This window comes from Cavia porcellus, unplaced genomic scaffold, assembly GCF_034190915.1.
Source record: "Cavia porcellus strain 051 isolate PalLab524CR breed Dunkin Hartley unplaced genomic scaffold, mCavPor4.1 scaffold_29, whole genome shotgun sequence".
In the NCBI taxonomy this organism is placed as follows: domain Eukaryota; kingdom Metazoa; phylum Chordata; class Mammalia; order Rodentia; family Caviidae; genus Cavia; species Cavia porcellus.
The window spans coordinates 18,817,492-18,888,866 of NW_026947512.1; the positions used below are offsets into that span (position 1 = coordinate 18,817,492).

The following is a 71,375-nucleotide window of genomic DNA, read 5'->3' on the forward strand; positions in this document are numbered from 1 at the left end:
AATAGTGGGTCCTTGCTATTTGCTAACTATATCTGTTTAAATTTTAACAAATTTGTATTAATACATATTTGCAGTGCATAATAATTGCATTTATTGTGGGGAGCTGGTCCACGTATATAACACATCTTAATTCTTTTTACTTCCCTTTCCCCACTTCCTCTTCATCCCTTCAGTCATTTCTTCTGAGTATTTCAAATACACTGCTCTGTTGGTTTTCACAAAACCATATCATAAGAACTTTCATCTTTAGTTTAGATATGAGAAATCTGAAGCACAGAGGGAGTGATTTGCTCAGTCAGATAGTGAGTGGCAGAGTAGCAGTTTGGATTTGGGCATCCTGGGTATAGAATCTGCTTTGGGGTGACTAAGCTCAATAATTCCCTTATGAGATAGAAAAAAAAATTGATCATTGGGGTGAGAGAAATGAGGGGTCTAACAGCAAAGGGAGAGCAGGCAGAGTGGAGAGAGGTGATTTTCTAGATCACGTCCTAGAGAACTCTTCTTTTCAGGTCAGGAGCGCTTCACCTCAATGACACGACTATACTACCGAGATGCCTCTGCCTGTGTAATTATGTTTGACGTTACCAATGCCACTACCTTCAGCAACAGCCAGAGATGGAAACAGGATTTAGACAGCAAGCTCACACTGCCCAATGGAGAGCCTGTGCCCTGCCTGCTCTTGGCCAACAAGGTATGGGACTGATGGAAGAAAATGGCCCTGGCCTCTCTGTGCAGTCCGAGAGTACACAGATCAAAAATGTGTGTGCTTTGGAGTCTCCATTTCCCCTTTTCAAGTTGGCAGAGTCATCCCTGTCTCCTGCCAGGGAATGTTGAGAGTGTGACTTTCTTTGGGAAGAAGGTTGATTGTAGATCCTGGACACTGATGTTCCTAGCCATTGGTTGAAGAAATATTCTAAGCCCACAGATATCTAAGCTGTGTTACCATTCTTAGGAAGTTGATGGTGTTGTCTCTTATGTTTTTCTTTGTTAGTGTGATCTGTCCCCTTGGGCAGTGAGCCGCGACCAGATTGACCGGTTCAGTAAAGAGAACGGGTTCACAGGCTGGACAGAAACATCAGTCAAAGAAAACAAAAATATCAATGAAGCAATGAGGTGAGTTGATCATGCTGAAATGGTCTATCCATCTTCCACCAAAGCTGCACAGACTCTCTTTTCATATTTCTGAGTAAACAAGACTAGACTGAACCACTGTAATATCACCTCCTAAATTTTAGGCCTACCATCTTCTTTCCAAGATAACCGGGGCCAAGGGACACTTACATCCTGTGACTTTGTCGAATGCTGTCTAGTAATAAGACAGTGCCTGCCATTTTTCCCTTTCTTCCATCCAGCTTCTTAGGTTTATTTTTCATTTGTTTTTTAGAGTCCTTGTTGAAAAGATGATGAGCAATTCCAGAGAAGATACCATGTCTTTGTCCACCCAAGGGGACTACATAAATCTGCAAGCCAAGTCCTCCTCCAGCTGGAGCTGCTGCTAGTAGCATTTGGCTTGTTTTCTACCCCAGTTCTAGAAGATCTTTCCACTTCTCACCCAGCAGTTTCACTAAGAACATTTGAATTGTTGGCTGCCTGCTGTCTGGTGAGGAGGTCCGTTGTGACTTAAACGCCTGAGACTCCTGGGCATTTCTGCATCTTCTGCCTGTTGGCTGTCATGAGGCCCAGTTAATGCCTTCTGTGTAAGAAAGATCATCTCATCCTTCAATTCATGATCTTGAATTTTGTGGGAAGGGTTAGAATTCAGCATTTATATTTGTTTGGATTTTGTTTTATTTTGTTTTTTTGAGACAGAGTCTCACTATGCAGTTCAGGTTGGCCTTCAACTCACTTTGTGGTGCAGACTGGCCTCAAACTCTCAATAATCTTCTTGCCTTAGCCTCCTGAGTGCTTGGATTACAGACATGTACCTCCATGCCCACCAAGCACCTGTGTTTTCAAAATCATAATTCTCACCTACTTGTAAGCTTACTTTTACATTTGATATATGATAATATGACTTCAAGAAAATGAGATCAGATGTCTTTTCCCAAAATTCTCACAAACCAGTGCTTTCTCATTCCCTTTTATACTTGGAATTTAAGCCTCAATTCTGGGATGCCGAAAAAGAAGGCTGGACATCTGTGGGTTTGGGTTACTGCTGGTAACCTAAGGCATTTGTAGAACTTTTAGTCATGATTAACTTTCTCTCACCTTGACTTCAACAATTGTCAGGTTTTAAACTACCTATCTTGTGTGATGAAAGCATTTCTTTCTGCTGAGAAATGAATCCTCGCTTAGAATTGTTTAGTGTCTCCCTTTTGATTGGGTGGCAAAGGACTTCAGGGCTGTGGATTGATGTCTGGATGCATGGCGCTGCAAGTGATAGCAGATGCTTGGTGCTCTGAAGTAGGTCCATTCTTCACAGTTTGGAAGTCAAAGTGGAAGAAAAGGGAGAGGTTAATAGAATCTGTCAGTGTAGCTTTATAAACACTGAATAGCTAGCACTTAACAGCCAGAGGAAACAAATACCATATACGGCCATGACCTGGGAGTGGAGAATGGATAGACAGAAAATTATTAGGTAAGTTAAGTGCCAAATTGGACAGGGATTTTAGTACCAAATCATTTCTAGACAGTTTAATTTGTGAAATCCTACCCAGGATGATGATTTACAACCTATCCAAGTTTATCAATATTCTTAGAGAATTCAGAGGCATGAGTTCTTCGATAGACCTTAAATAAGTGTCCAAAGTCAGTGGTTTCCAAGCTGACTCCTAAGAAATATTTAGGAAGTTTGTTTAAAAATTTACTTAATGTAAAAAAAAAAATTAATGTTTTAAGGGTTTTGTTAGTCCTACTACTAAACCTACTAAATCAAAATTTCAAGGGAAATTTTGAGAATTTGGCCTGGGAATGTGTTCTTTTCAAAGCTTCCAGGGTGATTGTGATGAACAGTATTTGGAAACCATTGCTGGAGAACTTGTAAAGGATCCTGGGGCTGCTCTTAGCTCTGCAGGGTGTTCCATACACACAAGCTTTGAACACTGCTCTGAAGAAAGAGGCCAGAAAGTAGCAGAAGCAGGGCACACCCTCACTCTTGGTGGTTTGTTGATACTCTTCAATGCCAGTGTTTATAGCTTGCTTAGTCTTTTAAGACCTTGATGTTTTCTTTTGTATTACCACTTTCCAATAGAGTTTTAATTACAGTGATCCTGAACATAATAGTGCAATAACAAATTCCATTTATGTGGAAAAAAATGATTTTCATTCAATAGTTTGAGTCCCTGCAAGATCACAAATAGGAACTAGGTCTTATTTCACTGTAATTAGTAGTTACTGGCATTTTATTTGTTTGTTTGTTTGTTTGAGATAGAGTCTCACCTTGTAGTTTATTTATTTATTTATTTATTTAGTCTTTTTCATTTTTATCAGTACTGGGGATCAAACTCACGATCACCTGCTTGCAAGGCAGGTGCTTATGCCGCTGAGCTAAATTCCCAGCCCCTCACCTTGTAGTTTAGGCTGGCCTTGAATTCACTGTGTAGCCCAAGCTGGCCTCAAACAGTGATCCCCCTGCCTCAGCCTCTTGAGTGCTGGAATTACAGGTATATGCCCCATACCTGGCCCAAATTATTGGCCTTTAATAATGTGAGTTGCAGCGGCATAAGCACCTGCCTTACAAGCAGGCAATCGTGAGTTCAATCCCTGGTACTGATAAAAAAGAAAAAGACAAAAAAATTATAATAATGTGAGTTAATAAGTGCTGTTTTATATCAGTAGTTCAGGAGTACTGTGGAAACCATTATTTTTAAAATACCTTCTTTAGAGGCTGGGGATTTAGTTCAGTGGCATAAGTGCCTGCCTTGCAAGCAGGCAGTCGTGAGTTCGATCCCTGGTACCCATAAAAATGAAAAAGACAAAAAAAAAAAAGGACACATTAAAAAAAAAATTAAAAAAAAGGACACATTTAAAAAAAATACCTTCTTTGTAAAGGAAGGTAAATATTGTGTTTATCTGTTAATTTACTACTACCAAAGGCTTAGATCCGTATGCCCACTCTAATACTTGATGTAATACTGCAAAAACTGCTAGAAATGTGCTTTTTTTTCCCAGTTCGCCTGCTCAGCTCGCCCTGCCTTTCTAAATACTGCCGGAGGCTGCCCTGCCAACTCTTTATTTGAATACTACAGGCCTGAAACTCACCAAGGAAAGAAATGACTACATTCAATTAACGTACAATAATTCCCCTCTATGCTTCTATAGATAGAGAAAAGAAAACCAATTAAGAAGAGGAAGAAGACCCTATGGTGGCTTTAAGCCACCCTACTTCCTCAAGGGTATATTTTTATCTTGCTTTTTTCCTCTTTTATTTGGTTAAAGATCACTCTGCAGAGCTAGTTTCTCCCTTTGCTTTTTCAAAGAAACTTTGCCACTGCTAAAAAAGAAGGAGAAGGAAGAGGAGACAACTTCCATGACTAGAAATGCAATTACACTAAAAATAATTAAGTCCTATATTTGGATGCTGCCTTGTTGGTATATTCACGTTCTAAACAATCTGTAGTCCTCCCCTACACTCATTCCTGTATTTAAGGTAAGATGCCCCCCACTATTCATCTGGTCTTTGGTCAGAAAGAAAACCTGGGGCTGGGGATTTAGCTCAGCAGCATAAGCACCTGCCTTGCAAGCATGCGGTCGTGAGTTCGATCCCCGGTACCGATAAAAACGAAACAGACCAAAAAAAAAAAAAAGAAAACCTAAGAATTCCCCTGGTGGGTGTTCTGAGAGACCCTCAGAAGGGCTGAGAACAGAGCTGTGGGATAGTGACTCCCTTGGCTTTGTGACTAAATAAACAGAGAAGAGATGATAGGACAGAGAAGGCCCTCGTCAGTCCACAGCTCCTTATCAATGCTGCAGAGCTAAAATGAGTCCCTGTGTCCAGCGACCACTGAGGTACAGATGGGTTCCTCAGCTTTATTCTTCAAGACACCCTGCCCCCCCATCTTGCCTGAGGCTTTCCTTGCTGGTCATCTTTTTGTGGGCAGTGCATTGCATTTGACATGATTTAGGGCCATTGTGTGAGGATGTAAAAATCTGGATGGAATTAGAAAATCCAGTGACCAAATCTTGCAAGGAAACAAACCTCAGCACCTCTCTCTCCTCCACCCTCTGGGTTCCCTGTGTCAGTGACTCATCTGTTACAGCCCAACAGTCCCGAAAGCTCTGGTTTCAGGTTGAAATAGGTAGAAAGTCAACTGGAAAGTTCTCTGTGTTGGAAAGAACTCTGTGTACATTTTTGATTCAGCCCAAAATACCAGAGACTGCAGACTATATCTGTATATTGAGGGTCCCCCCCCCCCCCCGGTCAAAAAGATCCTGATTAGCTCAGCAGCATAAGCACCTGCCTTGCAAGCAGGCGGTCGTGAGTTCGATCCCCGGTACCAATAAAAAGGAAAAAGACAAAAAAAAAAAAAAAAAAAAAAAAGATCCTGATTTCCTTTAGTTTTTAAACATGATCTGAATTCACTCCCGTTTTATCTGCATAAGTTTAGGATAATAGTGGTATTGTTCTGCATTACATTTTTCCAGGGAAACAGAACTGACCAGAAAAAGAATATATATAGAGATACAAATATATATAGATAGGGAGAAATATAAATGTAGAAATGGGTATACACTTACTATAAGGAATTGGCCCTCACATTTATGGCTGGGAAATCCAAAATCTACAGAGCTGACATCCCAGTTGAGTCCAAAGGCCAGCAGGATGGAAGAGCCTGTGCTCTAGCTTGAAGGCTGTCAGGCAAAAGTCTCTCTTACTTGGGAGCAGACTTGTTCTGCTCACGGCCTCACTGGATTGGATGAGCCCACCCACATTAGGAAGGCAAATTTGCTTATAGCTTCCAATTTAAATATTTATCTCCTTCAGGGCCCCTCCTCTCAGAAATACCCAGAAGAGCATTTGATGAAATATCTGCATACCTAGTCAGGTTGATTAAACATAAAATTTTTAAAAATAAAACAAAATTAACCATTCGTTGCATGCTCTCAACAGTACTGAGTGATAGGTACTGCTTTGATAGTTTTTCTTCACACAATTTTAATCTGATTCACATTCAACTTAAAGTCCAGTTTGTTAGGAATTAATTACATGATAATAGGACTCAATGGGAGGAAACAGGTAGAAAGGTGATGTAACAGGTTTTTTGTTTGTTTTTGAGTTGTTTTTTTTTTCTTTCTTTTTCAAGACAGGGTCTCACTGTGCAGTTCAGGCTGGCCTTGAACTTACAACAGTCCTCCTGCCTCGGCCTCCTAGTGTTGGGATGACAGACTTGCTCCGCCATGCCCAGTTTATGATAAGTGTTTTCTGATTTATTATATGAGTCCAAAGCACTAGAAACCAATATCCTTCCCTCAGACTGACAAGTTGTATTATCTCTTACACTGTCTTTGAAATAAGAAAGTAAACAGTTCCTCCCATTTAATGTTTAAGGGAACAAATGTCTCAAAATTTGACTTACTGAAAGGCAGCTGGTTGCATTTGTCATAAAGCCAAGACACAACTCCATGGCTTCCAATTCCTTGTCTCCATTCTGTCATTTAGGTTTCTGGGAAACATTTGGCCTGCAAAAGCTATTTTAGAAAATAAGCCCAGACATTTAGAGAAACAGAACTGAGTCCTTAGGGGTTTGAAACTCTAGCTTTGTGTCAGACAGCTTCAAGGACATGTTCACGTGTGGAAGAGACACGTGTTACTAAATTGGAGGTCAAATTAAGTGGAGCCTGAGTAGCAGGCAATTCGGATGTGTCCTAAGATGGTTAGCTGACGAGCCACATTTACCAAGCTCAGTAACTCTCATTTAATTTTCAATATTGCTTTTCCTTTTTCGCAAGAGCAGCAGTTTTAACAACCATTCTGTTTTCAACTATCGCTGCCAGTAGCCAGTGTTAATCTGAGTGTTTGCTATAAACCACAAACTCTTCTGAATACTTCACATGGATAATTTTTATCTCACAGTGACCTCTTATGTGTTAAATATTTGAGGAAACTGAAGCAAAAGAAATAGATTTTTTTCAGTGTTAGACATCTGGCAGGTAACAAAATCGTGATGTTTCCCCCTAAGCAATGTGACATCAGAAACGGCCCTTTGCTATTTTATGTGTGTGTCTTGGTGATGGTAGATCCTTGCAGTTTTTCCATTTAAAGATTTTCAGATTTTCAGTATGGTAGAAAAAGTAATTTATTAAGTGGATAATTAAGTGGGTAGACAGATTTTCCAGTACTTTTATACTGAAAGAGTTAGTAAATCCTTCTCATTAAGGAAAATAAAGAAAAAAAATACAAACCCCTGTAATGCCAAAACCCAACTAAGACCTCCATTTATAGTTCCGTAAATTTGATTTCAAAACAGACATGGTGCATGCCTGCAATCCCAGCACTCTGGGAGGCCGAGGGAAGAGAACTGCAAATTCAAGACTAGCTTGGGGAATTTAGTGACTTAGACTCTATCTCAAAAATAAAAATTAAAAAAAGGGGTTGGCTATGTAGCTCAGTGTAAAGGTCCTAGGTTCAATTCCCAGTCCCCAAAAAAAAGGCTATAAAAATCAGATTTTCTCTCCCCCTTTCTTTCCCAGTATTGGGATTGAACCTGTTGTTACTTTACCTCTGAGCTATGTCCACAGCCCCTTTTATTTACTATGTGGAAACAGTCTTCCTAACTTCCCAGGCTTGCAAACTTGGACTTGCAATCTGCCTCAGCCTCCTAAGTAGCCAGGATTATAAATGCATGTATCATCCTGTCCAATCAGTCAGTGTTTTATGCAGAGATTTTTTTTTCACATAATATCTTCGCCTTTAAAAGATTTCTGATTGCATGTCTCATGTACCCAGTGTTCCCACAGGGGTTATAGGGGATCTGAGGCCTATGTCATAGAAATCCAAGGGAGAAAGAGGTCAAGAAATTGTTCTCTAGGGGCTGAGGATTTGGCTCAGCAGCATAAGCACCTGTCTTGCAAGCATGCAGTTGTGAGTTTGATCCCTGGTACCAAAAAAACAAGTTCTGTAAGGCTTGAGATGAATATAAATTGAGAAGGTTTCAGGTTGGGGAAGAAGGGGGAGTTTAGAATTCTTTGGCAAGTTTGGGATGTGGCCAGTGGACCAAAAGATCTGTGTGCTCAGCCGCGGAAATGAGGTTAGAAAGCCGGCTGGCAGATTGTTTAGGTTATACATTTAACCGGCAGTGCCTGCAGTGGGTGCGCGCCCAGAACATATGCTGCAGGGTTGAGGAGGAGAAGGCTTCTGCCCAGCACTGGCCATCCCAAAAGCAGACAGCTGGGCGAAGAACTGTCTTTTTTCCTTTCTATCAGTACCGGGGATCGAACTCATGACTGCCTGCTTGGAAGGCATGCACTTACACTGCTGAGCTAAATCCCCAGCCCCATGAAGAATTGTCTTGGTGGAGTATTGTAATCCCAAATATTGTGTGCAGTCATCCAAGTATTATAATCCTTTTTATAGTCTTCTCCACAATCTAAAAGGTTCTATTTACAATCCCATTGAGACGTTATTGGAATCCCAGCAAGTTAATTCTAGCCTACCACCTCCAGTGCAACCCATGGCGAAAGTGAAAACACTTCAAGACATATTCCAGAGTTAGGGGCAACCAAGGGGTCCTAAATCCAATCCCTGTGAGGATGTGTGGACAAAGGCCCTGATCCTAGGCCTCTCCCAGAATTTATTATCTTGTGAAGAAGCAGGGTGGCTCAGGAATGAGTGACAGTGAGGATGGTGGGGAATTACATGAGTAACTTGAGCTGGCTAGCCTGGTAGGGAGAAGAGCATCTTTGCAAATTGCAGAGGTAAGGATATGCAGAAGAATCAACTTGCATAATTTAATTAAAGTAGCAACTGAACTATTTTAGGAGGCTTCCCTTTCTGATATGTAAATTTTTGTGCCCTAGCCTCTTTACCTTGAGGCTCACATCCAGTTAACATTCCTAGAGCTAATGGCTCTAACATCCTGCTGTGCTCATATCTTTTACAAACACTATTCGAGGAAAAGAGACTGTCTGATAGCTTTAGAGATTACATAGCAATACCTTGGTTAGCCTTACTTGCAATGCTTGGAGCCAATTGAAGAGAGAAGGAAATACCATAACCATCTCTCTACCTATCAGTATAAGGAAATAAGTCTCCATATAATCAAAGTTGCAGCAATTGTTTTGCATTCAAGGGGAGTCACTGGAATTGTCTCCCACAGCAGAGTGCAAGGAGAGGGTCAAGACTTGGGCTGAGTAGGAGTCTGCTTGCTGAGCAGCTGGAGTCCAGTTAATGAGGCAGAGGCACTGGCCATGAGCATGGGGCTCACTCCAGGAACCAGGATAGAACTGTGTGTTGCAGCTTGCATGCCCAGGGTACCGTGTGTGACAGCCCCAGTTTGGCTTGCCTTGGGGCACTGTCATGAAATAAACTGTGTAATTCATAAGCAACAAAGACTTGTGACTCAAAGCGCTACAGGCTGAGAAGTCCAAGATAGAGATACAAGCTGATTTGCTATCTGATGAGGGCACTTGGCTTCATAGGTGGCACCTGCTTGCTTTGTGTTCACTGGTGGAAGAGGTGAGCAATTCCCACCAGGCCACTTCTAAAGGACACTAATACCCCCTCACGAGGGCTCCACTCTCATGACCAGACAGCTCCCAAGGCCCTACCTCTGCATACTGACACGTTAGGGATTAGATTGCAACATGTGAATTTCAGGGAAACACAGGCCATAGCAAGGATGGTGTAAAATAATGTTGGAGGTAGTCAAAGGGTAGGGGTCTTTGTTGGGGGCGGGGGTAGTACATACCTGTAATTCCAGGGGAAGCTGAGGCAGGAGGATTGCTGAGTTCAAGGCCAACTGTATTGCATAGCAAGACCCCGTCTCAAAAAACAAACACTCCCCCCCAATTTATTAACTTATAATTCTGGGCATCATATGTCTTAAAATGCTCTTTTTTTTTTTTTTTTTTTTTTTTTTTTTTGGTCTTTTTCCTTTTTATCAGTATCAGGGATCGAACTCATGACTGCCTGCTTGCAAGGCAGGCGCTTATGCCGCTGAGCTAAATCCCCAGCCCGTCTTAAAATGGTCTTACTAGGCTAAAAGGAAGGTATGGACAGAGCTGTTTTCTCTGTAGTTGCTATTGTAGGACAGAACTGTTTTGTTGTCTTTTCTGTCGTCTAAAAGCTACTACATTTTTTGGTTTGTGGCCCCTTATTTCATTTTCAGTGCTAAATATAACTGGGCAGTTTTTTCCACATCTCATTACTCTGACTTCTTTCTCTCTTTCTTTCTGCTAGGGTTATTTCCAAAAGATGAAAAATATTAACAAAAGATGAGAAATATAAAATAAAAAGTGGCCTTTATTCTGAGAACACGGAGAGAGATGACCGGCACCCCCACCGCTGGCATCCGGCGATCTCTCTGGCGGACACGTGGCGTGGGGGCCTGTAAATAGCCTCGGTTTGGGGTGGAACCTAAGGCGGGCATTAGGGATACACAGGTAGCCCATTGGTCCTAGGTTTGGCGCCATATGTAAATTTCCAGGGGTGGGAAGATGGCGTCACAGGTAACTTCCTAGGGGCAGGGGAGATGGGGCTTCCTGCTTCTGGTTGTGGCTTTCCTGGCTACAGTGTCCTATCTGGGCCAAAACCCTTTCATATCCTGTCTTATGATTATTATTATGAAAAGGGGCGAAGATTTCTCTTTAACTACTTCCTGCTGGCAAAGGGCGCTATACTGGAGCCTAGGGGAGTCGACGGAATGAAGGTTGATGCCCAGGTAGACGCTGCTGCAAGGTTTTAGCCAGGACAACTTCACTGGTGAATGCACATATGTCAGACTGGAAAAACAAAGAGACAAGATGTTATGAGGAGACATGGCACTGTCATAGTTAAGGACCCAGGTGAGGTAGAGGGAAAGGTGCCTTTGATTTAGACATATCGTTCTATCAGGACCATGTTGAGGTAGAAACATTTCCATGGTAAGGCAGATTTCTGAAAATTAAACATGGGGTTAGGAGAAGTAGAGTTATGAGAGGTGCTTACTCCCCCATCTGAAAGCATAAAAGTTAAGACGGTAGGTTGGTAAGGCTTGTCTGTGGTATGCATGACGTTGGAGTCTGTAGGAAATACTGTTAAAGAGTCCTGCTGTAAAAATGATCATTAATAGAATGTAAGAAATTAGGAACCAAAGTGGATAACAAAACATGACAGCCTGTTAACTGTGGCTGCGAGGCCTTTGTGAGACGGAGACGGGAGGAGACAGAAGATGAGATGACCACTCAGAATGATCAGATTTAGGGCTGGGAGGGCACCTCTTAGCCTGAGTGATGTGAAACCAGGATGGCAGTCCAGCAACTTTGATTTAGGCATAGGTCCCTGTAACCTGGTTGTAGTCCTTGGAAAGATTTGCTGTAACAGAACTTTAGCAAGTATGAGAAAGGCTTTTATGTATCCTGAAAAAGTATAAACCAAGTGAGAAGATATTTGAGAGTTTTGTGGCGGTGCATGTGTGTAAAATCTATCTGCCAGTCCTGACCAGGGGTGTGTCCTCGAAACTGATGGGTAGGAAAGGAAGGGGGTGCCATGCGTCCCTGAGGAGAGGTCCTGGCACAGAGATCACAGGTGTGAGTAGTCCTAAGAATGATAGCTTTTAGAGAAGGGTGTGTGACTATTGGGGCAAAGAGTTTGTATAGGGCCTGTGATCCTATATGAAAACAGTTGTGCGGGTCAGCAATGATGTCTAAGGCCTGCTGATGTGGGAGAACAAGTTTAGATCCCTGAAAAATCCATCCCTGAGTGTTTTGGGTGTAACCTGGTTTATGAAGTAGCTGTAACTGCTCTGGTGAGTAATTAGGCTGAGGTAGACTGTTTGGGACTAACGGGAGAAGATGAGAAGGGCAGGGCCCTTGTGCAGCTAGCTTGGCTTGTGAATCTGCAAAGGCATTGCCTTGAGCAATAGGATCTGTAGAGTTTTGGTGTCCCCTACAATGAATAACTGCTGCCTGCTTTGGAAGTTGGGCTGCCTCTAGAAGTTTAAGGATAAGGGGAGCATTAATGATGGGAGTTCCCTGAGTGGTAATAAAACCCTGTTCTTGCCAGATAGAGGCGTGAGAGTGTAAAATGCTAAATGTATACTTTGAGTCAGTGTAAATATTTATAATCTTGCCTTTTGCTACTGTAAGAGCCCTTGTAAGGGCAATAAGTTCTGCCCTCTGGGAAGAGGTCCCAGGTGGCAGTGCATTTGCCTCTATAGCTTCTGACTGGTTAACTATCGTGTACCCTGCCTTTTTTTGGTTGTCTGTGTTTGTTGAACTGCCATCTATGAACCATGTGTCAAAGGCCAAGGAGAGAGGTGTGCTACTGATATGAGGGAAAGGTGTGGGAGTCATCTGTAAAAACTCAATACAGTCGGGGCTGGGGATTTAGCTCAGCGGCATACGCGCCTGCCTTGCAAGCAGGCAGTCGTGAGTTCGATCCCTGGTACTGATAAAAACGAAAAAGACAAAAAAAAAAAAACAAACAAACTCAATACAGTCATGGTGAGGATGGCCCTCTGAGGTGGGAAGTAAGGTGGCTATATTTAGGGGACCACTAGTTGCAATAGAGATGCAAGGGTCTTGAGAGAGAGCTAAGTGTACCTGTTGAAGGCGAGAAGGGGTCATTAGGGCAGGGAGCACCTTATGTGAGATAAGCTCACGTAGGTGATGAGGTGAGTGTACTGTAATAGATTGCCCTAATGTAAACTTTTTAGCTTCCTGTGTCAAGAGGGCTGCAGCTGCAAGAGCTCAGAGACAAGGAGCCCATCCTTTTACTGTGTGATCTAGTTGTTTTGATAAGTAAGCTACTGCTTGAAAAGAAGGTCCTTTTTTGTGTCCTAGTACACCTATAGCATTGTGGCCCTGAAAGGTAGTGTATAGGATGAAAGGTTGAGTGGGATCAGGAAGGGTGAGAGCTGGAGCTTTTAGGAGAGCCTCTTTTAATTTATGAAAGGAGGCATGTATGGGCCTAGTAGGGTCCAGGGGTTCCGATAAGGGACCCTTAGTGGCCTTGTAGAGGGGTTGAGCTAGGGCTGCAAAGTTAGGAATCCAGAGACGAAAGAAATTAGCTAAACCTAGGAAAGATGTAACCTGCTGTTTAGTTGTGGGCACCTGGAGATCACGAAGGATTGCCTTACGATCTGAGGTGATGGAGCGAGTAGTGGGGGTGAGAGCAAGACCTAGGTATTTGACTTTTGGGGAGGCTATCTGAGCTTTAGCAGGAGAGACCCTGTATCCATGACTAGCAAGGAAATTAAGAAGACTAGCCGAGTGGCGCATGGCTAACACATGGGATGGAGAATATAATAGAAGGTCATCTATATATTGAAGGAGAACACTAGGTTTGAGATTAAGTTCGGTGAGCTCAGTAGCGAGAGCCTGGCTAAAGAAGTGGGGACTATCCCTGAACCCCTGGGGGAGTACTGTCCAAGTAAGTTGTTGGGACCTGAGAGTGTCTGGGTCAGTCCATGTAAATGCAAAGAGGTTCTGGCAATCAGGGTGTAGGGGGATAGTGAAGAAGGTATCTTTAAGATCTATAACTGTAAAGTGAGTGGTGGAGGGAGGGATATGAGAGAGCATGGTATAAGGATTTGGCACCACTGGGTGAGTGGGGGTAACAGCACTGTTAATTACCCTAAGGTCCTGTACCAGGCGATAAGACCCATCAGGCTTGAGTACCGGGAGAATGGGAGTATTGTGGGGTGAATGGGTAGGTTTAAGAAAACCATTGTCTAAAAGCCGCTTAATTATGGGTTTAAGTCCCCTTAAATGTTGGGGGGCTATGGGGTATTGGGGAACACAGGGAAAAGTTGAGGAATCCCTGAGACGGATCAAAACAGGTGTGGTGTGTATAGCCAGAGTGGGATTGGATGTATCCCAAACTATGGGGTCAACCAGAGAAGGAGGAAGGGGAGGGAATGGCTTTGCGACGCATTGTGAGGCTGTTTGGAGAATTAGGGCTGTGGGGAGAGAGAAAGTGAAGGAAAAATTAAGCTTTTGAAGAAGGTCTCTACCTAAAAGGGGTGTGGGACATGTTGGGATTATTAGGAAGCTATGGGTAAAAAAAAGAGTCTGGAATCTACACGGGATAGGCCCAGTCTGCAAAGGTTGATTTGGCTGGCCATCAACGCCCACAACAGAAATCAAGGATTTACTACAAGGTCCTGAGAATTCAGGAAGTACACTATAAGTCGCCCCCGTATCCACAAGTAGAGATATTATCTTACCTGAGACCTCCAGTGAGACTCGGGGCTCCAACAAGGTTACCAGAGTGGGGGCTGTGAGCCCCGAGCCCCGTCAATCTTCTGCAGCAAGCCCAAGCAGGTCAGTCAGTGACGAGTCTAGCATTGACGAAATCTCCTGTGAGGGCGAGGGATTAGAGGATGGCTTACCCGCTCGTTGGTGGCCAGGACAGTCGCTCTTCCAATGCCCTTTAAGGTTGCAGTATGGACATGGTCCTAGAGGAATGCCAGGGTTAGGGCAATCTTTTGCCCAGTGTCCTTGCTTGCTGCACTTGAAGCATAGTCCGGGCGGGACTCGGGCAGCCACACCTTGTTGCGGATTTTTTGTCTTGGGAGCTCCGAGTGCCACTGCTAAGAGGTCAGACTGATATTTAGCAAACTTTAATTTTTGAGCCTGTTTTTCCTCCTTTTGAACCTTATCTCTATTGTTGAAGACACGGAAGGCTAATTTAAGTAGATCCCCTTGTGGAGTTTGAGGGCCATGTTCAACCTTTTGTAATTTTGCACGAATATCAGGAGCAGACTGTGAAATAAAATAAGAGTTAACAACAATCATCCCTTCATGAGAGTCTGGGTTTACATTGGTATATTTAATTAAGGTTTCCCAAAGCCGATTTAGAAACACAGCCAGGTTTTCATTAGGCTCCTGGACCTGTTCTTAAAGCTTGTTATAATTAGTGTGTTTGTGAGCGATCTTATTAAGGCCCACAATCAGACACTCAATCATCTTATGTAATTTTGTTGAACCTTGACCATTTTGATAGTTCCAGTTAGGGTCTTGGTCTGGCACAGCTACAGGCCCAGGGTCATTGTCAGTAGTATTTGCTCTGTGCCTGTGATCAGCCTCTTCTCGAGCTGCCTGCCATAGCTGATTTCGCTCTTGTGAGCTAAGGGTAGTATTTAAAATCACATAAACATCCTTAAAATGTAAATCATAACAATTAGTAATAAATTCAAATTGCCTGATATAATTCTGTGGGTCAACAGAAAAGCTACCTAATTTATGGGCAATCTGGGATAGATCAGAAAGGGAAAAAGGCACATGGATGTTAACAAGCCCCTTGGGGCCAGCTTGCTCCCGAAACGGTAGCAGAGCCTGAGGAGATTCCAGAGCAGAGGGCCATTGAGCAGCCATCCTTCCGGTAGGCGCATGTGAGCAATCATCTGTAGAGCGGCTACAGAGCTGCTGCCGGTCACCCTGGGAAACACGAGCAGATGGCGTCTCACTGTGTGCCTTGCAGTGAGAGGACTGCTGTCGGCAGCACAATGAAGCATCATGTGCACCGCAACAGGGCGGCTGTTGCAGTTCACAAGAGGAGCCACAAGGGGGCGCCCGTTGACAGTGAGGGTCCTGGGAACATGGCGGCGCCCTGTCACGTGACCCAAAACATGGCGGCGCCCTGTCGCCATGTGTCCCTCCTGAACATGGCGGCGCCATACCACGTGGCAGAGGGTTGCAACATGGCGACTGTTCCCCGCGCAAGCTGAAACAATCACGCGGCCTGCTGGAAGGACATAGCGACCGAGACCTAGTATGGTGGGTGGGAGGTGAGAATGCTGTAGGGGATAGAGAATTCTCAGGAGAAGAAGTCGGAGACTTCGAGGAAGCGCTAACAGAGGGATTAAAGCTGCTGGGAGAGTTATGGGTCCCGGAAGGCAGAGAGGGAGACGATTGCACAGTGGGAGGTATCTGCGACGGAGAGGGATTAGAGCTGCTGAGAGAATCAGGCATAGGGGGAGGGGAGAGCGGTCCGGTGGGAGGTAACGGCAGGGAACGAGTTTGGTGGTAGGCAGGCGGTGGCCGTGAAAACACTGGAGGAACGTCCTCAAGCGAATCCTGAGGGCAGGATGGAAAAGTTTGCGGCGCGGTAGAGTTAGCTAAAAGTATCTCAGCGGGAGCACAAGACTTAATGAGAGATGGGCATGTTCTCAGAACAAGAAAGGCCTGGACATAAGGGAGTTCTAATAACTTGTTGCCAGCTTGACAAAAATCGTACAAGTTCCTGAGAATGCAGGGGTCAAATGTTCCTTGTTTGGGCCAAGGCTTGCCGATAAGTGGGTAGGTTGGCCAGACCTCCTGGCAGTAAAAAGTTAGTTGTTTAGTTTTTATGGTACCTTTAATTTTTAGAGTACGTAAATTGGAAATTAGGCATTGTAAAGGCATCTTTTGGGAGTTAGAAAATAAGTTCCCCATGACTGATTCAGGCAAGAAAAAAAACCGGAGGTCCAGAACAAGTCGTCACTTATTTGTGACACCACCCAGTGGCTAAGGCTCCAAAAACTCGTAAATTCCAGTCATCACTGAGAGATTTAGGAGTGGAGCCTGCGTGGGGTCAGTAACAGTTTTGCCCGTGAAAGCGCAAGGCTTTAAGGGAAGTGAGGCATTCTTTCAGTGTGGGTGGTCCCAAAAACCTCTGCTTTGGGCTATCCGAACCCAAAGAACGTGAGAGATTTTGTGGACGCAGGTTTGCCCAGAAAGCACCCTGCCCTGGGCGGTCCTAAGGACGTGAAAATGCACAGACCCACGCAGACGGGGAGAACAGTTGACTGGGGCTGCCCAGTACCAAAAGTTCCCCGGGGAGTGCTCACCTGAAATCAGTCTGGCCAATGCGGAGTGCAGGCGGCTCATGACAGGAACGTCTTGGGAGAGGAAAAAGCTCAGGATTAATCCAGGATGTTATCTGGTTATCGGCTAGGAGACTCAACTGAGTGTGTGTCCCAGGAGTCAATCGCCTGCCGATTGAGTCACGGCACCAAATGCTAGGGTTATTTCCAAAAGATGAAAAATATTAACAAAAGATGAGAAATATAAAAAGCGGCCTTTATTCTGAGAACACGGAGAGAGATGACTGGCACCCCCACCGCTGGCATCCGGCGATCTCTCTGGCAGACAGGTGGCGTGGGGGCCTGTAAATAGCCTCGGTTTGGGGTGGAACCTAAGGTGGGCATTAGGGATACACAGGTAGCCCATTGGTCCTAGGTTTGGCGCCATATGTAAATTTCCAGGGGTGGGAAGATGGCGTCACAGGTAACTTCCTAGGGGCAGGGGAGATGGGGCTTCGTGCTTCCGGTTGTGGCTTTCCTGGCTACAGTGTCCTATCTGGGCTAAAACCCTTTCACTTTCCTTTGTGGTGATACTGGGAATTGAACTCAGGGCCTCATATCCAGCAACTTTTTATTTTTCATTTTGAGACAATGTCTCACTAATTACCAAATTGCTCAGACTGGGCTGGGACTACGATGTTCTTGTGCCCCAGCTTCCCAGAGTGTAGCACGAGGCCTGCCTCCATTCCTACTTTTAAGAACCTCTGCAGTGGGGCTGGGGATTTAGCTCAGCGGTATAAACACCTGCCTTGCAAGCAGGCGGTCGTGAGTTCGATTCCCCGTACCGATTAAAAAAAAAAAAAAAAGAACCTCTGCAGTGATGTTGGGCCCAGCAGATAATCAGTCAGTTCTGCAGCTCAGGATCAGCTGAGTAGGAGCTTTACTTCCTGGCCACATTCAGTTTCCAGGGCTTGAGACATGACATTTTCAGAAGTCAGTATTATGTCTTCAACAAATGGAAAAACTGAGTTGTGGGGACTGGGGATTTAGCTCAGTGGCATAAGTGCCTGCCTTGCAAGCAGGCAGTTGTGAGTTCGATCCCCAGTACCTGTAAAAACGAAAAAGACAAAAAAAAAAAAAAAAAAAAAAGAAAAGAAAAACTGAGTTGTGGTGGGATTAAAGAATTTGCCTAGGATATCACACAGCCATTTGGAAGCATGGTCAAGAATAAACACTATTTTTAAAAAATTCAAATAATGAGTTGTGTTTTGTTTTTGAGACAGGGTGTCTGTATGGGCTCAAACTCCTGGGCTCAAATCATCCTCCCACCTTAGCCTCCCTAGAGCCCAGGCTGGGTTCAAACCTTCAATCCTCCTGTGTCAGCCTCTCAAGAAGCTCTATATATGTTAAAGACATTAATCTTTTGCAATGTATATTGTAAATATTCCCCCTAGGTCACAGAAGGATTTCAAGCAAAATAGTACTTGTGTTTGAAAAATCTCTCTTGTGATAGCTTAAACACTGCTTTCTGGAGTCCAGACGTTATTGTGGAAACTTTGAATTTATTGAAAATCTGAGTATGGAAACCACATGAGTGCCATCCGCTAGGAAGGAGTATTGTCTGCTGGACCTACGGCTGTGTGCAGAGGAGAGGAGAGCTCAGTGGTTCCACGGGAACGATGACAGCGGAAGTGGTAAGCAGGTTGTGGATGTGGCTTGTTCCCCAAGGTCTACCTGCTGGAAACCTGGTCCCAGTGTGATGTACTGAGGGCAGTGGCACCCTTAAAAGCTGAGCCTCCAGGGATTACTCGGCGACAGGTGTCACCCCCAAGAACATGTGGGTGTCTTTCTCAGACTGAGTTCACTGCCTCAGTCTTGGGTTAGGACTTGTGGGAGTGAGTGGGGTGTTACAGGACTGGATTAATTTCCAAGAGATCCGGTTGTGGGTCAAGTCAGCCTCCCCTCTGGCTTGCTCCCACACACTGTGCCCCTTCTGTAGCATAAGGCAGACAACAAACAGAAACTGACTATGCACTAGATCTCCAGAATGGAAAGCTAAAGAAACCTTATTTTCCTTTATAAAATATCGTCTTGAGTGTTTTGTTACAGCAATAAAAAATGAACTAAAGAAGTAAAAAATGAATTTTTATTAAATGTAGTGAAGGACGAATCAAGAGATTTCCATGTTGGAGAATAACACTGAGCAATTGAGTTGGAGGCAAGAGCAAAGTATTTGAGTTCAGGTGACTAAGGAAGATGATACTGCACAGCAAAAGAAGTAATCAACAAAATGAAAATATTTGCAAACTACATATCCAATAAAGGGTTAATGTCCAAAATATAAGAAGAGTTAATACAGAATAGCAAAATACAAACAAAAAACCCTCCAATTAAGAAATAGGCAGACAATTAAGATAGTTATATTACTAATTTCTCTGAGTTCATTGAAAAGAAAGGTTTGTGTTAATATTCTTCAGATAATTAAATGCATACATCTTGTTCTCTGAGTAATTTAAAGATAACAATATGCAATGTATTTACCGTTGTTATCCTTTAATTATTGTCTCGAAATTTTATTTTTTTCTCTTTAAAAAAAAGAAATGGGGCTGGGGATTTAGCTCAGCGGCATAAGCACCTGCCTTGCAAGCAGACAGTCGTGAGTTCAGTCCCCGGTACTGATAAAAAGGAAAAAGACAAAAAAAAAAAAGCAAAGAACCAGGTGTGGCGGCACATGCCTGTAATTACAGTACTCGGGACGCTGGCCAGCCTGGGCTACATAGTGAGACCCTGTCTCAAAAATTTTTTTTTAAATTGAAAAGAAAATGAATGTCAATAAAAAAGAAAAATAATTAAAAGAGAGCAGCTTTCTCGTGTGGGGTGGTGGGGTGGCAATAAAATGGAGGTCAAGCTAGGCATGGTGGAGTACACCTCCATACCAGCACTCTGGGAGACAGAGGCAGGAGGAATGCAAGTTCAAGCCAGCCGGGCAGTTTAACAATTCAGGAGAGCCTGTGTCAAAATAGAAAGGGGCTGCTGATATAGTTCAATGCAAAGTATCATAAAATAAATGCATAAAGTCAAATTTATATGTCTGCATTTCAGCAATAAAAATTTACCAAAGCTTGTCTCTTCACAGTCTTCAGAGCACGGAGGAAGATGGAATTCCTGCAGCAAAGAAACATTCAAGAAAACACGCATGAAACAGGACTGTCTGAAACCACAGGCCCATCTCCATATAAGACTACGGAGCCTCCAGCTTGCAGAGGGACTGGGCAAAGCCATGAAGTCCTTCTGTCCCATCCTAGTTCCTCACATGGTGGCAGGACAGAGAGAGCCACAGATTGGAGGTAGAAATTTTGCAATAGGAAAAAAATTTTAAGTACTGGGGATTGAGCCCAGGGATGCTCTACCATCAACCTATATTCCTCGACTTATTTTACCTTATTTTATTATTTTTTGGTACTGAGGATTGAACTCACAACCTCATGCTTTCCAGTTAGGTGCTGTGCTGCTGAACTATATCCCTGACAAGACCTTTTTATTTTAATACAGTGTCTTGTTAAGTTTTCCAGCTGGCTTTAAATTTGTAATCCTTCAGCTTCTGGGTAACTGGGATTACAAATGTGTACCACCATGCCTATCTTGGATCAGATTTCTTTAACTCTCTTATCAGAATTATTTGTTGTTGTTTGAGACAGGGTCTCACTATATATGTAGTTCAAGCTGGCCTTGAACTCCCTATGTAGCCCAGGGAGGCCTTAAATTTGCAGCAATCCTCCTGCCTCAGCCTCCTGAGTCTTGGGATCCCAGACATGCACCATAATTCCCAGCTCTACCAGGGTCTCTTAGAAAGTGGTACTTTCTCTGCTCCCATGGTCAGCAGAAGCGGTGGCCAGTGTCTGTCTTTATACCTGGCTGGCTGACTTTCATGCATTCATAGAACTAAAAGTGCTCAGCACAGACTAGGTGCTGACCTTTTTTTTAAAAAAAAAAAAAAAGAAAGAAAAGAAAGCTAGGGGCTGGGGATTTAGCTCAGCAGCATAAGCGCCTGCCTTACAAGCAGGCAGTCTTGAGTTCGATCCCTGGTACCGACAAAAAATAAATAAATAAAATAAAAATAAAGCTCCCTCCAATAAAAACAATGAAAAAAACATAAAGCTACCACATGGGGGCTGGGGACATAACTCAGTGGTAGAGCACATGCTTAACCAACCAGGTGTAAGGCCCTGTATTCAGTCCCAGTACAGGGGAAAAAAGAAACCTATAAAACTTGAGCTGCTGTAGCCGTGCACAAAATAAGTTTTCCTTCAGAATATAGAAGAAGCATCAGGCCTTCCCTCTCAGGAGTGCCTGTTTTCACTATTGCGATGTGCTGAGCTGTATCTCTAGCCCTTACTGTCTTTAATATATATGTGGGAAAAATAAAAGTTTACTTCTCAAAATGTAACTAAAATCATAGATAAATTAAGCATTGTGCTTAAAAGGCCATTAGATCTCTCTCTCTCTCTCTCTCTCTCTCTCTCTCTCTCTCTCTCTCTCTCTGTGTGTGTGTGTGTGTGTGTGTGTGTGTGTGTGTGTGTGTGCACGTGTGTGTGCAGAGTCTCAGTTTATTGCCCAGGCTGATCTCAATTGCTTGGGCTCAATGAATAACCTTCTTGCCTCAGCCTTCCAAGTAGCTGAAACTACAAGCAAATGCCTTAGCACTGGGGCCTAGATTTCATGCATAGTAATAAGGAATAACCCTACCTTTTTTGTTTTCATAGATTTCTTGTACATCTTGCCCCTTGAACGTTATTAAATGGTGCTTCTAAGATCAGACCTATGGTCAGTGTCTTTCTTCAGTTCCCAGCCCGTAGCTGTGGCCTTGACAGGTACAAAGGGCAGGTCGTTCAGGGTGGCTGGAGGGAACCGACCTTGGAGCTGGAGGTCCAGGTTCTCTTGGCTATAGCAGACAGAGGTCTGAACTTCTCCACTAAAATGTAAACTAGAAGCTTAAGTCTTGGGCTGTTTTCTTCCTAAGAGATAGCATTGATTGAAATACTGCGTGGAAGTCTTAGTTGAAGCTTTGGGAAAGAGAGCAGTGGGATAAGACACTCACCGTGGAAAGGGGCGTCTTTATTCTGTGGTCATCTGTACACTGGTCTTGAACTGCACTAACAGAACGAAGCCTGCAAGACCTGCTCTGAGCTTTCCACCTCCTTGACTATGGCTGGTTCCATTCATTACTTCATAAATGAGTAACCAGAATTCTGCTTCATCTCATAATACTAAATAATAGTAATTTGCTAAAATAATAGCAATTAGTTCTGATGCAGCCGTATCCAACAAAGCCATGCTGGGGTCACTGCACCACCCCCGTCAGGACTCAGGCATACTGGACAATAATAGGAATGATAAGGCCTTTAGTGTAAAACTATGTAAACCCATGATGGGATGCCCAAATCAAAAGCAAAGAGAGGGTACTGGTAAGGACATGGGAGAATTGAAACGCTTACGCATCGCTGATGGGAATGTAAAGTGGTAGCATTCCTCTGGAAAATGACATGGCAATTCCTCAAAAAATTAAACAGTTGCCTTCCCATCTAGCCATTCCAGTTCTTAAACTTTTTTTTCTTACCAGTACTGGGGATCGAACTCACAACTGCCTGCTTGCAAGGCAGGTGCTTATACTGCTGAGCTAAATCCCCAGGCCCACCATTCCAGTTCTGAGAATATACCCAAAAGAAGTGACAGAGGTACTCCGATATCTGTACTGCGTATCTGGCATGTGCATAGCAACTCTGTTCACACTAGCCATAGGGTGGAAGCAGCCCACGTATCCACTAATGGAGGAATAGATAAATTAAACATAGTATGTAGATACAATGAGGGCCAGGGTTGTAGCTTAGCAGCACGGCGACTGCCTGGCAATTGTGAGGCCCTGGGTTTGATTCCCAGTAGTACCAAAGGAAAAAAAAAAAAAAAAAAGCAAAGATGTAACGAATTATTGCCAGGCATGGTGACACATGCCTATAATCCCAGCCCAGCACTTGATATTTTTTCAAGACTGAAGCAGGAGGATCCCTAGTTCAGGGCCAGCCAGGACTACATTGGAAGACCGTATCTCAAAAATTATTTTTTATTATGTTGAAGACAAAGGACATTTTGACTGTACTGCATCCATGTACTACAACATGGATGATCCTAGAAGACATGCTGAGTATAACGAGCCAATCATAAAAGGTCGAAGACTGATTCCACTTACACGATGTATCAGAGTAGTGAGATGCATACATGCAGGAAGTAGAATAGTGATTGCTGAGGCTGAGTTTGGGGAGAGCGAGTAGGAGTTACTGTTTAATGGGTACAGACTCTCAGTCGGAGAGCATGAAAAGTCTGGGAGATGCATCCTGGTGACCACTGCAAAGCAACACGAATGTACTTACTGCTAAAGAACTGTGCACTTGCAATGGTAGGTTTTTTAAAAAGTGTGGGAGATGGCATAGCCAGAAGCAACTGGTTTAATGCTTCACTGGTAGACCGTGCTAGGCTTTTCCCTTAGAGAAGCCAGATTTTACACAGTGAGCCTGGTAGCATGGTGGTGTTGGGAACACTCTGCCTCTGGCAGGGGCTGAGGTCTGTTTACAGTGGTAGAGTAAGCCGCACCTACCCAGTATAGTTCCCAAGTTGGGTCTCTGAGCATGTCAGGCATCCCACAAAATGTTTGTAGATTTAAATGCAATGATTTGAGTTGTCTCCAGGGAAAGTTTTAGACTAGCCCTATTCACACCTACCCAGGAATGCTGTTATCTTTCAAAAATTGAACATAATCCACTTACCTTGTGTGTACTGCGTGCCACAGACGGACCTAAATGCCTTTTATACATTAACTGATTTAATCCTATGAGGTAAGTACTTGTGTCCCATTTTACAGGTGGGAAAACTGAGGCTCAGTGAGGGAACATATATAACTAGTAATTTGTGGACTCGGGGTTTTAAATGTGTATGTTGTAACCCCAGGGCTCGTTTTTCCTAATTATTATGTATCTTGTTTTCCTTGAAGTAGTAATGTCTAAGACCATAGACTTTATTGACCCTGAAGTGGTCATTCTGGATCTCAAGATCCAGAATAGAGACTGGAAATTGAGGGCGAAGATATTTCTTATGATCCTGATTCTTACTCAGCAGCGTGGCTTGCCGCTGATGGCAAATACTGAAGTCAGGGTAAAGGGGCTGATGGGTTTAAGGTCAAATTTTTTGAACTAAAGGAATTTCCCTCCAATTCTGAAGCAGCCCCTCAGTGACGAATCTGCCGCCTGTCCCCCAGGTTCTGCTACCAGTGAATTCTCTAGGTAATCAAGACAGACAAAATGAAACACCATTACAGAAAAACTGAACGATGCTGAACCCTATATAAGCCATTTTTTCTAGTGGTTCCAAGATGCGACCCAAGACGAATCTACAATTCCGGAGTGGAAGCCAGGGGGCGGGCTAAGTAGCGACCATTTTTGTTTTGCGGCCGTGCGCTCTCAGAGCATCTTAACTAACAGGACCCCACGGAGGAGGCGGAACCTATCAGGGAGAGGGGTGTGGCCTGAGAGACGTGATGATTCAAATGGGCTAATGAGCAGGGCGCATCTGGCACAAGTCGCCAATGACCGGGCGCGTAGGGGCGGAGCCCACAAGCGCTACTGGGTTAGATTGTACCGCAGCTTTGGCGCATTTTCGGCTGGTTTGATTCATCCATTTTGAAGAGACGGGGCGCAGGGGGCTCGTCTGTTCCAAGGGCCCAGAACCAAGGAGTGGCGGTGTTTAAGAAGCCAGCAGCTCGGGGTTCGGCGACAGCGGCCCCATCGGCCGAAGTTCGGGGGGGGTGGGGCGCCGAGCGCGCGGGGTGGGGGGGGTCCTGGTCTTTGGCTTCTCGACTGGGTCCTGTTTCGACAGCGAACATGTCTCGGCCTGTCAGGTCAGTGCGGAGTCGGAGGCCTGGAGCGGGTTGGAGGGGGTTGGGAGTGAGTGGCTAAGGTGTGGGGGCCAGGCTAGAGTCGGCTGTCCCGGGTACCAGGCGCAGCCTCCTCCTTTAGGGTCCTGCGCGCGCCCTTGAGCGTGGGGGCCCTGCTGGCGCGCGGGGGCGGCGGCCACGCGCCCGTGCGCGCGCCCACTCCCGCCCCGCGCCGCTGCAGGGCTCCGGCCCGCCGCGCAGCCTCCCCCACCCGCCGCGCTGCACTGGAGCGGGCGGGGTGTTCCCGGACCGCCGCGGCCCGAGGGGGAGGGGTGTGGACCGGCGCCCGGAGGACGGCAGACTCGCACTGGCCCCCCGCCTTGAGCCACGAGGGCGGAGGCCCCGGGCGGCCCCTTCCCCCGCTCCCCGCGTGGGGGTGGTGGCGCCCGGCCCTCTTTTCTCCCGCGGCCCGGGCTGCGCGTGCACAGGGGGAGGGGCAGCCCCGCCTCCGGCCCGGCCCGGCGTGGGCGGGACCCGTTCTTTCCCCTGGGGCCAAAGTGAGAGTTTGAGACGACCCCGAAAAATAACGGCCCATGGTCTCTCCCCGTCTCCAGCTTTTGAGATCGTTAACCCCGAAGTTCTCCTATTCTTACAACTGGAAATGCCCTTCCTCGGGGAAACAAATGCCCGTACCCTGCGAGTCAGGGAGGCGCGGGTTAACAGCACGACCCAAATCCCGTGTGGTTCTCGTCCGTCCCCCATCCCCCGCCCCAGCCGCGTACACGTCTCGGGATATTTCTGTAACCCTCTCTTTCCCCGGGTGACTTTAGTCATAAGGGGCTGGGTTCCGTTAGCAAGTTTGCTGCCCCCTCCCCCGCGGTGGTGGGCTCGCCCGGTGCCAGCCTCCCGGCTATTGTATGGAATGTGCCATTTTGCAGGGGTGTGATTTAGTTAAACCTAGTCTGATGGGCCTTAAAGAGGAAGGAGAGCATTTGTAAATAAGTGTTGCTCTTAATATAAAAGACTGGCTACTTTGTAAGTATTTCCTAAAAGAGAAAGATACAGTTTTTTTAAGTGTTTAATAGTCTCTTCCTCTTTATTCCAACTTTTTGTGGGCAGGGAGAGTATCTTAGAGTTCTAAAGAGCGGCTCAGGACCCTGGGAATGGTTTTGTTGCCCACGGTGCTGGCCTGCCTGAGATGATCTGTGTCCAACTGGTGGTGGTGTGGGGCTTTGGACGCCCACGCACGGGTGGGAATGTGGAGAATGCACTGACTACCTGCTTCTCTGCCATGCAGTTTCATCCTGAATGTATAAATCTCCATCACCAGATTATAGTATGAATACTTTTGACATAAACAGTGACCAGTGTATCCAATCGATTCTGGATATTTTCTTTAGGATTGGGTAATCTAGACAGTCTTAAAATAAAGATTTCTTTTATCTGGATTGAATTTTGTGTCTCTTGGAAGTAATTATTGTTTGGCAAATTAAATTACTATTTTTCACTGCCTTTTAAATATCAGTGCACCAAATTGTAATGACGTTTTATTTTATCGTAGTAACTTTTATCTGCCTGAATTCTATTCCAGATTTAGATGGTGGGAAGGTAACTTTTTTTTTTTTTTTACTGAAATGCTTGAATTTTTAATATCACCATGGGGGATAAATATATTGAGCACTTTCTTGGGAGGCGTTGGGATTTCCTTGTTATTAAATATGTTGTTAAAACAGTCTTAATTTTAATCTTGTTGTGTTGCCCTTTATTGAGGAGTGAAATCGTTAGGGTTTTTTTTTTTTTTTTTTTTTTTTTTTTGTCTTTTTCGTTTTTATCAGTACCAGGAATCGAACTCACGACTGCCTGCTTGCAAGGCAGGCGCTTATGCCGCTGAGCTAAATCCCCAGCCCCTCTAATTATATTTTAGTTATAAAGTGTCTTTGTAACCATCTTTTAAAGACGTCTTAAAATTTACTCATGACCAACAATAAAGCAGAAATAATTAAACTTGAGTTTGGTGGTTTGTTAAATTTTGCAATAAAAAAGCCCTGACTCAGGGAAATACGATGTTTCAAATTGAAGAATCTGTTTTTATCTTTGAGCATTTAACAAAGAGTTACTGACTTGATTCCAAAGTAATCCGTCTTGTTTAAAAACAAAAGGCACATATTTGAAAACACCAGAACAGTATTATCTCTTGGTGTAGATTTCTGCCAAAGGTCCTGTGTGTACTTTTGCCATTTTTATGGTTATTTTGACTAAATGTGAACCTTATTTTAATGTGAATCTAAACATGTAAAGGGCATCTCAGAATGCATTATTGGTGCTTTGACAACAATTTGTAAAGCGTATGATAGGCTGATGGGCTACAGCATGGTTTCTGAGGATGTGTCTCTAGCATATTATTTCTTTTTAAAATTGTGATGCTGGAAATTGAACGCAGGGACATTGACACAGAGCCACATCCCCAGCATGCCATATTTACAAGCAATTTCACATCTGTAAAATGGCCTTTTTATTTACAGTGTTTAGGTAGTTTGAGTATTTTGTGTGCAAATTAATTGCATAAAATTGGAACTAGAAAAAGAGTTCACAGGGTAATGAGCTAAACAAGTGAAGTACCGTGTGTCATGCTAATAGATGCCAGAGCTGGGCCTAGAACCTAGATTCCTTAATTCTCAGTCCTCAGAGTGTTTCGATGGCTCTTAAGATTTGTGAAGAAGGAATGAAAAAAGCCATTGCTTGTTAAAGAGGAAAAAAAAAATTGAGATTTACCGACTTGGCTGAACTAGGAACCAGGTTTCTTGATCCACCTTCGTGTGCTATCCAGACATCTTCCTTGTTGAAAGAGAGCCAAGTCACTCCAGTCCGCCTTTTCGCTATTCTTTGTAACAGAAGTGAGCTTCATATCTTGTCTCTTAATACTTTAGAACACAAAGAACCTTGGCCGATCCAATTGAGGTGTGAAATTACAGGCTTTTCCAGGTTGATTAAAAACTTTATTGTCGTTTACACTTGTAAGAATAGTTTCTCTAATATTCCAAATTGCTGTCTTTTCAAGAATTATTTGAGATATGTCCAAATTCTAAACATTAGTATTTTCTCTCAACAACCACAACAAAAAAATTAGTTCTAAGAGGTCCTCAGTTAAAGCAAAAATTTAAGCCCAAGGAAGCTTAGAACTAGTTACCGAGTAAACACTGTAAAGTAGTATTCTAGCAAATGTGGTTGTACATGAACCTGTTTACATCTCTACTTGCAAGTGTATATGTGTGTATACAAGAGAAGTATGATCAGTTTCCTCCAAAAAGATACAGTCCTGCTGGTCATGGTGGCACATACCTGTAATCCCAGGACTTGGGAGGCTGAGGCAGGAGAATTACTGTGAGTTCCGCCACGTGGTAAGTTCAAGACCAGCATCAATTATTGAGATCCTGTCTCAATAAAAGAGAGGGGCCCTGGGGATGTGGTTCAGTAGTAGGATTCTTGCTCTGTATTCACAAAGCCCTGGGTTTAATCCCTAGCACCACCAAAAAAAAGAAAAGAAAAAGAATCTTCCCTTTAGAGGCTGGGAACATAGCTCAGTGGCACACCACCTTCCTGGCAAGCATAAGGTCCTGAGTTGGATCTCCAGTACTTCTTTAAAAAAAAAGAAAGGACAGTACCATGTGTAGACTTTACCTTCAAAAGTATGCCATCAAAGGTATCTCACAATAATTTACAAAGCCAGAGTAATGGGAAGACTTAGGTTTATAAGAATGTCAAAGTATTCATCTATTTTCAACATACATTAAGTTGAATATTACAGTGTTTAAAATGTGATTTTCAGAGTAGCTTACAAAATAGAAAAACTTTAGACACTACTGGAAGCTTTTACTCTTTACTAAGAATACTTGTAGTCCAGGTTTTGAAAAGAATCTCCACATAACAAACTTAAAGCTTCTGTTCATTATTCCAAGTAAGGGAACTGTAACAGCGAAGATTTGAACCCAGATCTATTAAATACAAAGCTAGCATTTTTTCGTGGTACTGCTTTTTCCTGTCTAGCATTTGGTGTTAAAGTGATAATGAAACACAGACCTTGAGCATGCTAAGGAAGCATTCCACCACTGAATTCCATCCCCAACCTGAGTGAGTACATTCTGTATATGTAGGTTTTCAGCTCTTAGTAGAAAATGTTTCAGGGGAAAAAAGCCAAAACGTGGTAGCACTTTTTTTTAAAATTAAAAATATTTTTAAAACCAGAACTTCACAGGTTGTCTGGTTTCTTCAATATTACTAGTTATAACTTTGTGAGGGGAGGGCATTTTGGGTTTTTTTAAGGCAGGGTCTCAGTGTATTGTAGCCTAGGCTGGTCTCAAACTCACAGAAGCCCCCTTCCTGTGCCTCAAGAGTGCTGATATTACAGGTGTGTGCCACCTCGCCCAGCAGTTTTATTAGTGATAATTTTGTATTAGGCTGGGTTTAAACTGCATGAATCTGCTATTCTTGCTCGAATTATATTTGCTGTATTTGATTATACAGATAATATAATACAGGTGCCCACCCCTTGTTTGAAACCAGGGGACTATATATTTACAAGTATTCCCATATATAGGAATTCATAGTTTTTCAAGAAAATTTTAAAAGATAATTGAGTGCATGTATCATAAAAAGTACTATTACTAGGGTTGGGTTCTATAATCAAACACATCAATATTTTAATGAAATTTATGGATTTTCACACTAAATGAAGATTGTTTAAAAGCCTTACATGTAGGTCAAGTCAGTATTCACCAGCATGCAAGCCAGGAAAAGATTTTAATTTTCAGAACTTTGGATTTCTAAATTGCAAATTAGTGACGCAGACCTTTTTTTTTTTTTTTTTTGGTCTTACTCGTTTTTATCAGTACCAGGGATCGAACTCAGGACTGCCTGCTTGCAAGGCAGGCCCTTATGCCACTGAGCTAAATCCCCAGCCCCAGTGACGCAGACCTTTAACAGCATACATTTTTTAATAATGCTTTTAAACCCCATACTGGTGTCACTTACCTGTTAGCTACCAAATATTCTGCCGAATACTTTATACATATTATTTCGAAATCATGCAGCAACTCTTCAAGCAAGGTGTATATTACTCATTTCATGTGTGAGGTTTGGAAAAATAAAGTAACTGGCACCACAGTTCAGCTAATTATTAAGAAAAGAGGTGAAACGAATTTGAAGCCAAGTATGTGAACATTCGAATGCTAGTGTGGTCTTTCTCCTGTGATAATGTTACAGGGTGATGTTCTTTCTCATGGCAGTAGCAAGCAGTCTTTGGAGGGGCTTGCAGTTCACAACAGGACTCCTTTGGATTTTGGTTCAAGGTCTTGACTATATATAGTCCAGACTGGCCTCAGACTTGCTTCAGTCTTTTTGCTTTGGACTTTGTAGAGTACACTATCAAGTAAGCTTATGTAGTGTGAGGGCTGGTGGAAAAAAGGACACTGGTTTTGGAAGGAACAGAATATGTCAAGGTATCAAAAAGGAAGGGAAAACAAATGACAGTGTGAACATTGTGGGGGTAAATATAAAACGTAGTGATAAATTTGCATTTTATAATATGAGAGCATTTCCTCTAAGTGAATACATTCCAAAGCCTCCTAATGGACAATACCGGAAAACTGTGCACTCATTTTGTATAAAAATGCAGAAACAAATCTAGACTATTAGCTAACTGAATCCATTCAGTATTAAAAATAGTATATGACCAGGTAGAGTTTAAGGAACAAAACAATCTATGATTCGTCATAGTAGGACTTAAGGAAAATCATGGCACTTAACACTTAATATGACATTTACTACATTGAAATTAGAAGGACTTAAAGTTTAAAGGTATTGGTTTGACTTGACAGGTCACAAATTAAGACAGGTGGTTAAGTTTTAAAGTCTCAACTGGTGGTAAGTGTTGCTGGTGGTAGCTTAACAAAAGAAAAACTGTGAAGAAGCTTGGCTTTCAACCTCCTCTAGATTTTGTGTAACAGCAATGTTTTAAGTTTACTGGAATAGTATCTTGAACTTCTTACAAAGTATTTTATAGTTCTCAAGCTTCCTCTTGTCACTTTTTTCTAACTCTTAAAAATACCATTTGCTAAAGAGAAAGCTAATTTCAAATCTCTGGAGGGTTTTGTGATCTGTTGAGGAATAATTGTGACCTCATTACTCTAGATTAGCTTTTTAGATTTTGTTCAAACTGGACATTTCTGGATTTTTTTGCAAGCTAACACTGGCTTTTTTTTTTTTTTCTTTTTTTTTTTTAAATCAGGACAGGGGATCAAACTCATGACTTCATACTTGCAAGTCAGGCACTTACGCTGCTAAGCTAAACCCCCAGCCCTGACATTTCTATTTCATTGTGAAAAATTACCTAGATTCTAGGAAGTAGAAGATTGTTAATACAATTGCAGTGTTGTGTTTTCAAATAGTCATAATCATAGGTCTTCGAAATGCTTTAAATGGAAAGACCCACTAGCTACCGAAAGTGTTCAAACAGAAGTATTTACATATATTTTCAGGGATTTCTCATTCCCCTTGTCCAGTTACTGGGGATTGAACCTAAAGTCTGCCTGGAGCGGTGTGGCTCCACACAAACCCCGCCGCCGCCTTTTTTTTTTTTTAATTTTGAGACAGGGACTTGCCAAGTTGATATGTTGCCTGACTAGCCTTGAAATTTCGATCCACTTGCTTTAGCTTCCTAGAATGCACTACCATGCTTTTTCAGCTACTTTCAGTTGTTGAAATCATTCATTTATTGAGATAAACTGGCCTAGAAAATGAACTAAGTGATAAATGTGAGAAATTAGCTCAGTTAGAAAAGTATGTAAATCTGTCCTACTGTTAGGGTGAGATAACAGCAGTCATCTTCTGAGGACATGTCACATCTTTTCATAACCTTGCTGCTTTGAAATCTCCACTAAAGCCTCATGTACTCATGGTGGGGCTTGGGGAGGTGATTGGTTCATTGGGGTGTGACACTCAAAAGTGGATTAGTCCACTAATGAGTTTTTAGTTTCAGTGTGATTTGGGGAGCTGAAGGCTGGTCCTAGGAGGCGTGTCACTGTGGGCATGGCCTAGAGATTCTCTTCCTTTTCCTTGGTCCCCCTGTGCTTCCTGCTGCCACACCTGTAGCTCTTTCTCCCTGCCATACCACTCTACCTTGGCGCCAGCTGGCTATGGACTGAAACCTGTACCGATTGTGAGCCAAAGTAAACCTTTCTTCCATAAGAGCTGTGGGTGTAGGGTTTCAGCAAAGAGAGAGAAACTAAGACAATTTTTCATAAGAAATTTTGTTCTCTAACATTAAAGAATGTCAGGAACTTTGCTGTTTGTAGATGCATCAGCAAACAGGAAACATTGCACTTTTGTCTGAAGATTAAATTATTTTGACACAGAAAACTAAGCTTGAAGAAAAAAGAAAAAGAAAACTAAGCTTGATTTGCAGTTGCAGAGGTGGGGATGGGGGGATGTAGAATTCCACGTTTACCTTGCCTCTTCCCTAAGAAATAGAACTCTCGATCCACTTCTGCACTGCAGACCTGATGTTAACCCATTTAACATAGGCCTGCATTCAGAGCTTCATGGACTTAGTTTCATCCTTCCCCCAAACTCGACTTTCTCTCTTGTAGGAGATACCCTGCACTATTCTAACGTGTTTCTCCTTCATTGTAATGGGTCAGTATGCATAATGTTGGGCTACAGGTTTGACCCCAGTGGTTGGGAAATTACATCAGGGTTCCAATGATTATCTACACATCTGACATTTTCCTTTAAGTCTCACCTATCTGGCGCTTCTCTGTTCTAATTGCATGGGTTTTATATTATGCTATTGGAAAAAATCTTCAAGATGATTTTATTTATCAAATGTGTTACACTCACTGAGTGTATATGACTTAGAAACTATTTTCTTATATGGTAAGTCTTAAGTAATTTGAGAATAAAAATGCTATGTAAGACTTAATACTGTTGAAAACATTAATACATTGATTTAAAAAATCTAGTGGTAGCTATAACGTGTCTGGCCCATCGTTCAGACTTCCTTCATGCCCCTCCCTAGGATTTATATTTTTCTCCTTTGAAAAGCCTAGGAACTATTTCATTTTTTTCTTTGTTGTGTTTGCTTTTTTGCATCTTGTGAATTTATTTCAATATATATATTCCCGCTGTTGGTGATGCTTGAGCTGGAACTCAGAACCTTTTGCATACTAGGCAACCACTGTAACCCCTGAGTTATGTTATGTTCCCAGACCTTGAATTTTATATTTTAAGTTTAGTAACGATAGCAGTCAAAAGTGTACATCTTAGGCAGGAGGAACTTGAAGGTCAAAATAAGTGAAGCAATTACAAGAATCTTACCCTAAACAGAGCTCAGATACTCTGGCATTATCAACACAGTAACATTTTTATATCCTGAGACTATCTGGCACGTAAGATTTCTTAGTCATCTTTGAGAGACCGAAAAATGGAAAGAGGTAAAGTTTCTACGTTTGAAGAGGGGGCAGGGGATAGTTGATGTGCAGAGACTTTGGTGGCATCAGTTCTGTGGAAGAATTGGCTTTGTAACATTTAGGGAAGGAATGTCCAAGAGGCATTAATGTGTGTGTGGAGATGGTTGGTAAGTTGCCTTATTTATTTATCTTTATTTCTTTTTGAGTCTTACTATCCAGTTTAGGCTGGCAGCGTTGAGCTCATTTTGTGGTCCTGGCTGGTCTCACACTCTCAACCTCCTGCCTCAGCCTTTCCAATGCTGGGATTACAGGTGTATACTACCACGCCCAGCTAAAATTGTCTTTATTGTAGTACATTGCAAGTAGTTATTGAGCCTTTTGGAGCAGTATTTTGTCAAGTAAAAGAAATAATGTTAACTAGTTCTGTTAAAGCATTGAAAACTAAAAAATTTAGATGAAGTAACTTGTCGTATCTGAGGTAACTGCTATTGTAATGAGTAATAAGAGGCATCAGATTCACAAGAAACTGTATTCCAGTCTATATAATATTGGGAACTTGGACTCCTCATGCCTCCATCTCTTGGACTGCTACATTTAAGACATGTACTACCCCACACACACAGTTCAAAGTTTTATTTTATTTTATTTTTGTACTGGAGATCGAACTCACGACCTCGTGCATGCCAGGCAGGCATGTATGCCACTGAGCTAAATCCCCAGCACACAAAGTTTTAAAAATTAATCATTATTTAGTGTTTTTGTTTTTGAGACAAGATCTCACTATACAGTACAGGTTGGTCTTTAACTTACTGTGTAGCCCAAACTGGCCTTAAACAGGCAGCAATTCTGCCTCAGCTTCTTAACTGCTAGGATTGTGGATATATGGATGCCTGGCATCCACTTTTATTTTTAAAATACAGATCATTTTGGAGATAAAGTTCCTAAGCAAATTTCTTTAAGGGAAAACTTTGAAGTTTTTCACATGTTAATACTGCTTTTGAACCTTTAAAAGTATGATAATATCCGATTGATCTCACCAGGAGGTTCATTAAATCTGTCTTGACAGATCACAAGTTGGGAAATTGTGCAACGAGACAGTGTTTTAAATATGAAGTTGTGGGTTGGGAATTTAGCTTAGCAGCACAAGTACCTGCCTAGCAAGTACAAAGTCCTGAGTTTGATTCCTGGTAGCAAATAAATAAATAATTGTGAAGTTCTAAGAAAATTTATGTGTGGTTCCATCAGTTTGATCCCTAGCATGACCAGAAAGAAAAAAAAAAAAAAGATAAATTTATATTCTTCAAATGCTGTTTATTCTTGGGGATTAGGGGAGTCTCGTCATGTAGTTCAGGCTGGACTTGAACTCACTGTGTAACAAAAGCTAGCAAGGAACCTTATGGGATCCTCCTGTCTCAGCCTCTTCAGTGTTGGGATTACAGGCATGTGCCTCCATGCCTGGCTGTTCTCGCATTTAAATAGACTGTGTTTTAGTCTGGTTCCTAGGAAGATTTTGTTTAAACAAAAAAGCACTGATTGCTAAAAATTCATTCACTTCTTTTTTTAATAAATGTAATAAGAGGTATAGCTCAGGGTAAGCACTTGCCCAGCATGTATGAGGCTCTGGGTTCAATCTCCAGCACTGCAAAAAAAGAAAAGAATAGTTTATTAGGCCAAAAGAATTCTGTGAAAATATTGAATTTTTATTTCAACAAGCACTTGACAGAGCCTTGCACACGCTCTTTGTGACCAAGGTGGATCACTCCCTCCTCAGTAACTGTAGTAACAAGGGAGGCCGCCTAGAAAGTTGAAGGTGACCTAGAGACTTTCTAGTGGCTGCCTACAACTGATTTCTGTCTTAAAGATATGGATGAGGACTTTGGTGGTGTGCTAGGAAGTTGAGAAAGTTGGGAAATTGTACTGAAATGGTAGAGTGAGAATCCTAAAAGTTGTTTGATTGTGGAGGAGGTTGTAGTCTTTAGAACTGCAGCACGAAGTCCACTGTGTGTTGGAATAGCCTAAAAAGCAACTAAGACCTTGCACTGTTGTAGCATGGAGAATGGAACACGAAAAAATGTGTGTTCTAGATTTATGCCCATCCTGCATTTTTTTCTTTTTGGTTTTTGAGACAGGGTCTTGCTGTGCAGTTCAGGTTGGCCTTGGGCTCATTTTATACCCTGGTCTCCAGTTTACAATGATCGTTCTGCCTCAGCCTCCTGAGTACTGGAATTACAGGAGTGCGTCATCATGCCCAGCTTCCCACGCATCTTTTTAAAACACATTGTTTTGTTTTCTTGTTTCCTTGTTGCACTACTGAAGAGACTCACTATATCCTGTGTAATGTAGAGCAAGAAGAGGGTACTTAAAATAAGCTGTGAGTATTAAAAGGGACCTCCAAAAGAGAATCACATGCTCCTAAAGAGGATTCAAGGAAAAGTGCAAAGCATACCAATGTTAAGGGATGCTCAGAGGAGTTAGTATAGTCCTTGGAGATAGAGCTAGATAAGACCAGTTGGTGGATGAAACAGATGTCACCTCTCTGTAAAGGAGTGAGTCTTACTGTCCCGGGATTTTCTTAGTACAGGCTTTTTTTGGAGATCATGCAAAGTAGGAGACAAGCTTGGATTACACTGTCTGAGGTCCAGTACTCTACTTTCTCTGCTATCATGTCTGCAACCCCTACTACTACCATCAAAATTTATAGGCCTTCATGAGTGCTTAAACTTGAAAAGTGAGTGAAAATTTTTGTTTTGAGGCTAAAATAAGGGGTGTCCATAGTGGCTATACATCAATAACAATATTTTGGTAACAGCAACACTAAAAGTCTCCCTTGAAATTTCTTTGCAGTCCTCTTTATTCTAAAGCAATGACTCAAAACTATTTTGTCGAGGTTCCAAAAACAAATAAGTTTTATTTTACTATTTGTAATGGCTTGTGTCTGGATGTCCCCTCAAAGCTTTATCCAGTCATAGTAGAGCTTTTTCAGAGGTGGCTGAATGTAGAGTGCAATTGATTCACTGTGCATTGCTAGGATTAAGAGTGATTGCTAAATCGGTCCATGATTGGTTTGGGACAGCTCGAATCACAATAGCCTGCTTGAGGTAAGAGGGGCAGAAAGATGCTGTTAAAATCCCCTCCCCTGTTTTTTGTTACTTTCTGCCTGCCACAAACCGTATCTCTTTTGTAAGGCCTGTCTGCCACCACTCTGCCTTGGAGTCAGCTTATAATGGACTGAAACCTCTGTAAACCCTGAGATAACTAAACCTTTCTGCTTTAACGATGAGTATTGGATATTTTGTCTCAGAGAAAAGTAAGTAAAACACTGCACAGGAACATAAACACTGAAACAAATTTAGGTGCTTTGGTTGTTTATGTTGTTTTCTCTGATACATCCTGATGGCTTGTTTGATTTTGTATACTGGCCATGTAGGGTGGTATACACTTGTGATTCAAAGCCAGCACTCTGGGAGGCTAGGACAGAAGGATCACCAGTTTAGTCTCAGCCTGGGCATTTTAGAACGACTATTTCAAAATTAAATTTTTTAAAATACCTGATATATATGCCATGTATGGTGGTGCACACTTCTAATCCCAGCACTTGGAAGGCTGAGGCAGGAGGATCACTGAGTTCAAGAGCAGCCTGTACCACACAGTGAGACACTTGTCTTTTTTTTTTTTTTTTTGTCTTTTTCTTTTTTATTGGTACCAGGGATCGAACTTACGACCACACACTTGCAATAACGCTGAGCTAAATCCCCAGCCCCCGAGACACTTGTCTTAAGACCTAACTAAATAAGCAAGCCTATTACACACTATTATACTGAGTTTAAGACTATAGTATAGTGTGTTATCACAGAGTGAAAAATATTGCTCTGCAAGATCTTACTCATCTGCTGAAATGAGATGTTTACCAACATGGCCAGTGATGGCAGACCGCTCAATACTTTCAGTGATACAAACTGCCATTATGGCATGTGTGCCATAGGTTCATCACCCGTAGGCAATTAGTGAAAAGAGCTATGTTGACTATGGTAGGTTTTTCAATACAAGATTCAAAAGCATTCTTTAAATTGCCTAATGCAGCCATGTATGTGACACATGCTTGTAATTCTAGCTATTCAGGAGGCTGAGGCAGGAGGATGGATAAGTTTGAGACCAGAACTGGTAACTTAGACCCTATCTCTAAATGATTAAAAAAGAAAAAAGCAAGCTAGGGATGTTGCTCAGTGGTAGAGCGTTTACCTAGCATCCGTAAGGCCCTAGGTTTGATCACTACTAGCACCAAAAAAAATCAGATACTGTGGTACCTGTAATCCCAGCTATTTGGGAGGCGAAACCAGGAAGGTCACAAGTTCAAGCCCAGCGTAGGTAATTAAATTAGGTCCTGTCTCAAAATTTAAAATGGGGTGGGGGTATAGCTCAGTGGGAGGCCTTGAGTTCCATTGAAGTACCCCAAAAAGGCGCCTTAGTTAAATGTATTTAACTCTAGAAAGTTCACAAAGTGTTGGATTTTTCTTTTTTCTTTCCTGGCATTGACCAGAATAACATAACTTCTTTAGGATTTCACTTCCTTCTTCCTTCCTCTTCACAGTAGGATCAGCATTAACAGAGCTCAGCAATGTAGTAGGTTGTCTGCTATCTCTTGGGTTTAATTTAAGAAAATGATGTTGTATTTTTTTATTTTGTATTCTTCGAGGTAGTATAACGTAGAATTAAGTTAATAGTTTGTGTTTCACAGGTACATTATTTATCTTTCCTGACCTGGAGATTACTTGTTATTTCCATATTCAGAGGTGCAGGCTTGTTCAAAAGAAGAGCTGCATTTTGTGGTCTCTTGTTTTCTTAGCTGTAAAATTAAGGGGGTTAAATTAGATTATTTCAAAGTTCTGACAGTTTCCATGTCTGAAATACCCCTGTGTGGTCTACATTGGTTGCTTTTTTTTTTTTTTCTCGGTCTTTTTTTTTTTTTTTTTTTCATTTTTATCGGTACTGGGGATCGAACTCACAATGCCTGCTTACAAGGCAGGTACTTATGCCACTGAGCTAAATCCCCAGCCCCCTACATTGATTTCTTATATCAGGAGTGTCATTTTGTCTACTCTAAGAGAGAAAAGGAATTCTTTTTTTTTTTAATCCATTTTATTTCAAAGAGAAAAGAAAATTAAAATCTATTTATTTATTTATTTTGGCGCCGGGGATCAGACTCAAGACCTCGCGCTTGGCAGGCAGGTGCTTATGTCGCTGAACTAAATCGCCAGCCTGAAAATTAAAATTTCAAAACACATCCATTGGAGGCAACTATACATTGTACATTGTCATCCCCAAAAGAAAAGAAATTGTTTGGGTACACTTACCAATATTTAGTAGAAAGAAGTTGAAAATTAAGAGTGGATAATAATAAAACCCAATTGCTTTTTAAATATATGAAAAAATTTGGTAGTATATGTTAATGGTCACTGAGCTCAAGCGATCATCTTGAATTGGCCTCCCAAGTGCTTACACGATAGCCATGTACTGCCATGCCTGGTTAAGTTGTCTTGAAGGGGATAGTTTCTATTTGTTCTGTTTTTTTTTGTTTGTTTTGTTTTGTTTTGTTTTTTGGTTTTGTTTTGATTTGGTTTGGTTTAGTTTTTTTGTCTCTTTGAGACAGAGTTTCATTATGCAATTCAGGCTAGCCTTAAACTCACTTTGTAGTCCAGGTTGACCTCAAATTTGGGATTTGAGGGTGGGATTCCAGGAGTGTGCCACCATGCCCACCCTATTTTGAGTTTTCTACAACCTGATGCCAAACCAGTATTCTTTGTCTAGTTTTCTTATTTTTCACTTACTTTAAATAGATAACATTTGGAGCCTTCACATCTCAAGACCCTATGGAGATCATTTGAGAGTTGGTTCATTGTGACCAAATTGGTATTTTGTTTTGTTCATTTGTTTTGTATTGAGGATCAAACTCATGATTTCATGCTTGCCAGGCAGGCACTTATGCCGCTAAGCAGAATTCCCAGCCCCCAGATTACTTTTTTGCCCCACTTGTTTTGGTGCTGGGGTTGAACTCCAGGGTTTGCTAAACCTATGCTCTATCCAACAAGCCATCTCCCTAGCCCCTTGTTATGGTTAGTGACTAGAAAAAAATTATAATAGCTTTTAAAGTAAAAGCAAATGCTAGATGTGGTAATACACACGCATAATCCCAGTACTCAGAAGGCTGAGGCAGGGGGATCTCTGCAAGTTTGAGTCCAGCCTGAAATACATGATGAGATCCTGTCTCAAACTAACGAGTTACTTGAAGGAAACAAGTTATCATTGGCAATTATGAGTAAATGTGTGATAAACTCATAGTCTTACAGACCTCTCCTTTACTAAATGCTTTTCTTGCTCTAATCCTCTCCTTAGATGCTGAGTCTATTTACTCAGCAAGCACGTTTCCTAAGTGTAGTGTTCTAATGAAGAAGGAACAATCTGGGGCCGGGGTTTAGTTCAGTGGCACATGTGCCTGCCTAGCAAGCATGAGGTCATGAGTTCAATCCCTGATACCAAAAAAAGAAAAAAAGAAAGAAAGAAAGAAACATGGGCATGAACAACTGAGTAGGACAGACAGGAGTTTGGTGAATTATCCAGTATCAATGAAAGATCAGGGGCATCGAAAGGAAGTAGAATTGTTCGGGAATGGCACAGCCTTCTAGCAAGGCACAGCAGGAGCAACAAACAGCTGGAGGGGTTGCAAATTCCTGTATTACTTAGTTGTTAAGTGTCAAGAGATGAAATTTTAAAGGGTTAAAGAGATGGGATGTTATCCCATGAAGTAGAAAAGCTAACAGAGCTCTCAAATTTGAGCCACAGTAAATAGTTTTGAAAATGTTTACCACCTAGCACAGTTGTTATTTTCAAGCTCAGATAAGTAAAACAAATGCTACCTGCCCCAGCATATGTGATACTGGGTATTCAACTGTTTACAATAGGGAAAATCTATTTTGTTTAGTCAGTTTTTTAAAATTTTGTTTATTTTGAGGTGTTAGGGATTGAATCCAGGTCCTTTGTGCTGAACTATATACCTACCCCCAGCCCTTTATTATTTTCTATTTTAAAATAGATCTGGCTAAGTAGCACAGACTGGGATCAGATTTGGGATTCTCCTGTCTCAGCTTCCTACAGTGCTGGAATCGCAAATGTGTGGCACCATTCCTAGCACCCAGTCCTTTTTTCTTATTTTGAAACTGTTGTTTGTTTTTTTGAGACAGGGTTTCAGCACACAGTTTTAGACTGGCCTTGAAATTGCTCTGTATGGGCTGGGGATTTAGCTCAGTGGCATGTGAGTTCGATCCCTGGTACTGATAAAAATGAAAAAGAAAAAAAAAAAAAAAAGAAAGAAAGAAACTGCTCTGTAGCCCAGTCCTGCCTCAGCCTCTCAAGTGCCGGGATGAAACAGGTTCTTGAAGAGTTGCCTGGCTACAGTGGATTTAGTTTTTTAGACTATCTTTTTAGATCTGTTAAATAACTTAAATCAGTTTTAACTGAAAATGAACTAAAGCCCAGAAAAATTAAATGACTAACTTGAAGTTATAGTGGCAGATCAGAATTCCTAGACTGTCAAGCAACTTAAATCATCAGTTTTAACAGAAAAGGAACTGAAGCCCAGAAAAATTAAGTGATTTGCTTGAAGTTCTAGAAGCCAGCCCAGAATTCCTACTAAGATTCATGTACAGGGAATGGGTTGTTTCATTTCATTCCGTTTCGTTTTGTTGTGTTTTCTGTGTAACAGCTTCGGAGTCTTCATATAAATAGCCTAAAGAAGCAACCATTAATCAGCAAAGTTATTGAGTTAGACAGTGCTTTATGTTGGATCTGCACTTAATCTTGCTGGTAAAGCTAATAATAAACAAGTACCTTACTGCTGTCATGGCAAAGCTTTGAGATGCCTAATACGCTGTCCCTTTGCAAAGTAAACATTCTCAATTTACCCAGTTCTTCATGCGAATCCATCGTTCCTCATTCTGGTATCCATCCTGTGTATGGCTTCATAGGGTATTGCTTGTTATGTGGCACCCCGGATTGAATGATAATATTTTAGTTGCCTCATTACAAGCACAGAGTAAGCTAGATCTATCTATACTTACAAATTTGGAACCTGTACTCATTTAGGAATTAAGATTCAGAACTCCCTGCTTTAGGTCCTGAGGGTGTGGCTCAGTGGGAAGAACACTTGGCTTATGGGTGAGAAGCCCTGGATTCAATTCAATCCCCAACACTGCAAAACTTAAATGTCAGTCTATTTCAGAATCTTGCTAAATTTGAAGAAAAAAAGGGTCCCTCTTTCAAAGAGTTTCCTTTCATTCCATGTCTTGTTTACTTGAGCCCTAATAATCCAAAAAATGGGTCTACATCATGACCATGTTCTGATTTTTCCTGGCATTTATCACTAGAAATCACTCTTAACCATTTGCAGCAGTGCACACCTATCACCCCAGCAGTTCATTAGGAGAAGCAGAAAGATCACAAATTCAAGACCAGACTGGACAGTTTAAGGAGACTCAAAAATAAAAAGGCCAGGGGATATAGAAACAGCTCAGTGATAGAGCATGGCAGGATTTGATCTTCATTACCATGCGCACACACACACACACACATGAATATGGTACATGTTTTCATACTAAGCTGAAAATACTGATTTTTTATTGATTATTTATTGCCAAGATCTTACTGTAATCCAATCTAGCCTTGAACTAGCAATGTAGCCCTGGTTGGCCTCAAACTCATGATCCTGCTTCAGCCTCCTGAGTGTTCAATTTACAGACATGCATCACTATGGCTGGCAAAATACTAGCTTTTAAATATAACTCTTTTTTACGAAGAAGTTTTATGGTGCTGTTGTACTGTGAACATGAAATTCACCATCTCACTTTTAATTGTGTGGTTTAATAGTGTTAAGTACAGACACATTGTTGTACAATGAATCTCCAGGAGTCTTCATCTTGCAAAACTGAAAAAAATTCCTTTTGCTCCCTTTTCTGGTTTCCAGCAACTGTCATTTTATTTTCTGTCCCTGAATTTGACTGCTAGGTCCCTTATGTGAGTGGAATTAATTGTATTTTTAAACTTCTCTATCAGCATGAAATCTTCCACAATACAAATAGCATTTTATTTAATTAGAGCATATTTCATAGTTTTGGTCAAACAAAGAAAAACAGGCAAAATTGTTTAAGAACATTTTTCTTTCTCTTTTCCTAAGACTGAGGATGTGATAAAACCTTTGTCTACATCTGAGTCTAGAGTACATTTTCAGATTTCACCCCGTGCTTTACATAGTGTAGCACACATCTTTAAGTGATGTCTTAAACTATAAGCCAGGAATATTCCTCTCTTCTGGTTGAAGTGTCATTGGCGGCATACATTTATCCTAACCTGTGGTTTGCTTATATCTAGTTGGGTCTTCGGTTGTGCATCTTTTATGTAAAGCTTTTCTGCACGCTAGTGTAAGTTCTAACGTGGAAATTTGTTACATCTCTAAAGAAGGAATTTCAACCTTTCAAAATACAAAGTAGGAAAATGGAAAATAAAATTAGTTTCTGGTGTTAAAAGATATCTTACCTGGTTAGAAGTACTTAAAATCATTTAGAGGCAAGTAAATACATTAATTTGAGCCTTTCATAGTTTTGAAAAATTACATACCCTTTAATAAAAAGAATCTTCGCCTGGTGCAATGAGGTATACCTGTAATTCTAGGTACTCAGGAGTCTTAGGCAATATAATCCTAAATTTGTTAGCCTAGGCAATTTAGCAGGACTCTCTCAAAAAAGGGTGAGGGTGTAACACAGTGCTCCCTGGGTTTAACCTCCAGTGCTACCACCGAATACAGAAAGCATCTTTTGATCTGACCAGTTATTTTCTTTGCTCTTGCATGTCAGGTTTATTTTAGTGTTACCATAATTTTTGTGCATTATAATGTAACTTATTGTAGTTAAAAATTGCTTTTGCTTTGGGGAGGCTTAGCAATAATTTTATCAAGTATCTATACTCATATATATAACAATAAGAATAAAGAACACTTACAACCTTGGCCCTTATCTCTGTGATAAGCTAATGAGTATATGTGGTGAATTGGCTCACTTGACTTACTCCAAATGTTATGGGAGCTGGTTTTGTGGGGAAGAATGATATTTGAGCTGTCACTAAGATGAGCAGCATGAGAAGTGTAGTTTGATACCTTTTAGTTGAAGAGCTGCACTTTGCTGTGACAAAATGTAAAGTAATTGAGCTGAAATATAGGGACTGTTAAAGGTACTTTTCAGCTGGGCAAAATGGCACATACCTTGTGACCTCAGTACCTGGGAGGCTGATGCAGGCGGATCGCAGCAAATTTGAGGCCCAGCCTGAACTACATAAGGACATTCTGTCTCAGAAAACCAAAATAATAGTAATTATCATTACCTTTAAAGAGCTATTTTAATTCTGTTTATGAAGTTAATATGTGTTTTGATATTGTAGAACAGCCTTGCATTTTTATGATCTTAATTAGTCCCTTCTTTCTACAGAAATAGGAAGGTCGTTGATTATTCACAATTTCAGGAGTCTGATGATGCAGGTATGTTCTGTGATTTCAACAAATTGTTCATTGGACTGACTGGTGAAGAACTGCCTGTTTTTGTACTTTTTATGATTTTGGAATAAGAGTTATTTTTTATTTTTACAGTATTTATCCAAATTATGTGCCAACCAAAATAAAAGTTGAACTTGCATTGGTTTTAGTGGAGGTTTTTTTTTTTGTAAATCATTGATAATAAATTGAATAATTTTTTCATAGTTTTAGAATCCAAAAGTTAAATGTCCAGTGTCTGTTACTTAAAATGTCTTCTGCTTGCCAGGCACAGTAGTACATACCTATAACTGCAGTCATTCTAGAGGCTGAGGCAGAAGGATCACTTGCCCAGTGAGGCCAGGCTGGACACATTAAGTTTATGAACTGAGTTTTACCATAATAAAACCTGTACCTTGTGTGATGCTGGGCAGGGCCTAAGGTTTTTACATAATAAAGTAAGATGAGAATTCTATGCATCTACTTTGATTTATGAACTAATTCACATAGAATGAATGTTGTCTTAAAATCTTAACCATAAAAGATTTCTTTAGAGTTGTGTCTTTAAAACTCATTATTTTGTGGATGCATTTACTTTTTCCTGCTTACCTTTCCTATCCTTTTATTTCAAATACAAGTTTATAAAGGTTAGTATGTGCCCTTTGAGCAAACTTAGAAAACACAGAAAGTAATATGGAAAAGTAAAATTGCTACATAACCCTGTATCCTAGAGTTAACACTAGATAAATTATTGCTTTGCATGCTAGGAATTATTCTTTTTTTTTTCAATTCTGGAAACATTTCTAACTAGGAATTATTCTAAATGTTCATGTTTAGTAATTTATTCCTTAGAACAGTCCTGTTATTATGAAATGTATTCTCAATTTAAATTTATGGAAATGGAGGCAAAGATCACATTCAAGGTCTCCTGGCTAACATAGCTATATTTTACCCTTTTGATTGACTCCTAGTCTCTCACCTTTTTAGCTTTAAAAAAAAAATAGTTGAAGCCAAATATGGTTGTTCACACCTATAATCTCAGTACTTGGGAGGCAGACGCAGGAGAATCACTTGCCTAGGAGTTGGAAACCAAGCTGGGCAACATAGTAAAACCCTGACTCCCAAAAAAAAAAAAAAAAAAGTCTATTACAGCAGTGCCTCAGTATCAGAATTTGAGGCTAGCCTAGACTACAATGTGAATTCAAAGCCTACCAGAACTACATGTAAAATCTTTTTTCAAAAACAAAAAAAATGTAGTTGAGGTCTTCCTCCAGAGTTTTCGGTTCTATTCTTATCTTTCTTCTACTTACTTGCAGGTCTCTTTCTCATGTTATTAAAGATCATTTTAAAAATTCCTAGTAATGGTTATTTTTTTTCATATTTATAACTTAGCCAACCATTTAGTAATTGCTGAAGTTCCAGAGCACTTCCAGCTTCTTACCATTGTGTGTGATGGTATAGTACACAATTTGGGCCATACTTTTAACAGAATAATCTTGTTAAATTTTATAGGAATTTTGAATTGGAGGTATTTTCCTGAGCTACCTGAGTATCCAGGATATATAAGGTGGATTTAACACATTGGTTTAAAAGCAATTTGTTTGATGACAGTAATTGTTTTAGGATGTAGGACTAGGTTTTTATTTTCTAAAATGCATGTAATATACGATATTACTTCAATAATCTTCAGATAAATACAAAGGTATTGATATTTGGGTGAGAACAAGGAGGTAATAGCATAAATGGAGTCAAAATTGTGAGACAAGTAGAAAATTTTTTAAAATGAAAGAAACCATTTGGGGAATTCTGTTCTGCTAACCACTTAAATAGGGCAAGGTAATTAATGTCAGTAAATATGTGGTGTGGAGCTTCATCAATTACTAAATGGTTGGATAAGTTATAAATATGTGGCTCTAACGTGTAAATATCATAGTATAGTTAAATTGAAAAATGCTCTGTTTAGATGAAGATTATGGAAGAGATTCAGGTCCTCCCACTAAGAAAATCCGGTCATCTCCTAGAGAAGCTAAAAATAAGAGGCGGTCTGGAAAGAACTCACAGGAAGACAGGTGAGAGTCAGTGTTTCTGTACTGGTTATTCTCCCCACTCTGAAGTTTCTGATCTGTGTGGTGGACTTTGGGGACACTTGGGAGGTACAGTACTGGCTTCCCCTTGGATGGTCTGCATGTCTTACACTGCCTCTCTGCTCTGGGGGGCAGGTTAAGTATAAAAGTGGCCTCTTAATCAATCACTAGTAGAATTTCAAAAGTAATTTATGACCTGTATAAGAATGGAAAGCTGTGAAGGTGGTTTTTAATAAATGAATGTTGTCAGAAATTCTTAAAATCATAAGATATTAACACAGAAGAGTCCCAGTGATTTGCCTGAGATCATACAACAGTTAGTGACAAAGGTGGGACACGAGAACCCAGATTCCCAAGTTAGGACTAGCTGAGGACATAATACATGTATGGTTATACGTTATTTTAGAAAATTCCCATTGAACTTTGAAGCTCCTTTAGTTCATTCTGCAGAGTAGTCTCAAGTTCACTCATATCAGAAATAAAATTTATTAATAAATGATTAATAGGAAATAATTAAAGTGATATATTTTAGTAATTTTATCCCTATCCCTCTATAGAAGATATTTTTCTTATTAAAACTTATAAATAGGCCGATATTGAGATACCTATTTTCCTTTGCAATTTGTTTTTCACATAGATAGAATTATTTTTATTCACCTGCAGCCCTGTAAAGTGAGCCAATAATGGAAGCAGTTTCACTTCTTAAAATCTCTTAGAACATTTTATATATAGAAGAGGTATTTTTTTGGTGTTCTTAAGTCAGATAATCAGATTCATCTTCATCTATACTTTGATCTCAGACTTTTAAGCATTTTGTTTTTCCCCTTTGGCTTATAGTGAGGACTCAGAAGAAAAAGATGTGAAGACCAAGAAGGATGATTCTCATTCAGCAGGTAGTAACCTATTTTTAATATGACAGGTACAAATCTATGTATCTATGTATATATTTACACATGAGACATATTAAAAAGCAATTTTGTATCCACACTGTGCAAATATTGGGATTGCAAAGGTACTTACATCTTCAAAAAGAAAACAGTGATTTCAGTCTTGGTGACTTCTTACAAAATATTCTGAGCCCTACCCTAAGATTTCTTATTCAGTAGGTCTAGACAGGATGTTGAGGGTTTGTTTGTTTTAAGTACCCTCAGATTGTTTTCATGCCTGCTTAAGATTGAAGATCAAAAGAGCATTGACATGGGTAATAGGCATCAAACTAACTGTGAGAGGGGTTGTCTGTGTGTCTTGTGCACATATGTGTGTGGGTGAAAACAGGTCTGAAAAAAGGAGTAATCAACTCTGGGTTGAAAAGCAAAAAAGAAAGTTCAGTCCCACTTTTTTTAGTTGAGAAAGAGTTTTAAAACAGCCACTGATAAAGATTTTTCCCAAGTTTTTTTTTTTTTTTTTGTCTTTTTCCTTTTTATCGGTACCAGAGATCGAACCCACGGCTGCCTGCTTGCAAGGCAGGCGCTTATGCCGCTGACCTAAATCCCCAGCCCCAAAGTATTTATAATATTAGACAATTTTCAACATTGTCATGGATGTGCAAATATTTTTTTTTTTTTTTATTGGTACCGGGGATCGAATTCACAACTGCCTGCTTCCAAGGCAGGCACTTATGCTGCTGAGCTAAATCCCCAGCCCTTTCCCAAGTATTTTAACTTGAAAGAATTAATGCATATTACTGGACCAATACCTTGTTCAATCCCAATTACTTACTGATGATATTTGTTTTTAAATTTATCTTTTTTTTTAAGTTTTTTTTTTTTTGGTCTTTTTTCGTTTTTATCGGTACCAGGGATCGAACCCACGACTGCCTGCTTGCAAGGCAGGCGCTTATGCCGCTGAGCTAAACCCCCAGCCCCAAAGAACTGAGAATTTGACTGGCATGGTGGTACACGTACTTGGGAGGCTGAGGCAGGAGGATTATTGTGAATTGAAGAGCAGCCTAGTTTTCAAAGTGATCTCAAGGCCAACCTGAGCAACATAGCAAGACCTGGTCTCAAAAAGACATACATACACATACAGTGGAGAATTTTATTTATTACTCCTAGCCACTTCATTTTTGACCTAAGTCTTCCTAGATCTCTGCTCTACGAGACTATTTGATTAATGTGTAGCACTAAATTCTAGCCTATACTGAGCTATTTTGCCTTTCTATTTAATTGTTTAACTTCTTATTTAGCTGTTCACAATGAAAATAAATTATATTGACCTTTTAATTATTTAGTGAACTTGTGATATTGATAATGTAATATATACTTTCATTCATTTGCCTTGAAAACCCTAATTTGAATTTTAAAAAATAGATTATTTTGGCACTTCAAGATATACAACCAACTTAGTATCAGTACATCTCCTACTTGTAGGTTTAGTGTAAAGTCCACCTAAGTTGGCTGTAAGTGTCCATTTGCCTCAGATGAGATTTGGCAGTGAAAGAGATCACTTGAATACTGGACATGGAGAGGATCATAGAATTAGGAGTGTTTTCGCCCATGATCTTAGCCAAAAGGCCAGGAAGCGATTCAGGAATGTTTTCAGAAGAATGATAGCTAAACCTTAATAGAATGAGGGAACCAAAAGTTCAAGACTGTAGGTAGAGCTATATTAGGCTATATTACAAATATAGCCTTGTCTAGAGCCAGTAGGCTGACAGATTAATTAAAAAACACAACTCTGTGTTGAAAAACTTTAAAAATTAATCCTGTGTGAAAATTTCATTTGTTTGTTGTGACACTAGAGATTACACCTAGGACCTTCAATCTGAGCTATATCCCCACAGTCATTTTTTAAATTTTAAGACAAGTTCTTGCTAAATTGCCTAGGCTGACCTCAAACTCTATCTTATCTTCCTTCCTTAGCCTCCCAGAATGCTGGAATTACAGGCATGGACCACCATGCCAGGTTTGGGGTTTTTTTGTTAGTTTTGTTTTTGTTTTTTGAAACAGCATTTCACAATGTAATTCAGGTTTGCCTTGAATTTACTGTGTAGTGGAGGCTGGCCTTGAACTCATGGCTACATCTCCGGAGTGCTGGGATTACAGGAGAGAGAGCCCTCACAATCAGTTTATTTTTTGTCTTTTTCTTTTTTACCGGTACCAGGGCTTGAACTCATGACTGCCTTCTTGCAAGACAGGTGCTTATGCCACTGAGCTAAATCCCCAGCCCCTCACAATCAGTTTATTCTATTAAGTTTTTTAGTGGGTACTGCGAATATAATCCAGGACATCATACATGCTGAGCAGGTGCTCTACCACTGAGTTGTATGTCTGGCCCTGAAAGTAATTTTTATAAGCTCGTCCAGAGAACCTTAGATAATTTATCTAAATGTATATTTTAAAGGTTTCTCTCTATCCACTCTACTTTTTTTTTTTAACTTTTTATCTGTACTGGGGATCCAACTCACGACCGCCTGCTTGCAAGGCAGGTGCTTATGCCGCTGAGCTAAATCCCCAGCCCCTCTCTATCTACTTTAAGTTGAAAAGAGAATTAAAATTCTCTTTACCCTGTTCATTGTAAAGGGCATGTGTTTGTTCAGTGATACTGGGCACTGAACCTAAGGCTTTCACACATTCCCCCTCCCCCCCATGCCCCTTGGGTCTTGCTAAGTTTCCTAGGTTAAGCTTGAACTTGCATTACAATCTTCCTGCCTCAGTTTCCCAGAGTGCTAGAGTTATAGTAATGGTTTTTCTGACTTTAGCTTCTAAAAGCAGTGAACTTGAATTTGAATATAATTGAGAATTTTAGGGAAACCAATGATAAAAATTTAAAGTATGTTATAGGAAGCAGATGGTCATACCTTAAATCAGCTTCATTATTCCTTAGTCTTTTTAGGGCGTAATAATGGTATATACATTGCATATTGTATATATACGCATACATGTACTTACATTATTTCTTTCAGCTTCTCACACTAGTGAGATAATACAGTGTTTATATATGTGTGTCTGATTTGTATTATTCCTTAAAATGAAATGTCTAAGTTATTTTTATGTGTATGTCATGGGTATATAGAACCATTCATTTCTTTTCAGTGAACTTTAGTTTCCCCTTTGTGAATGTTGTAGGAATTTTTAAGGATAGAATTTACTGTCATACAGTGAAAGTTGCAGGTTATATCCTACATACATCATGATGTTGGCTTTTTTAGGTATTCATTCATTGCATCATGAAACTTTTAACCAGTTTTTTGAAACTTATATTACAGAGGACAGTGAAGATGAAAAAGATGATCATAAAAATGTGCGCCAGCAGCGGCAGGCAGCATCTAAAGCAGCTTCCAAACAGAGAGAGATGCTGATGGAAGATGCAGGTAGTGAGGAAGAACAAGAGGAAGAGGACGAGGCACCATTCCCAGAGAGTACGTGAAGCTGGCCAGTGATTGTAGTTTAGGGCTTTAATTTATTTATTTTTGTCTTTTTGAGACAGGGTTTTGCTATGCAGTTCAGGTTGACCTTGAGCTCACTTTGTAGCCCAGGATGATCTCAAATTTGCGATGATCTTCCTGCCTCAACCTCTTGCTTGCTAGGATTACAGGAGTGCGCCACCATGCCCAGCTAATGATTGTACTTTTTAAATACATGGTATTCAAATACTAAATGAGGGCTGGGGTATAGCTCAGTGGCACAAGCACCTGCTTGGCAAGAGCAAAGTCCTAAATTTGATTCCAAAAAAAAAAAAAAAGACAAGCACTAAATAAGTAAGTATTAGATTTAAGTTACACATGGTGACTGAGGCTTGTATTTTAGCCTCTCAGAGATATAGATCTCTTTTCTCCCCACCAAAAGAAAAAATAAACAAACCAAAAACCATGACAGTTTCAAATTTTAGATATTTCAGAGATTATTTGGGTCAGTTATATGTATTCTGTAGTTATCATTTCATTTATTCGAAATTGGACCAAAAGTTAAATTGCAGTTTAGTTTTTGCCTGCTGTCAATCAGTACTGATTCTTCAAACAAGTCAGTCATGTGACCTTCATGTGAGGTGTTTGCCAAACCCATTTTACAGATAGCGCAATGACCATTCCAGCCACATTGGTAGTGCAACTACACATAGAATCCAGCATGTTTGACTCCCAAATCTCATCCTTGAGTCATTCTTAGCAGTCTTTGCCTTTGTTCACTTGGAAGGATGTCTACATTAAGTTGGACATTGAAATTCTTCTTTCTGGGGCTGGAGATTTAGCTCAGCGGCATAAGCGCCTGCCTTGCAAGCGTGTGGCTACGAGTTCAGTCCCCGGTACTGCCAAAAAAAAAAAAACAAAAGAAATTCTTCTTTCTTCTCAGAAGATTCCGGCAGTGATGAAGATTTCCTAATGGAAGATGATGATGATAGTGACTATGGCAGTTCAAAAAAGAAAAACAAAAAGATGGTTAAGAAGTCCAAACCTGAGCGAAAAGAAAAGAAAATGCCCAAACCCAGGCTAAAGGCTACAGGTGAGCTCTGCAATAATAAAATTACTACTTTAAAGATTTTCAAGTACCAGTATTTTCTCCACAGAAATCATTCATGAAATGTCACCACTGGCATGATACTTAGGAGGAGTACAAGAAACCTGAAAGGACCCTATCTTCTACATATGGAAGTATCACTTCTTATAAGGACTTTAGCACCTCTGAGAGTCCAGTGGGCTAAGCCATGGTCTTCCAACTATTACCATAATAGCAAAATTTAGAAATTTGTTTCAGCCACAGTAGTGGGAACATGGTGTCACCATAGTGTTCCTGCCCTCTTCAACTGATTTCACGATCTCAGCAGACTTGACATTGAGAAAATGTGCAGACCTCCAGCAATACATTCAAGTTCTATATATCTCTACCCTGTCATCTGTATTATTAGAATAAAGTCACTAGACACAATCTCATTTTCTCTGAGCCCTATAGCTCTAGATTTGTTTTTTTTTTGTTTTTTTTTTTTGTATAAGTGAATTTTATTTTATTGGACTTTTTTTCTTTTTTTTTGTACCAGGAATCAAACTCAGGACCTTGCGCTTACCAGGCAGGCACTTTTACCACTGATCTATATCCCCAGCCCCTGTGTATAAGTGAATGTTATTCTGGCAAATAGAATTCGTTTTGTTGTTGTTTTGTTTTTTTTATTTTTCCCCTTCTCATTAGGAATAATGGAACTATCAGAAGTTATTCGTGCATTTTCCTCTTTTTGACCAGTCCATCTGTCTCTTTATACACACACACACACACACACACACACACTTAAGTTGCTCAGATGGGACTTGAATTTTAAATCTTCTGCCTCCAACTCCCAGGGTGCTGGGATTATAGGCATGTACCCCACCACACACGGCTTTTAATCCACCTTTCTTTTTTTTTTTTTTTTTTTTTTTTTTTGGTCTTTTTCCTTTTTATTGGTACGGGGGATCGAACTCACGACTGCCTGCTTGCAAGCAGGCGCTTATGCCGCTGAGCTAAATCCCCAGCCCCTAATCCACTTTTTAAATATAAACATTTTGATCATTAGCCCATCACTTGCTTTTAGCCCAGGCTTGGTGACACATACCCGTAACCCCAGAACTTGGATGGCTGAGACAGGAGCTTTGCCTTGAGTTGCAGCCCAGCCTATAATATGTAGTGAGACCCTGTCTCAAAAAACAAATTAAAAAAACAAAGACTTTAATTTTATAAGCCTCTGAGATGCGCATTTTCTATAGCACCATGTTTCTTTTTCAAAAGCATTGTAGTGTGAGGCCACACATGTAGGGGGCCTGCAGGAGGTGCCTAGGGCCTCGTGGGAACCCAGCCTGACCAGGGCACAGACTTGGCACTGGCTTAGGTGCCCTCCCCAAAGCCTTGTCCCCCACCTCCCTATGCTACTGCCTCCTGCCCACCACAGCCACGTTCGTGTTTTTCAGAGAAGGAGCTGTGCCTGGCCTCTTGGGCTGAACCCTGCTACTGTCAGCAGTATGTTTTGGAAATGTGGGCCAGCTTGCAGTAGATCCTATTATTTCTACACTGAACATGTCTAAGATTGGTTACTTCTGTTCTGATTGTCTGTGTCAGTGCTTGGAAATAATCCATATGTAACAGCAGAAAATTCAACAGAATTCATTATAAATGCTAAAGTGTAGTTGTTGTTTTGAGAAAATTAGTGACTTTTTAAGTATAAATCCAAGTCATTCTGTGAAAAACATCTTTCCTAGGTAAAAGTAGCAGGTTTGCCAGAATTACTGTTTTTTGTAAACAGTTACTCACTCGTAACCGTAGAATGACCTGCATCTTCACAGTACCTGCTTGCTTGCTTACACTTTTTTTTAATGCCCTCCCCACACACACCAGGGATCAAACTCACGACCACCTGCTTGCAAGGCAGGTGCTTATGCCACCGAGCTAAATCCCCAGCCCGCTTGCTTACACTTTGTGTGCAAAAAGTATTTAAAATAAAATACAGAGCCTTTGGACTCCAGGTGATGTGTAAAAAATAAACTACCAAGAAATGGAAAAAACTTTGTGCATTCCTGAAATAAGTGATTCTGATTACTGTGTCCAGATTCCAGAAGGAAAGATCACAAGGACACTCTACAAGGAAAGTTCTAAAGAAATCCAGATGATATTCTGCTAAGATTTGTTTCCAAAGTGGGCAGCATCCCAGATGGATTGGGTCTTGCTGAGGGTCCTAACAAGTGCCTCCAGATGATCAGACTAAAGTGAACAGTGATAAATGACTGCACTGTCTACCTTGCCATGGAAAATACCGGGTTCTTGAAAATTAGTCTTTGGCAATGGTCTTCACCCTGTACTTTATAAAAATCTGTTCTCAGTTTTATGTCCCAATGCTTATTGTAAACACAACTGTACTACCAGAGAATGTATTAGGATGTAGACACTTTTCACAGAAAATGTCAAAGAAAAATAGATGACTTTCCATTCCTTTCAATATGTACAACAAATGTAAAATTTATAAAATAAAAGCACTGTTGTTAACGTAACATTAGAGTGTAAATTTAAAAAATGAGCCAGTGTTGGACTGGCAATTTAGCCCAGTGGCATAAGTGCCTGCCTGGCAAGCAGGAGGTTGTAAGTTTGATCCGCGGTACCAAAAAAATAAAAATAAAAATGAGTCAGTGTTGTGGTGACAGGCATCTATAATCCCAGCACTCTGGAAGGCTGAGGAGTATCACAAATTCAAGTCTAGCCTGGGCAATTTAGTAACTTAGCTAGTAACTGTCACAAAATAAAAATGACTGGGGCCATAGCTCAAAGCAAAGACCAAAGTTCAATCCCTAGTACTTTTTTAAAAAAAAAGATTGGCTAAATGAGGCACATGCAGAGACATCACAGGGCACTCCATATGTAATTGTTTTTCTTGTACTAGGATTGAATGCAGGGCCTTATGCATGCTAGGGAAACATTTTGCACTGATGTTCATCCACAGCCATTGTTTTTGTTTTTATGTATTAATTAAACATTCACCAAAATGATTACAAACTACTACAGCATCTTGGAATAATTTGTCATGACCTGATTAGAAGCTGAGATTATGTGTATACCATCGTGCCCGCCTTACTTTTGAGGAAGTTGGAATGTTATTTACAGATTTTATTCTGTTGTTCATAGCTGATTTCTATTAAAGACATTCTCTTCTCCTAATGGTTATTTTTCTTTCAGTGACGCCAAGTCCTGTGAAAGGCAAAGGGAAAGTGGGTCGCCCCACTGCTTCCAAGGCATCAAAGGAAAAGACTCCTTCTCCCAAAGAAGAAGATGAGGAACCCGAAAGCCCTGCAGAGAAAAAGGCATCAGCAAGCCCCCCACCTGAGAAGTCTGGAGATGAAGGGTCGGAGGACGAAGCCCAGTCTGGGGAGGATTAGAAGTGCTCATGGTTTGGGGAGAGATTTTATTAAAAAAACAAAAACAAAAAAAAAAAAAAAAGAAGAAGAAAAAAGAGGGGAAAAAGAGAGCCTACTTAAGATAGAACATGGTTTTGGCTATGGCTTGACTTATGGGCTTTCAGTGCTTTTTTCCATTTGTTGAAAATAATTTTTCTCTCTTCCCCTCTCTCCCTCTTTTCCCTCTCTTTTGCACTTCCTCTCTTTCTCCAGAAAACCATTGTATATGGAAGTGTTTTAAGTTTCTTTTTTTGTGTCTATTGGTCCTCTCTTTGCCACCACCTGTTTCCCAATGAAAGCCATGTCAGATTAATCACTGGACTGACTGCTCCATCTTTTTCTTTGTAATGGAAGATGCACCACATATGTGAAGCAATATGATCTGAGATGGAGACTATGGGAACTTTGCTTTTGGCTAAAATGATACAGCAAGTTGAATAGTAATCAAAAAACATAGACAGATTTTAGTTAAAAATAATTGCTTCTTTCTCTGCCTGGACTTCTAAAAAATCAATTGTCATCTAATACAAGTTTATATATCTATATACATAAGTATAAATATCTAAAAGAAATCATGACTCTAAACTTCCACTGATGAGTCCAGTAGGAGATAAAGGTGAATTCTGAATTATTACTAAAAGTACTCATATTTTTTACCTTAGTGGGTAGGTATGGAATGGTGGGGATACCCGGCCTTGTTTGGGGGTGTGGGTTTTCATTTTTATTTCGTCATTTATCTCAAAGAGACTTGGAGCCCGTGATCCTGTTTTCCTGCTAGTCTTTAATGACCTTAGAAAATACAGGGGCTGCCAAAACTGAAATCACTCTTGATTTCATACTTTAAATTCTAATAGGTCATGTTTTAAAAATATGTATCCTGTTTTTTGGATAAAATTTCCTAAGGATAAGAGAAAGAGAAAAAAAAAATTCTAGAACTTAAATGGCATGGTGGATCTACACAGCACAGTGGGTTTCTTTTCAAGCTGACAGTGTTTAGGTTTTACACAAAAGTTCTGGCTAATGTGAAACTCAGTCACAAAGGATTGAGATACTTCCTTTATGAAAACAGAATTGAAATTCTTTTATGCTATACATGTGCATTCAGATCCCATGGGCCATGCTGTTTTTATTTGGGGATAGAACATTTTCCTCTTTACACCCAGATCTTCCCGGGGTCTTTGTAGAAACGTGCTATGAGATACATCTGTCCGCTTCCTGCTGCTGCATAGAGCACCGCTGCACTCCCGACCCAGTGCCTGGCAACACTTCCGGGCTCTGTGCACATACTGACAGGAGGGAGGTTTATTATGTGCCCCTTTCATGTTACTGTTTTGTTCTGACCCCCACTTATTGCTCATGTTTCTTAGAGCGGGAGGCTGAGACTCAACTGGACTAGATAACCCTTTGTGTTTTTTGGAGGCCCGTGTGCCGATGGTAACAGGATTTTCCCATGCCTTAGGAGAGTGAGTCAGGAGATAGGTCCATAGGTTTGAGCTTCCACAGCCTCATACTGTGCACTAGTAGGAGCAAAGTTCAAGGGTCCTAGTAGGTTAATAAATTGGAAAGTTAGAGAAATTTAACTTTGCTTTTTTTCTTTCTGCCTTTTAATCTAGAATTGCTTCCTCAATAGTCTATTTTTGTGGTTTTCTTTTTGTCTTTTAAGTGGCAGCAGTATGTTTTCCTCAGACAGTGTGGCTTTCCTGCAGGTATTCCCAGGACAAAGGGTTTTATTTTTTGTTCTTTGACAAAGCGTTATTTAAATATGTTTACTCTACACTTTAAGGAATATTCTTAACTCTGATTTTGTAAAAAACACCAGTGTCAGAGTAATTTCCTTGTTGCACTGTATGTTAACAAAGAGTGTTTAGCACATGGCCAAAAATACAGCGCTTGAATAGAAGTACCATTGGTTTATTACCTTACATGATGTTTAAATTTATAGTCATGAGCATTGTAATGAGGGCGTTAAGGATTGTTCTGTTTGCTTCAGTTTAGGTGTCCAATTTTAACAAAAGAAGATTTGTGTTCATAGAGTAAAAGACCTGTCAGTGTTCCCACCGTGCACTTCTGTTTTGTCTTACATTCCTAGTATCATTTGCGCTTTTCTTAGGTATGTTTTATGCAGATCGTAGAGAGGCTCTTTTTAAACCTTAGCCTTGTTTTTGTGTTGCAACAGTCTCTTTAAAACATGAGTGCACTAACATCTCTGTGACATATGCACATTAAGGTAATCATGTCTTCTGGGCTGTGTGATTTGATTTGGTTTCTTTAGAAACTCTTAAAACTAATTCATTAGATCAGAAGCTGTATTCTCTATTTCTGATAGGCTGGGCAGAAGGACCTGTGTCCCTAAGTGAGATAGGCTTTGAAAGACTTGCTTTTTCCACTTCATTTAAGCTGCTCTAGTCTTCCCTCAAATCCTGCATGCAAGTAAGAGGACAGAAACTCAACTGGAAACAGTTTGATAGGCTTGAAAACGGAGTTTGGATGCTTTACAGCTGAAGCGGGTAGTGGCTGGCCATTATCACTTCCCCTTGGCCAAACCTGCTCTTCTTTCTAGTGTGCCCATGGTGAAGTGGCAGTAGCATTCACTGCCTTACTTTGCAATGCTCAGGAAGTAGGACATTGACCTTGAAGGTGCTTGTTTGTATCTGAAGTCTAAGCTCCCCTAGGTTTACCTCTGTAACAGATTTTGGCAGCTATGCTGACTGACACTACATTCTATTTTAATTCTTAAAGTTCTTTTGTGCTCTCCTCCAGCTAGAAATGGGTAGTTCCTGTCTTTCTTGTTGGTAACTTGCCGATGCTTTTAGCCGTTCTCACCTCAAGTGGAATTGGGAGTGGACCCAAGAGTAAATTTTAATCTCAGTGATGGAAGATGTGCCCTGCTTTCTAAACCTTTCATAGCTCCACTTCATATTGATTCCATGAAGGAAGAATATTGGGTGTTTCCTTGTTTCCTGAGGAGATGAGTGGAAATCTTGATCCTGAAGAATAGTACAGTAGTTGTATTCTCTTGAAGGAGCTTTGGGTAATGATTTTTTTTTTTTCCACAGTAACTGATTTGCCCCAGTTTAATTCTGAAATTTAGTACTGGGAACTGGTTCAGACACCATTTTCTTACAGGTAATAAGTCAAGATGGAAATTGAGATTACAATCTAATAAGCTTTTTGATATTCATGAATATGGTCAGTTAAAGTGAACTTGATACTAAAAAACAGTTTGTATCAGTGAGCATTCAAATAACAAGTGGGTTTTAAGAGTTCTGGTGGGAATGGAATAGTGCTTTTTAAAAAAAAAACTAGTTTTAAGAGATGCTGTTTTGAGAGTTAGAAAGGCAAGAGCAGAATGTAATAACAGGAGCAATGGGGAAGACTTTCTTTTGATCATGTAGCCATGTAGCTCTTGTAGTAAGCAAATGCCAGTTTGAACTGTTCATTCTTTGCCTATATCAGCAGTAGGAACCCTGAAAAAGAAAAACTTCCCTGGGAGATTTCGGAAAGGAAGAAACTTGGGCCGTGGTCTTTATGGAGTTTATACTGAGATACTTAACATCTCCTGCCAAAGAGTGGAAAAAACAAACTGGTTGCTCTTGAGGGTCCTGTTCTCTCTGGATGAAGCTGAATCTATGTGGAAATACAGTTGGTTTATTGTTTGCATATTGGGACACCAAGCTATCTTATCGCTAGATTTCAGTCTCACCTCATTTTCCCTTTGTCTTGGATAAACTCATAAATGATTCTTTTTGAATATCAGATCTGCAATTTATACTTCAAAGCCTAATTCATGAAACTCACAGTGGTGCTGACTGTAATAACCACTATTGGGAAAAATCCCAAATACCTGCCTGTTGCCATGCCAATGGAGTGACTGATGGGTGACATCTGTCAGAGCATGCTTTATGTGGCTGGTGGAAGGCCGCCGCTGTGCAGACACTTTGTACATCAGGGTTGAGGGAGGGTTTTCTAGATTATGGGGTGGGGGTGGAACAGGGATTTTTTTTTTTTTTTTTTTTTTTTTTTGCTCCTTTTTTGATGGGGTGTGGGAGTATCGTACTCAGCTTATGCCCTAAAATAACATGTATAAAAACCCCTGAAGTATTGTGTGGGTGTGTGTATGAGTGTGTGTTTGTATACGTCTAGCAAATTAAATCTTTGTCTTCTGGAAATTAGTGAATTCTTTTCTTTTTTTCCTCCAGAAGTATTTGTTACAAGATTTGTAAATAAGAGCTCTACTTAGTTTGTTTACCATGAACGTGTTGCAACAAACCTTATACACCTAATTCCTGCAAGGCTTGAGGAGAGGCTAAGACTTGCTAGGGTAAGCAGCAGCCAAATTCTCCGTGATCGTTTGCCTTGATTTGTGTTTTAGACTTTTCATTTTGCCAGCTCAAAAACTCCTAGTTCTCCTTGATTTTAGTCCTTAATCTTTTATGTTCTGAGCAGGAAGGGTAAAGGAGGAACCTGCTTAAACATATGAATTAGTCCATGGGCTGAGACTGGGCGTCCTTTTCTTTACAGCGTCGCTAGATACATGATCAGACACCAGAGGGTTGGGCATTCTTGCAATACCTTAATAGTGCTGAATCTGCAGCATGGTACTAAGGAAGTTAAAGTTTGAATGTAACCACTTTATTTAAAAGGTTTTTTCTTTAATTTAAATGAAATAGGGTTGAAGTGAACATGATTTTGTTGACCATGTTCGTGAATTATAGATGCAACATGCATTGGTAGAATCGTGTGATGGTCTTTTGTGATACTTAATTTTTACATATCCCAGTCTCTGTATGTATCTGCATAGACAAAAAACAAACACCTGCTTTACTTTTATTGAAGGGTTTCCAGGACTGCGTGTCTGCTCCTGAGCTTCGTTTTAAGTATGTGTATCCTTTGCTTGTATTTTGTATTAAAAAATAAGAAAAAGAACCCCTTATCGTTGAGCATGTTGGCATTGTCCCCTTTATTTTTCTCTTTTTGGGACATATGAAGCAAGTTATTCTTTTTCTGTATCTTTTTTTTTCTTTTGTAAACTTTTTTTCTGTTTTGTTTAAAAATGGCTTTATAAAAGGGCTTTTATAACCCAAATGTGTGCTTTGTGTACTTTTTGTAACACTTTGAAGCCATACACAGACACAGCTGATAAACTATAAGTACATCAGCTCCCAGTCCATCCTGATTCGAGGACGGTGTTTTCCCAGCTAATTTAGAGACCACAAGGGACTGCCCTGGTGTTGGAAAAGAATCTTACTGAGAAAGCAAAGCTTTTGTCAAGCAGTGCCTAAGAGCATGGACTTGAGACAGAAATTTCAGCACTCGGAGAGGCTGAGGCAGCAGGATCATAAGTACAACTGGGGAACAGTGAGTTAGGCCTTGTTTTCCCCCACAAAATTTTTTCTTAAGGGCTAGGAATGTAGCTTAATGTGAAAGCTCTGGGTCCAGTCCCCAGTATTGCGCACACACACTACAACAACACAAAAAGCAGTACACTAGTTCTTATTACAAGGACTAGACAGGGTGTATGAGGATGTCTAATCAGCATTTTCTCCATGTTCATTTCCTAAGTTAGTGTGGTGGAGGGTAAAGTCCATTACAATTGTAGATATGACTTGCGTTTTTGTTTGGTTTTGAGATAGGGTCTCAGTGTAGCTCAGGCTGGCCTCAAATTACAATCCTGAGCTACAACCCTACTGACTGCTGGGTTGATGTGGAAGATAATGTTTATGCTTACAAAAACACATTTGCACTCGTCAAATACCCATTAGAAGCATATTAAACCCTCTTACAATTTAGAATAAAAGTTAATAGTTACTTCCTGGGTGGGGAACAAGTAGAGATCCCTCTTTTGTCTTTTTCATTTTTATCAGTACTGGAGATCCAACTCACGACCACCTGCTTGCAAGGCAGGTGCTTATGCCGCTGAGCTAAATCCCCAGCCCCCTAGGGATCCCTCTTTAGAACTGAGATGAACTATTTGGGCTTTTATTCTTCCCAGATTTTCCCCTTAGATACTTGTCTTGTCAGCCAACTAGTATAATCTGCATGCAAACTAACCTTACTTGAAAATGAATGTTCTATGTATGCTGACCTACCTTTTTTTTTTTTTTAAAGATGGTCTTGCTATGTAGTTCATGTTGACCTTGAACTTGCTATGTAGCCCAGGCTGGCCTCAAACTCACAGCGATCCTCCTGCCTTGGCCTCCCAAGTGGTAGGATTACTGGCGTGTTCCATCATCCCTGGTTGCTAACGTTTTTTCTTAATGGAGTTGTTTGCCCCAGGTCAGAGTTGACCTCAGAATGTTTTAACCATCCATCCACTGTTTTTTAGTGGGTGTACTATAGTTGACATCAGATTTCCTGATTCTGTACAGTGCTAGAGATAAATATTGTGTATAGAGTTCAAAGTTCATCAAATCACTAGACAGATACATGCAGGGAAAACATTAGGAGCTACCTAGACTAGTCCATGAGCACAAATATACAGTAGTGACCATCACAGTTACACAATGCTTTGCAGTTTACAGTTTATGTATTGCCTCAGTTTTCATAATTGTGAGACTGACCAGATGTCTGCTGTTTCTCTAACACTGTAGAAAAAAAAAGTTGGGGGCTGGGGATTTAGCTCAGCGGCATAAGCACCTGCCTTGCAAGCAGGCAGTTGTGAGTTCGATCTCCAGTACCGATAAAAAGGAAAAAGACAAAAAAAAAAAAAGTCCAAGTAAGATGAAGTCTAACATGACACCAGTGAGGTTAGTGTGCAGAGCTAGGGTTTAAATCAGGTAGGTGTGCCACCTTTTTCTGTTCTTTGGCATCTTCAGTGACACTGGTCACTGGACCTTGATTTACTTTAAGGGTTTATTGGAAGAGCTGGGGGTGGAGCTTGGTGGTAGAGTGCTTGCCTAACTTCATTGCTATGGGTTCCATCTCAGGCCTGCTAAAGAATGGGGAAAATTTGCTACACTGACCCTTAGGGAGCTATGACCCTTTTCCCCTAACTGTGGTTAGGGATACCTCTTCAAGGGAGAATATCACAGCTAAATGAGGTAGAAATAAATCTTAGGCATGGGGGCTGGGGATTTAGCTCAGTGGCATAAGTGCCTGCCTTGCAAGCAGGTAGTCGTGAGTTCGATCCCCAGTACTGGTAAAAACGAAAAAGACAAAAATAAATAAATAAATCTTAGGCAGACAGGACTGGGCTCTCAAGGGAGTCAGTGCAAAACATAAGAATCCATCAGTACTGTTGCTGGAGATACATCTGAAGATTAAAGTCACAATGGCTAGTTTTGCAGACTTCCCTAAGGGATGAGTTTGAGGTTTCCCCTTGTCTCATAGGGGTGGACCATTCTCCCACTGCCAAGACTACTAAATCCAGAGACAAGGCTAAGACTACAGATTATTGCCCAAGGTTAATGATGTCACCCATGCATCCTTTATTAGATCACTATTATTATACCATTATTAGATCACTATTACCTAAGCGACTATACGTGCAATCTTATTGATCATAATTTTGATCCACATTGTACCTGCCTCATGATTTCGCTCTAAATAACTTCCTTTGAAACAACAAAACATCAGAGATGGGCTCATTGGCAACCAGTTCAGGACCTGTTCTGTCTCTCAGGAGCTATTTCCCATTCCTATTCCCCATTCCTTTTCTCCAATTTTCCTACTCTTAAAAAAAATGGGCAAAAATTGAAACTTTCCAATAAGGTGTGAAGATTTATCATGAAGCCCTTCAACTTACTTGAAAATACGTGTAGTCCCTAGACACACAGGCTTAATGCTTTTATTTTGTTTACATCTCAAAAGTTACTGTATGTAGCAATTGCCCTCTGCCGATAGAGGGCAGTGTTTGTCCAAAGCCGCGCTGGTGGGATGATCCCTCTCCTGTTTAAGACACAGGCCTGTCCCCAGCAACAGCCATACCTGCACCTCTGCCACCCACTTGGGTTAGAGTAGTTCTACCATCAGTGCACCCGCGGAACCCTATGCAGCAGTCTTTCTTCTAGATTTTAAACGAGAAGTAGGATCTCTTGATTGGTGCATATCTGTTCTCTTACTCCCTTCTTAAAATCCTCAGACCTCATCTCGAAGTGTGTGCTGAAAGATTTCAAAACTCAGCTGTGAACTCTTGGTATTGTTTTGAAACAGGTGACGACGGCCTTTTGAAATTGACTTCCAGCGCAGAAACCCCAGCTCTTGCACAAGGAACCCTGGCACATGTTTGCACACAACAAATATTGAGGCTAGGTTTCCATACAGCGCTGGGTTGGGCGCCTTAATCTCAATGGCATGTTTCTCGTTCGCATTCATCATCTTAGCCAAGTGGACAGATACACACTTTGACATGCTTTGGCCAGGTCCCTGAGAGGAAATGGTATTGCTAAGGCGTGCCTACTTTTTCAGTGAGAAAGTCCTGGATAAATATTATTTATCAATGCTGTATTAATCCTGGAGCCAAAGAACAAGAGGGTGCGGCCAGTTTCCATCCCAGTAAAGTAAATAATTACTTTAAAATATGATAACAAAATGTTGGAAATAATGATTTGCCTTGATTTAGCACTAAACCAGCATTCATAAGTGAAGTGTTCAGACATCTAACTTTGAAGAACAGGTAGAACAAAGAAGAGTATGTATATATATTACTATTGGTAATGTTTTAGCTGTTAAATAGCTGTTAAGTAGAACACACCTATGCCAGTATCCCTTTTTTATTCAAATGTGTAAGACCATCCCTTTGGCTGATATGTGATAATGTTTTTTCCATTTTGGGTAAGAACAGCAATCTACCATATAAATTAGAATTATCCTGACTATGTAGGATTGAATTGGACAGGTTAAGTCAGGCTTTGAAGGAGATAGAATGGTATTGATCCCAGGAGAACAATAGCCTGAATTACGGGAACAATTTGGTAGCCCTAGCTAATGATACTGAATGAAGAAATGAATCATATTCACAATGAATGGACTGTGTGTTGAGATACAGCAGTAACAACAACCACAAAATAATTACAAAACACTGATCTTTATCAAAAAGTAAGTAGAGACAGTAACATATTCCCTTTGTGGCTATGCATTAATTCTCTGTAGTTCACTACACTATCCAATAGAATAAAAATACTAAGCACCTAAAAAATATGATTTTACACCCCCCAAAATAAAAAAAGGACCAGGAATTTAGCTCAGCGGCATAAGCTCAGCGGCCTGGCAATGCGAGGTTGTGAGATTGATCCCTGGTACCACCCAAAAACCACAAAAATAATAAAATGATTTTACTTCTAAAGTAGAAAAAATAATGTATAATAAAACTGTTTCTAAGACACTATTATGTCTTTAGGAATCAAGAACTCTCCATTGTTATTCTGTTTAGATTTTAGAATGTAATCTGGTACTTAGTTCATACCTAATGCATGCCATGTCTCAGTTACAAACTCCACAAGCCTTCTGTCTTATCTTTGTCTTCTGACTCTGACCTGGTTTGCTGCTACCTCTCTTCTCTTTCTCTTGCTTTTATGAATGAATGGTTGGCTCCATAGGGTTGGTGAATTTTTTTTGAGGGAAGTATATTGTGTGCACAGGAAGCAGGTCACCCAAGAGATGGGTTGGGAAACCAGCTGCCTGAAGAGAGACAGACAGTTGGCCTATGTACAGGATAAATAATATTTCCTGGTAAACTGGAACAATGCGGAGCTTAGATTCCAAAGCCCTGTTGTAGAGAATGTGAGTGTGACTTCAGGTACAGGACACAGACAGGATCCAGATCAAGAGTGTGGGGATTGTCCTAGACATTGCACAACGGACCTGTCTTGGGCCAAGAGCAAAGCAGGTCACCCCTTCTCTCATCTTGCTTTCCTTCATTCTCTTTCCACACAATCAATCCTATGAAGCAATAAGACCTACTACTTGGATCCTGGGCTACTTACTCTTCTCGAGAAGTTAATACCACTGAGCTGCTGCTGAGGAGCCAGTGCCCCTTTCTGGGAGACAAGACCATACAGGGATGTACCACCAATGCCAGGTAGCGGAAACAGAAGTTTCTAGAACACCTGTTCCTTTACAATTCACTCCTGAATTGACAACCAATAGTCACTGACAATGAAAACTACAGATGGCTGGGGGAGGAACTTGCTAGCAGCTGGGAGGACCTGGGTTCCATCCCTAGTAGCACATGTGCATGCACACAGCACACAGGGGAGCGGGGAACAGAAATCATGAGTGTATTCCAACTCGAAAAATTGGAACTGTGCTGTCATGAACGGTGTTGTCGCTTTCCTCAATAGGAAAGATAGTCTATAGTATTAGCTTGGATCTCAGGATATTAGCATGTAGGATATTTTTACTGTTTAAGGTACTAAGGCATCAAACTGGATTATTCCAGGGAATTTGTGTGAATAGTGTAAGGAGTGCAATGGCTGTTCACACAGCAGGGTTGAGAATTGTGCAGAATACTCACTGTAGCATAAGTAGTTGTTTGTTTTTGCAGTACCGGGGTCTAAACTCAATTTGCCTTTGTGCTGGGCTCTATCCCCAGCCTTTTAAAATTTATTTTGAGACAGAGTCCTGCTAAATTACTAAACTCCCCCAGGCTGGGTTCAAATTAACAATCCTCCTGCCTCAGCCTCCAAAGTACTGGGATTACAGATGTATGTCTCTAATTCGCTTTCCTCCTCTGGGGATTTGCTTTGGAGGAGGTTTGTGACTGGTTTGGATTAAAATGGGAGATCAATGTGCAGGATATTCTGGAGCAAGCCAGATACCCACTTCACCCCCTATACCCCCTTGCCCCCATTTCTCCTTTTCATACAGTGGTGATAAGAGGCTACTGCTTTGCTTCAGAGGGACACTGTGTGAGCAAGTGAGGCTGTGCACAGTGCCTGGAAAACACAGTGCCTGTGTTCTCTGGACACACAGTTTGCTGTTGGTGTTATAGACAACCAGCCCCAAACAAAAAGGGAAAGTTATCCCTAGGCAAGGTATGTTGCAAACAAAAACTTCATTCCGGCAGTAGTGAAATCTGTCTAGCTTTGTCTCTGATACAAAGGAGTTATTTATTAGTAAGAACACTCTTGCAAACAGGTAATCTTTAACCAGCCCAGAGTACTGAGTGGGTTTTTTTTTTGGGGGGGGGGCAACAATAACCCCCAAGTCCACCTAGTTAAAATGCAGTTGATTGGAGCTTGATGGTTTCTTTGGCTTCTAGTAGGAAGAAAGAATCTCATCCAATGGTCTCTAACTGCATTGCTAGTTATGGGACAGATCGTATTTTAAATGAGAAAGAATTCATTTGATCTGACTAGAAATACTTGTCGATAGCATACTTTTGGTATAGGAAATGATCTTATTTTTGTGTCCTTGTTCTATCAAATTTAATACCAGAAAGGAAGCCACAACATTTTTGGATCTACAATCAGAGACACAACCCAAGGCCCAGCTGAATCATTTAACTGATGAAATGTGACACCCTGAATTCTTAGGATACTGAAGTCTCACTAGATTGTTGTGGGGGGCACCTATCACGAGGCTACTAATATTTTGACCGTTAAACCACAGGGGCAAGCTACAAAATGTGTACCACCCTCCTTCCCCCCCAAATCTTCTTCAATGTTTAGGGAAGAAAGATATAATTTCAACAGATAGTGAAGAGGCCCTTAATTTTTTTAAAAATGTGTCTCAGTGGTATAACGGACAGGCTGTATAAATACTGAAAATTTGTTCAGAAGCCTAGTTTTTTACAAGACATTCTTCATCAGATTGTTAAGATCGTTTGTGCTTTGTGGACAGATAAGATAACTCCCCAGAGTTGAAAGTTCCTCTTGTCATGCTATCTTGCTGCAAGAGATAAAGCTGTTCATTTTGGCTCTGGTAAGATGTTCAGTTTTCCCATCTCAGTTACTGTCATTGAGTTCCGTTAATGTGCATGACACATGCTTCCCCTCGTTAGGCATTTTGGACAAGTGTCAGCATTTAGGGCCGTGAGAACAGCATTGTTGGTTCCCTTTAAGCGTATGATATTAACACAGCGAGACCTTGTCTTAAAAAAAAATTTTTTTTAAAGTACGATATAAAAAAGTATGATATTAGCAAAACTTAGCTGGAAACTGGGAGAGCGCTCTTCCCTCAGGCTCCACTTTCGCAGCAATCTTGGAGTCACAGTGCCAGCTTGGTCAGAGTGGGAGGCTCACAGGCAGATGTGGTGCGTTCCGCTCCAAGCCTTTCTTTTTTTCTTTTTTTTCTTTTTTGTCTTTTTCGGTACCAGGGATTGAACTCACGACCGCACACTTGCAAGGAAGGCGCTTATGCCACTGAGCTCAATCCCCAGGCCCTGCTCCAAGCCTTTGACAGGCTGTGTCAGCTCCTGTTTGTGTTCATCAGACTTTCTAAAGAGATTTGTTTTGTGTTTTATTTTTACTATTTTTAAGGCAAAATTTTTAACTGAGATTATACAGCTAGGCATGGTGCCTTGTGCCTGTAATCTAGCACTCTGGAAGGCTGAGATCACAAATATGAGCCCGGTTGGGGACAGTTAGCAACCTAGCAAAACCCTGTCTCAAAACAAAAAAGTGTAAAAAGGCCCTGGGGATGTAGCTCAGTATGAAAGCTTTGGGTTCAATTCCCAGTTACCCCCCCCCCCCCACAAAAAAAAAAAAAAAAGAATCCACATTTTTTCTAATCAGTGAGAAAGAGTAGCTAAAACTAGATGCAGCTGTTACTGAAAAGCGAGGTCTTAAGTAAGGGTCTTGCAATTCTGTATTCTTTGGCTGCCCATAGAAAAGTGCCTGAAGTCAGTGGTCCTCCGTGTGGTCCCTGGGGCCTGGGCCCTCCAGGGCCAGCGTTCCCTGAGTGTGTACTTCTTTGATCCTGCTTAATAAATCTACCTTTGTCTCTGAAAAACAAAACAAACAAACACAAAATGTGCTTCTCGGACTGGTAGCCTCAGACTCAGATGGAAGCTTATTTTAAATTCAAACTCTTGGACGGCACTAGGTCCAGAAACTCTGGGGAGAGGGTCCAGCAGCTTGGGTTAAATGAGTCCCAGTCAATTCTGACACCGGCTGAAGTCTGACAACTGCTGCTGGCTGAAATCGTACCAAAAGATCGGCTGGGCTAAGTCGCTCTGCCTTTCTTCTTATTGGAAGAGGCAGCTTGGCCCTAGTGATGTGATCGGGAAGAGCAGTCCTGGTACCACCCAGCTGGTGGTTTGGTTTAGTGGCACCAACTCAAATCCCAGAGCTGGAGCCTGGTTTGCCATTCCTGGAAGTCATTTTCTTTCCTCTTGGATGTGCTCTGTTAGGATCACCAGATGCAGCTGACTGTTTCTCTTGAGTGGATCCCACTGTCATATCTTTTCTGGCACTCTGCTTTGGAGGTTTTGTCTGGGAGTGTGTGTGTGTGTGTGTGTGTGTGTGTGTGTGTGTTGTGTGTGTGCGTGACTAGGGACTGAACCCAGGACCTTCCCTCTGAGCTATATCCTCAATCCTTTGTTTTTGTTTTTGTTTTGAAGCAGGGTATTACTCTGTAGGTCAGGCACACTTTGAACTTGCTTATGTACCCCAGGCTGTACTCGAATTCACAAAGATCCTCCAGCCTCTCAAGGATTACAAGCGTGCACAACCACACTCGGCTCCAATTTTGGGTTTGTATTTTGAAACAAGGGTTTACAAAATCACTAAACTGCCCAGGCTAGGCTTGAATTTACAGTCTTCATCCCTAGCCTGCCAAATTGCTGGGATTATAGCAATGTACCACCATGCATGATCTACCTCTGCTTTTCTTGCTGTAATTTAAGATTCCTGCCTGCTATTGAACTTCCTACAGATTCAGGCCTTGGTTTGCGTTTTTCTGGAAAGAAAGCTAGACAAACTTGAAAACCACAGAGACTGTGGACTGTGTCAGGAAAGGAAATCCATTTCTCAGCATCTCTGCAAGGGTCATTCAAGGAACCACCTAGCAAGAGGCCTAGCAGTAAAGCTTCTGCCGGGGGCTAGGAAGTAGGGAATGCTGCTTACACTTTGGCAGTGGCCAGACGCAGGTGCTGTGGCCTGGCCCTTCATGCTTGCTGCACACGGAAGTGACTTCCTCTGTCTGTTTTCTCTTGAGGGTGGGATAGTGGCGCAATCTCAGTAAACAAGGGGGAGGGAGGGAAGGAGGACTGGGAATCAGGCAGCCAGAGCAGCTCAGCTCTCCTGTTGCGCCCTGTGCTGTGCATCCCACACCATCTGCCTCAGATGCACCTTTTGATGCTTGTGGGAATGGCCCAGACCAACCCCACCTCCCAGCACCCTTGGCTGCTCCTTCTCCTTGGCTTGGGGCAAGGGGAGGATGTGTGTGGCGGACTGACAACTGGTGCTCAACTTGTGGCACCCAGCTGAACTGAATCATCCTGATGCTGGGTGTGGAGGGATGGCCCGAGGATTGTTGCCAACAGCATAAGAGGGAGAACTGGAGAGGAAGAAGGGAGTGTGGTGCTGCTTCTCCTGTTTTCATTGGTTCTCCTGGAGGAGCCTGTCGAGCTTGTTTCCTGATATGAATTTGGTTGTTGTCTTTGTCAGAGGAGCTCGAGACCTCGTTGTCACTTTGGGGGAGCTCTGGTCCTTATGTTGAGCGTTGCCTCCTAGCTCTGGAGGGAAAGATGGTGTGCTGTTCAGTCTCCTGGAGAAACATGTCACCTTGGCTTCCTGATATGAACTTGGCTGTTCTCATTGTCTGAGGAGCTCAGGACGTTGTTGTCGATGAGGATGGTTGTGGTCCTTCTGATCCCAAGGACTCGGAGACGTGTTCATTGTTTCACCTCAGACAAAATTTCATGATATCAGATGATCTTTTGCTATGGGACAGTCCTGTACATTGATGCTCAGCAGCTTCCTGGCCTCTGTCTGCCAATAATCCCTCCCCCTCATGATGATTATAAAAAGTGTCTCTAGCTGGGTACAGTTACACAGTCCCAGCTACTTAGGAAGATGAGACAGGAAAATCACAAGCTCAATCCCAGCCTGGCTGACTTGGCAACTTAGCAAAACTCCATCACAAAATGCAAACTAAAAAGGGTTGGGAGTGTAATTCAGCAGTAGAGCACCCCTGGGTTCACTCCAGCACCCCCCAACACACACACACACAGGGTTTCTAGGGGTTGCTGAACGTAGGGAACAAAATGGCCTCCAGTTGAAAACTGGGAATCTGATGATTCCCTGTAATTTTCCCCCTAGTAATTTGGTTTTAAGCTTTTTATTCCATGGTCTTACCTTAGAACTAAAGAATCAAGCTGACTTACCTGAAGACGCCTAATCCTCAACCACCACTTCTCTGCCCAGTTTAGAGAGCCCTCAAAAACCCTCTATTTTTCATCTGGACCCCTAAAGCCTAGTGGACAATCTAAGCCTGGAGAAAAGGAGTCACTGTGCTTCTGGGAATCTGACAGACTCACGGCTTGTCTCGGCCTGCCTCCCACTCCTGACTTAACACCATCTCGGGTGTACCCTGGACACCTTGTGTTTCTTCTGTGTGCGGGGCCTGCATGTGTATAATAAGAGCATGTTGGGGAGGAGAAGGTTGATCCCTGCCCTCGTCATGCACTCATCACGAAGGGCCATACCAACACTTCTGTAATAACAGGCAGGTTAACAGAAGAAAACATAGCAAATGTATTTAATCAAAGGTTATGCGACATTGAACTTTCAGATTAAAGACTAGGAAAGCACTCATGTTTATACCAATGTTTGATAAATAATGGACAATCTCATAAAAATGTCATCAGAAAAAAGGTTGCAATCTAACGCTAGTAGTTAGAGTCTGGGGGATGAAGGAGACATCCAGGGCTATCTTTTCAGATTCTTCCTGGCTTTTCGGTGCAGGCCCCCTCTGGAATAGGAATCTTATTCTTTTCGTCTTTTTTTTTTCCCCCCTTTTGTCTTTTTTTTTTTTTTTTTTTTTTTTTTGTCTTTTTCCTTTTTTATTGGTACCAGGGATCGAACTCATGACTGCCTGCTTGCAAGGCAGGTACTTATGCCGCTGAGCTAAATCCCCAGCCCCTCCCCTTTTGTCTTTTAAAAGAGAATCTCACTATTTAGTCTAGCCTGGCCTTGAGTTTACTATGTAGCCCAGGCTAACCTCAAATTTGTAATCCTCCCGCCTCAGCCTCCAAAGGGTTGGAGAGAATTTCTTTCTTTCTTCTTCTTTTTTTTTTTTTTTTTTTTTTTTTTTTTTTTTTTTTTTTTTTTTTTGGTCTTTTTCGTTTTTATTGGTATCTTATGCTGCTAAGCTAAATCCCCAGCCCCTGGAAAGAATTTTGTAATGGCTAGTGCTTACACAGGAAGACAGAAAGAAAACTTTGAATAGTGTAATACTCTATGACTGGCTTTTGGGAAAGGGGATTAGAGCTTCTGTGACCCACCTTGGAGAAGAGGAATTTGAGTTTGTGTAGCTTGCCTTGGGCAAGGGTGAGGGATAAAAGACAGGAGGGCAGAAGGTCAGAGGAAAACCCCTTCTGGAGCCTTTGCTTTGGGGTGATGTTTTCTGAGCCCTAAGGAGAGAAGCAGAGAGGCAGATTATGGAGTGGTTCTGTGCTGAGGGAGATTGGAAACGGGGCTTCTCATTTCTCTGGACCCCTCTCTTGCCATTGTAGCCAAAAGATACATTCTCTC

At 41.2% G+C, this 71,375-nt stretch overlaps 2 protein-coding genes across 4 annotated transcripts in view; both read left to right on the forward strand.

Annotated features, from left to right (window-relative positions):
* Rab29 (RAB29, member RAS oncogene family) overlaps nt 1–2,297 on the forward strand; it is a 5,255-nt gene extending 2,958 nt beyond the window's left edge. For both annotated transcript variants that reach the window (XM_003474786.5, XM_063240164.1), the window contains 3 exons: nt 510–691; nt 992–1,113; nt 1,385–2,297. In XM_003474786.5, coding sequence (XP_003474834.1) covers nt 510–691; nt 992–1,113; nt 1,385–1,499 — 419 coding nt within the window. In that variant the 3' untranslated portion in view covers nt 1,500–2,297. The remainder of the gene's footprint in view (nt 1–509; nt 692–991; nt 1,114–1,384) is intronic.
* A 22,264-nt stretch (nt 2,298–24,561) lies between these two features.
* Nucleotides 24,562–59,823, forward strand: Nucks1 (nuclear casein kinase and cyclin dependent kinase substrate 1). Of its 2 annotated transcripts, none has more exons than XM_023567237.2 (7): nt 24,562–24,807; nt 43,772–43,821; nt 45,776–45,881; nt 46,734–46,789; nt 50,104–50,256; nt 51,188–51,334; nt 54,521–59,823. In XM_023567237.2, exons 1-7 carry the CDS (start codon nt 24,791–24,793, stop codon nt 54,718–54,720), a joined length of 729 nt encoding a protein of 242 aa, XP_023423005.1. In that variant the 5' UTR covers nt 24,562–24,790; the 3' UTR covers nt 54,721–59,823. The 2 variants fall into 2 exon arrangements, with proteins under 2 accessions (XP_023423005.1, XP_003474836.1); XM_003474788.5 differs by having other exon boundaries at nt 24,565–24,807; nt 51,185–51,334.
* Nucleotides 59,824–71,375: the final 11,552 nt, after the last annotated feature.

What these genes read in the sequence shown, in the direction of transcription:
- Nucks1 (XM_003474788.5), top strand. An exon ending in TCAGGAGTCTGATGATGCAG is followed by an intron (nt 43,822 to 45,775) that starts GTATGTTCTGTG and finishes TGCTCTGTTTAG; the next exon opens with ATGAAGATTATGGAAGAGAT. An exon ending in AAGAACTCACAGGAAGACAG is followed by an intron (nt 45,882 to 46,733) that starts GTGAGAGTCAGT and finishes TTTGGCTTATAG; the next exon opens with TGAGGACTCAGAAGAAAAAG.